The following is a 60,948-nucleotide window of genomic DNA, read 5'->3' on the forward strand; positions in this document are numbered from 1 at the left end:
TAGAACTATATACAAGATCTAGTGTGACTAGAGTAGAGCCCTAGAATTAGAAAAGGATAGATAATCAAGTAGATCTAGAATAATCTAGACTAGATTTCACTAGATCTAGTCAATAGATTTAGACCTAGTAGTAACAAATAAAAATTGTTTGTTTTTTTAGTTTTTGTTCTTTAGGAGGGTTTTTGGGCCAAAGTCTTGTTCGGGTCTCTTGATTTAGAATGCACCATTGAAGGACATGGTCAGCATTCTCTGGTGATGGGCAAGTTTCTCTAGTCCCGACATTTAACTTCCGGACATATATTGTCTCATTCAGTGAACAAGCCTTTTCCTTTGTGGAAACTAAACAAGCATTACTACTGGTCGATTTTGACTGACTGTAATTTGACAGCAGTCACAAGGATAGAAACTAGTAAGCTAGTTCCACAGTTCCGGAACATCATGCACGAGTGTAAAAAGTAAAATACTGCACATTAAGTACAACTGTATATTTGTCAGGATATTTTAATGTAAAATGACAAAAAAAAATTGTAAAATTGGTTTAAATAATTGCTAACTCTTGTTGTAATTCCTTAACGTGAAGTGTGGGGAAAAAAAGAAACGTGAATATAATACAGTGTAAATATGAATTAAAAGACATTCTACACAGTTAGCTTAGAGTGTCTCTATAAGTTGTATATAAATATGCGGCCCGCCATTCCCAATTTTTAAAATAATGCAGCCCTCGATACAAAAAGGTTGCCCACCCCTTATCTAAGATATTCATGTACTGTTTTGGATGTTATGTATGTCGACATATCCAATTTGATTTTCTGGCCCAATAAGGAGAGTCTCAGGCCCAAAAAATTTATTTGTACTTATGACAGGAAGATGACAGTAATAAATGACTGTTTTGAAATTTTCATTGAGAGACCTAGCAGGGTTAAAGCACAGGCACAAACCTATTCTTCCTATTAGCACAACACAGTAAAATATCTGATTGGAACTCATTACTTTCAATAAATGAATTAAAAATATTTATACTAAGCTTTATAGTTTCTTTGGATTTAATAGCCTTTAAATTTTTATTTTTAGAAGTGATGTTGTTCACAAGAGAATCAAATTTAACTTTTTGTTTTTCAATGAGGTGATATCAATCTCAGAAACCTTAGTTGGCAAAACTTTTTTAAGCTCTGATGGATTTATCCAGTAAGATAATAAGCCTGTAACTGTCTTACTCTCTTTTAGCCTGGTGTTGGCTTCCAGCATAAATAAAGTGTCTGCCACATTTCTTCTTCATCGTTCTCATTGTTATGTTGGAGTGTTCATATGACTAGACCAGTACATGAGATGAACTGCGCAGTGGTTTCCAAATCAGGGAGCTCTCCATATAGTTTTCTTTCTATTGGGGTGATTTGGGGCCAATGTCTTATACGGGCCTCTTGGTAGAGAGAGCAGTTTTGGAGGACGTGGTCGGCATTTTCTGGTGATACTCCACATGGGCAGATTTCACTGGTTCCAATTTTGAGCTTCCGGAACATGTGTTGTCGCATTCTGAGTGTCCGGTCCTGAGTCGAAAGATTAGACGTTGGTCTTGTCGGGATAGCTTATAGTAAGCGTCATCTTTCTTGTGATTTGGATGGGAGCTCGTCCATTTCTCATTTATTTTATCTACAATTAATTTCTTCATTTCTTCTGGATAGAGTGCAGAGTTTACTTGTGAGTTTGTTCTCCCACTCTTGGCGAGTGTGTCAGCCTTCTCATTTCCTGCTAGTTGTATGTGAGCTGGTATCCATTGAATAACAGTTTTTTTGCTGTTGTTGTTGAGCTTTGTAAGTGCTGTTCTGAGGTTTTTAATATGAGGGGAATCAGAGTTTTGCAAGCTTTGGAGGGTTGTTTTCACGTCTGTTAGAAAGAAAATCTGACTGTGGGGGGAACTTGGATGATTTGCTAACATGGTAGCAGCTAGTGCTAGTGCTTCCCTTTCTGCTCTGTGACTGTCAGAGAACTCTCCAGTTGCAATGGATTTTTCTAGTTTTCCTCCATCTGGCCATTCGATAAGTATTCCAGCTCCTCCATTTGTGGTGGCTTTATGGGATGAGCCATCCGTGTAAACTCTGATCCACTGATTGCTAGGGTAATTGGTATGTAGAAAACAGTTCACTATTTCCTTGAGCTCTGTTGGTCTGTAATCAGATTTTCTTTTTATGTTTTCAATATGGTCCCTTATAGTAGGAAGAGGGCTTTCGTCCCAGGGTAGAGATTCATTATAGTGTGTTGAGGATTCCAGAGTAATTTTTTCAAGTTGGTGTTTCTTTTTTAGGTTTAGAGATTCCTGTATGAAATTGGTCCTTTTGAGACGTTTTTTTGTGCCAGTTTTGTGGATTTTTGTTCTGAGTGGGTGCCTCTCCAAGGTTTCCAATTTAGTGAATTGGGAAAGGATTTTTATTTCTCTTCTTTTATCCAGAGAGATCAGGGCAGCGGTTTCCTCCATAGCTCTTATGGGTGTTGTTTTGATTGCTCCTGTCATTATCCTTTGACCAATATTTTGAACCTTGTCTATTTTTCTTAGGTTGGTTTGGGCTGCTGAGCCCCATGCTGTGGCACCATACATATCTTACATAACTGGTATAGGTCTTTTTCAGGATGTTGTGATTAGCTCCCCAATCTGTGCCAGCTAATTTTTTCAAGAGGGATAGTCTCTGGATGCCTTTACTCTGTGTTTAATCTATTTGGTTTTTCCAGGTTAGTCTCGGGTCATAGGTGACTCCAAGATAAGTAGGGCTGTCATTTTTTTCTAAAGCTTCCAAATCTAATGTTAATTTTATTGTTTGTTGTTTTGTTGACAGTGAGAATATGGTATATGTGGTCTTTTTTGTGTTGATGGACATGCCCCAGTCTTTGGACCAATTATTGAGTTTATCAAGAGCATCTTGTAATCGAAATTTCGATGTTCCTACATATTCTTCTGTGCTAATTATGGCAAGGTCATCTGCATACATGCTGCTTTTAACTTTTCTAGGTAGGTTTTGATTTAGATCATTTATGAATATTAGGAAAAGTGTTGGGGATAGGACTCCTCCTTGGGGGACGCCATTTTTTATACCCACTGTGTGGCTTCTTTGTCCTTGCATGCAAACTAAGGCTTTTCTATTATTTAGGTATTCCTTTATCCAGTTGTACATTCTTTGGGATATGTGATGCTGGATTAGCTTGAGCAAGAGACCTTGTTCTCAGACTTTGTCAAATGCTTTTTCTAAGTCAACCCACACAATTGTTCTTGGTTTCTTTTCTCGAAAGCCGTCTTCTATTTCTTGTGTGATGAAGGCAATTTGATCTTCTGTTGATCTGCCTTTTCTAAGCCAGCCTGGGCTTCAGTGAGTAGGTTATTTGACTCAAGGATCCATGTCTGCCACATGAGTGCAGGACTCACCAAGTCCAACTATACAAGAACAGTGGGCGAATAGAATAATACCATCTTGACTTATTACTATCCAGGGCTGCAGTACATGCTAACCACTGAGAGTGAAGACCTATTAAAAAGAAAAAAAAATTATTTAAAATACCTGTACATATCAAGACATTGGTCTCATATACATGTAAATACCTTTGAATATCAAGATATTAACTATAATATAACAATATTTATTACTTACCTTTGCTAGTGGTTTAAAAGCCATAACATCTTGAACCCAACCATCTAGGAACTGGTTGTAAGCTGCTAAACTCTTGTAAGCCTGTAGACATTTTCAAAAATAAAAATAGCAATAACATTTTAATAATAGATTTAGAACTCTTGTAATATAAAGAATTGGTTGGACTTCGAAGCATCCTAAAAATATAGAAATTCAAAACCCTAGTTTACACCAAAAATTCAATTGAGACTAGTGAAGTGCTTCAGCCGCAACAGCCAAAAGGTTTGGGCTAAGGTGTAATTAGCTTCAAATCTTAAAAGAGCATTTGAAAGTTGTAAAAGAAACACAGATCTAGGACCATTAGATTTATCAACAAGTTACTAGTCTTGATGAGCCTAGTCCTAAAATAAACTTTAAAAAGTCTTCAGCCTGGATAGTAAAGTTTTCTTTGGTTTAGATGCTAGATCTGATCTATATAATACTAGTATCTAATAATAAGTAACTATTATCTGTAACTATAGTCCAAATATATCTTTTGCAGAGATGTGTTTAATGAGCGCCTAAAGGCAGCACTGAAAAACTCCCAGATACCCCTCCCCTCCGGTCCACCAATGAGATAGGACCATAGCGCTCTGAGCATGCTATAACTATAAGCATGAAAGTAGTGCTACATAAAAGCTAATTTATCTTATCAAGTGACCTAGAAGTGAAGACTAGATCTAGCTATATCTATTAGATAAAAATTAAGTTTCATATGCTTAAAATATGCAGCAACAGAGAGATGTAGATTTTAGATGTTATCTAGATTTTCTAGATCTATTCTATAGAGTCTAGATGAGATCTAGAATGACCTACTAAGCCTAAGCATTATGTAGGCTAGACTCTAGATCTAGTCACACTCTAATCTGAGACATCATCCAGATTTTGTATATAATATATCTATGAAGCCATAGATCTACATCTAGAATACTAGATCTTGAAGGCTTGAGTAGAGAGTAGATCTCTATCACAATCTATGTAGGCCTACATTATATGTTACAACAATGTTGATCTAGCTCTAGACCAGTGTTTCTCAAACTTTTTTGTCTGCCGGCACAGTAAACAAACTACAAAAATTTCGCGGCACACCACGAAGAGCAACAGATGTTTTATAATAAAAAGAAAAAAAGATTTTGCCTGTTTTTCAGTATTATGTTTAATGTGAATGTTGTGCCTGTTTTTTGAGAGCAAATGCGATCTAATCGAGGCTCCAAAGTCGACAAACAAACTCGCATTTCATCGTCTATTGTAAGAAGTCTCTCTCTTTTCTTAGATTTGATTTCAGTCAGTGCTGAAAATCCAAACTCACAAAACCATAAAGATGTAAATGGAAGAACAATTATTTTGATTGCTTTTAAATTGATTACAGGATATAACTTGTTGATTGAAATCCAAAACACATCCAAGCTTTCTCTGAAAACTTGACTTTTGAATTGCATCGTTTTTTAAATCATTGAGCTCCTCTTCTTCTTTAGTTGTAAAATTTGTAGCTTCATTGTTTCCAAATGGAGAGTTGACCCATTTATATTCATTACTTCAAACTGTTGAGGAGTAATGCTGCAATGTTGACTGCAGGTGTTTCAAAGTGTCCAGAATTTCGGGGGTGATTTCTTTATTTGAAGCAGATTCATTGTAAGTAGGAAAGCAGTCCTTTCGTGATTTTACTTTGCCACAAAGACAATCAATTTTAACCAAATGATATTAGTTTTGATGATGCAATGATGATGGTTTCCGATGGTCCTTGAAGACTTCAATTCAATGAATTTAATTTGTCAAATAAATCAGAGAGAAATGTCACCTTAACCCACCAAATCTCGTCATGAATAGAAAATCCAAAGTCTTTTTTTTTTCAGCCTCCAAGAATGAAATCAGCTCAGCCTTGAGTTGGACGACACCCTTTAACACTTTTCCCCTGGAGAGCCAACAAACGTTGGTGTGATACAGGAGACATTAGTAGTCTGAATCCATTGCTTCACAAAGCTCTGAGGAAAGTCAGAATGCAAGCGGTCGAGATTTGAGGAAGTTTACAACTTCAATCACTTGATCCAGAACAGACATCAAATATTTGAAGGCAAGAGCTTCTCTGTGGATCATGCAGTGAACATCTAATACATTTGGATTTTCTTGACGCACAAGAGTGAAGAATCCCTTTCTATTTCCCTGCATGGAAGGACAGCCATCGGTGCAAACGCTGACACAGTTTGTCTCCACTGTACTTTGAATAGCAAAATGTTTTCGTTCACCACTTAAAAATATCTTTGCCTTTGGTCGTAGTTGGTAAGTCTTTGCAAAATAAGAATTTGTTGACACATTTTTCATCCTTTATGAACTGAATAAAAGCTAACAACTGGGCTTTGCACTAATGTCAGTGGATTCATCCACTTGAAGGGACCACAACAGAGACAGTTCATCGTCAGTCATTTCGAAGTGTTCGAAGATTTGATCTTGTAAATCTGACAATAAGTCTTCAATTCTGCGCAAGATAGTACTATTTGACAAAGGAACTTTTTTAACTTTTTCGGCAGCATTGGGTCCAAGGATAGTTTCAACAACTATTGCTAAAGCTGGTGCAATGACTGATTCAGCCTCTGTGTGTTCTTTCTTGCATTTGCTAATAACTGAACAACCTTATAAATTGCAATTAATCCCTTTTCTGAAAGCTTTAGGTAGTTCGTAAGTTTCTTAGCTTGTTTATTTTGTTGAGCCCTGATGTTTTCGAAGTATTCCTTCAGTTGCGCTTTTACAGCTGGATGTTTTGTTTCCAAGTGTCTCTTCAATTTGCTTGGAACAAGTGCCTCATTCAACAGAGCTGAATTGCAGATCAGACAGAATGACAATGGAGAATCTTCAGGTCCTGAAGATATGAAACCATATCCGATGTAATCTTCTTTGTACCTTTGTTTGGTTCCATGCTTTTCATTGAACGCTTTCGCAGTTTCATTCTTACCAACATATTTCTCCATGGATAACAATGATTAAGGCTTAGTAATAATTTGTTATTTTTAGCATACACCTACAAAATTTACATGAAACACATCGCTTATTATTATCGTTACCAATATAAGAACTGCTGAGCGTCTGCTAAGGCGGCCTACATTTGAGTCATTATAATAATATATGTATAGTGGACAACTTCATAACCTGAAGAGCTAACACCCCTTTCCGTCATAATGTAGCAATCCACTACTATTACTGGTCGTTGCAAGCTGGGATGTCGTCACAAGGTAAAATAAAAATTTAATAGTAGGCAAACCTGTGTAACGCTGCACGTGTGGCATTCTGAAAACTCCTCGGCACACCTGCAAATCTTCGGCGGCACACAGTTTGAGAAACACTGCCCTAGACAATAATAAATATTGACTATTCAATCTGATTCTACATTTATGTCAAACAATATTTTGAATATAGTATAGATGTCTAGATATGCTAACTTAAATAGTTAGAATATAGATCCAGAATCTAGTCTAGATTAGTTATTAGTAGATCTAGATCTAATCTAGGTCTAACAATAAAATTGATTCGGAATACCTTGAACTCATCCTTTTTGATTGTGTAAGCACTTTCAGTAGAACAAGATTATAAGTGAAGAGATCATCTGGATAACACAAGGAGGGCAGCAAATCATTTTCTTTATTACGCTGGCTTGCTTTCAAAGTGTAAGAATTAATATTTGTTTCTGACTATATCATTCTTTGCTCGACTTATCCATCGTAAGTGCCTAAAAGCTTGTGTTGACTGTGCATAGAAACCAGATTTTTACCAACAATATGTCTGCCGTGCCCTGATCACATGACTATGTCTACCAACCTAAAGGTTCCTGATGTGATGGGGAAGGTAAAGGCGGCTGGTTGTTGTGCTGGCAACCTCATTAACTATGGGCCACAGAAACAGATGACCTTTACATCCTCAGCCCCCTAGATTGTAAGGTCTGAAAGGGGAACTTTACTTTGATTTACTTTAGTGGGAAAAAAAAAGTTTCTTCTTCCCTTTTTTATTCATTAAACACTGTTTTCTTTTCACTGAAGAACTTGTAGGACTACTTTTAGCCTAATCAATTTGATGGAGGCGTGGTGGCTGAGTGGTAAAGCTCTTGACTTCCATACTGGGGGTCCCTGCTATGAATCCTAGTGAAGACTGGGATTTCAAATTTCTGGATCTTTGGGCACCTCTGAGTCCACCCAGCTCTAATGCCCAATCCATGGTTCAACAAATTTAAAGATCTTACATGGCAGTATGAATAAAATGACAGTCTATAAAGTCAACTAAAAAAAAGTGAAATTGTACAAGATATATAATGGAAATATTAATTTGGAGCAAGTCACAACATTTTGAAATAGAAATGTACCAGCTACAACTCGCTAGATGCAGTGGATACAAAATCACAAAATTTTGAAATAGAAATGTACCAGCTACAACACGCTAGATGCAGTAGATACCAAATCACAACATTTTGAAATAGAAATGTACCAGCTACAACACACTAGATGAAATGGATACCAAATCACATCAGTGTAACTGGCAACTCATATGTAGACTTCTTGGACAACCAGGGAAGGCTAACACCAATCATCTAGCAGGCTGTGAGCTTCAATCAGCTAATTACATTTTGAAAAAGAAATTTACCAGCTACATCACTCTAGAACACAGGACTCTACAACATAGGATTCAGCAGTCAATTCTACAGAAAATAGACAAAGTAAAACAAAAACCTAACTCCAAACAATAAAAACAACAACCTTCAAAGCAATGGAAGAGATCATTTTTTCCCTGGTTTCTCTGGACAAAATAAGAGAAATAATAATCCTTACTCAGTTTACTAAAATGGAAACCTAAGAGAGCTTCCCACTCAAAACTTAAACCCACAAGTCTGGCACTCAAAATTAACTGAAAATACCTCATTTCATACGAGAATCTCAAACAAAGAAACACTGCTTATAAAATATAATTTATGAATTAGTTAAACAGTGCAATGACTCTCTTCCCTAGGACCTAAGCTCTCTTTCTGCTATAACCAAAAAAAAATCTTATCACAATCAGAAAGATCTCAAGGAAGAAACAATAACCAGTGGGTCAATTATACAGATGGCTCATCTCAAGAATCCACCGGTAACGGAGGAGATGTCTTATGCAATGAATGGCTCAATTGAGAAAGATTAGAAAAGTTAATAGCCACTGGCGATCTCTCAGACAGCCACTGAGCAGAAAGGGGAGTATTAGAACCAGCAGCTACCACACTAATCAACCATCCACCTGTAAACAGCCAGATTTTCTTTCTAAGGAATACCAAAAACATTTCTTTCCTATCTTTCAAAAAATCTGATGCCTCCTCTATCAAACAAGTCAAGACAGCTCTTATAAATCTCAACAATAATAGCAAAAAAACTGTTCTCCAATGGATCCCAGGCACACTTTCGTATAGAGGAGATGAACAAGCTGACACTGCCAAAATGGGAGAATAAGTAAGCAGTCTTAAATTCCATGGAAGGTGCAGTGGCTAAGCGGTAAAACACTTGGCTACTGAACTGGGGTGCAGGGTTCGAATTCTGGTAAGACTGGGGTTTTTAATTTCACGATCTTTGGGCGCCTCTGAGTCCACCTAGCTCTAATGGGTACCTGACATTAATTGGGGAAAAGTAATGACAGTTGGTCATTCTGCTGGCCACATGACACCCTCGTTAACAGTAGGCCACAGAAACAGATGAGCTTTACATCATCTGCCCTATAGACCACAAGGTCTGAAAGGGGTACTTTACTTTTTCTTTTCTTAAATTCCACTATATCCGGAAGAGAAAAAGAAAAAGAGAGTAGTATAAACCAAAAATATAACAGTTGTTGCTCAAACATCAGGATCAAGGATGCATGTTACATTCTATCAGGACACAGTCAATGAATTATTTTTCACCTTTGAATAGGGCACAACATAATGAGTTAACACTTATTCTGGATGTTGAAACCAGTGAAACATGCCTTGTAGAGTTCCTCCAAAGAACATATTGCCTTGTTTTATCGTGAGACCCAAACAAAATACTGGCCCCCAGCAGTCCTTTAGAATAAAAATTGTATGGAAAGCTGCCTGATCTGAAAAGAATGGAGTTCGTCTTCGATATATATATATATATATATATATATATATATATATATATATATATATATATATATATATATATATATATATATATATATATATATATATACAGGATGTAATATTTAAGTTAAACTTTTGTCACACAGTCTCATATTTGTTTATATTGACTTTAGTATTCACATTTATTCAAATAAAATAGCTGTATATATTCTACATTTATCCTTAAAATGTTGTGCACTGTTGGCCACTAGTTCAAATGTTTGCTGTGTTAAAGGCTATAACTAGGCCTACTCATGTGGCTCACATTGAGTTAAAATCAGACATTGTAATCCTTTTTGTGTGTGTCTACATCCTCTTATTGTTTATTTGTGTTTTCAGGTGGCGATTTTATTGTTTACCATGGAGTTGTCTACTTTTCAAATTTTACTGACCAAGTTTTTTACAGTGACTGATCCATCAGCAGTTTCCGAAGCAGTAACTGATATCTCAAAAAAATATTGCTTTTCTGATGGTGTCTAGTCACCTCAGGTAATCTTTCTCTTTTTCTTTTAATATGTAAAGAAAATTATATGTATGTATTTTTGTATATAGAAATGGATACTGTTTGTCTAAGGTGGATGTGTTTGACCATGGTGGATAAAACAGAGCTTGATCTTTGCAGAAGCTGTAGAACACCTTTCCACCATGGGAACCATAAATTTAAATGAAAGTGTTCAGATTTTATCCATGATCACCTGTCTAAAGATTTGAAGTATCACACTCAATGATCTATTTAAACAAATAAAAAGAAGTCTACTGTTTAACCGCAAATCTTAATGACATTTGTAAAGACCTTCACATAATCCCTGTTGGTTTTTATTATCTTTTTAATATGTTTAATTTGTTGATTTTTACTTGAAAAATGTGTAGTTTTGGATACTGGATAGACAACACACATACCCACATTCTCATTATAAAATAATTAGTTTCTACTTTTGGACATTATGACAAATAATATAATCCATTAGCTTTGTGGCAGTATTAAAATGCCCTCTAAAAAGGAACTTGATTCAAGAAACACAAGGAAGGGAAAAGAGAAATCTATTGTACATAAGTAAGAAGTAATGGGATGCAGTATGCACAGTGGATATTAATTAAAAAAAAGTAAAGTTTACCTTTCAGACCTTGCGATCTATGGAGCAAATGATGTCAAGGTTATGTTTCTATGGCTAGTGGTTAATGAGCAGGTCGTCATGTGTCCAGCACAATGACTAACCGCCTTAATTTTCACTACCTAAAATCATTTACCCATTAGAGTTGGGTGACTGAGGGGCACCCTAAAAATTCAAAATCCCAATCTTCATTTAGGTTCAAACCCAGGACCCCATTGTTTTCCTATGAGGTACACAAATCATTTAGCCGACAAAAAAATCAAAATATTGATATAGAAGCGAAATGAAAAATGACTGAGCTTTTGGCCCATGACTTTGAAATGTTAATATCTATGTAAACTTGTTTATGTTGGCAGAGGATCAACAGGATTTGTTCATTGAAAGACACTTGAAGGTGTAGGCAGTTAAAGCAAAAGGACTTCTTGCAATGTTTGTTTCAAGGTAATGTTTTATAGACATAACATTTACCATCCTTTTTATTTATGAAAGCAGTAAAAGAGTTTTTTTCTTTTCTGGGGGGGGGGGGGATTTTTGTGTAATTCTGTTTGTGGTAAAAAAAAAAAATAAAGTTCCCCTTTCCAATCTTGTGGTCTATAGGGCAGATGATGTAAAGGTCATCTGATTCTGTGGCCTATGGCTAACGAGGGTGTCATTAGGCCAACAAAATGACCAACCGCCTTTACTTTTTCCCCAACTAATGTCAGGTACCCATTAGAGCTGGGATTCATACCCTGGACCCCCGGTTCAGAAGCTAAGCGCCTTACCACTCAGCCACCGCACCTCTCTGTTTGTGGTAATCAGGCTATTTTATCTTGATAGGCTATAAATATAAGTGTAAAATATTTGTTAATGTGTATAAGATGCATGTCCAGATAAAGGTGCTACAACTGACCAAATTAAAAAAAAAATCATATGTAAAGATAAACTAAATCATGAATAGTGATGTGCCTTTAGAACTGTTTCATGGGAGTAAAACATCTAAAATCATTTTTTTTCCGCAGGACCAGACACAACAGAATTTGACAACATATGTATTGGAAGCTCAAAATCAGAAACTGAAATCTGCCCATGTGGAGTGTCACCAGAGAATGCTGACCATCTTCTCCAAAACTGCTCTCTTTACCAAGAGGCTGTACATGACGCTGGCCCCCAAACACCCCAATAGAAAGAAAACTATATGGAGAGTTCCCTGATTTGGAAACCACTGCGAAAATAATCTCATATACTGGTCCAGTCATCTGAATGCTCCAATAAAAAAATGAGAAGGAAGAAGAAAGAAGATTGTATGTACCATTTTTGTTTGTTTGAGGATGGGGAGAAAAGTGTTCTTAGAATTCAAACACCAAAAGTATGTGTCTTTATGAATTCAATGTAATTGATACTAGGCTTTTTGGGCTGAAAATAAAATGCAGGAAATTTTATTGGAAGTGCAGAAAAAAAAAAGAGTTTTTAGCCAAAATAAACACTGTATAGCCTGAGAACAAATCAGGGGGAAGAACCAAGGGTAATGCTAGTATACTATAGAAGTATCTTTTTTTATGCTTGAAACTTCATTGATGCATAACAGTGTCACAAACTGCTAGTTAATGTGATATGAAACATAATTTTTTTTTTTTTTGTTACACATATAATCACTCTAAAAAGATTATTTCTAAAATAGATAACTGTCTCTAGTAACCTGCTAGTGGACCATGACCAACCTTTTTCTATCTTGCTTTGTATGGTATAAACTTTCCTAGTTTTTACTTTATTTTGTTGTTCCAGTCATGTCAGTTATGCTATAGGCTACTTTTAATTGCATGTATAAGATAAAAATAGTGAAAACAAGAGTACATAACATTTTGTAAAGAAATTATTAATATTTTGCATTTTTTAGGGGAGCAACATGGCTATTGAAAAGCAGAGACCATACAAACCTCATTAGATGAAGAGTTTTATTTTGTTGGTAAAGTCCTTGGTTTTGAGCCAGCAGAGAAACATAGAAAGGTAATTTGTCAACATTTCAGATTTATCACTAAGAGAAAAGCAGAAAAGCTTTGATGGGCAGCATCTCTGTTGACCCAATGATCCATCCAACTTATGGAACAAGTGATGGTGAAGATGTTCATTACAGTGCTAATGTCTGGGAACACTGAATGACTTACATTTTTAGTTCATGCTTTTCAAAATTTGGTGATGAAAGCTGAATTGAAGCCTTCATCTCTGGCCAATAGTCATGCTGTTTATTATTGCTGGTATTATTATTGCTTTTGATTAGCACAACTTCCATGCTCCTATAGCAAGCACAGTGCATTCTGGGTCAATATCTTTTGTTGACATATGAGGGGATATGGAGGATATCTGTGAGTCCTTCCTTTAGGTTCTTAGCAAGCACAACTTCCATGCTCCTATAGCAAGCACAGTGCATTCTGGGTCAATATCTTTTGTTGACATATGGGGGGGGGGGGGGGAGGATATCTGTGAGTCCTTCCTTTAGGTTCTTAGCAAGCACAACTTCCATGCTCCTATAGCAAGCACAGTGCATTCTGGTTCAATATCTTTTGTTGACATATGAGGGGATATGGAGGATATCTGTGAGTCCTTCCTTTAGGTTCTTAGCAAGCACAACTTCCATGCTCCTATAGCAAGCACAGTGCATTCTGGGTCAATATCTTTTGTAAACATAAGAGGGGGGGGGAGGATATCTGTAAGTCCTTCCTTTAGGCTCTCAGCAAGCAAATCAAATCCATTAAAAATACATAGTTTACATTGTGATTTCAATTTAAGCTCTCCTCACTTAGATAGTCAAGCAGTTTATAGCTTAGCATTTATACATTCAGTTTACAGCTTAGCATTTATTTATTTGGTTTAAAGCTTAGCCATTCTACATTTATTTTATAGCTTAGCATTTATACATTCAGTTTATAGCTTAGAATTTATTTATTTGGTTTAAAGCTTAGCTTTTATACATTTATTTTATAGCTAAGCATTTATACATTCAGTTTATAGCTAAGTCTTTATAGCCTTTATACATTTATTTAATAGCTTAGCATTTATACATTCAGTTTATGGCTTAGAATTTATTTACTCAGTTTATAGCTTAGCCTTTATACATTCAGTCTATAGCTTAACATTTATACATTATCTGATCACCAAATATTTATTCTTTCAGCTCTGTTTATAGCTTATAATTTATTTATTCAGTTTATAGCTTAGCCTTTATTTACATTTATTTTATCTTCTTATCTTATCTTATATAATACAGACGTTACTTCAAAAAAGAAGATGATTACGTCCTACGCGTCATGCATTTAGTCATACATATTAACCAATGACTTAAACTCTGCCAAGTCACTGGTTTTCCTGGCTAGCTCAGGCAACCCATTCCATGCTCTAATAGCACTAGGGAAGAAGTAGTATTTGTACAAATTTGTCCTAGCATATGGGGCGAGGAATGTGCCTTTATCTTTGTGTCTTTCAGCGTATTTTATTAAATTCTGTTTTTGTATTTGAAGATTATGGTTCAGTGTTTTATGTATAATTGCTACTTTACTTTTGAGTCTTCTGTCCTGAAGGCTTTCTAAATTTAGTGATTTTACTAAAGGTGTTACTCTAGTCAAATGTGAATATTCGTTTGTTATGAATCTCACTGCTCTATTTTGTGTCTGTTCCAGTTTCTTAATGTTTTCTTGAGTTGAGTGGTCCCAAACGGAGGATGCATATTCTATTATTGGCCTAACCAAGGTTAAAAAACATTTTAGTTTTATGTTCTTATTTGATTTATAGAAATTTCTTTTAATAAATCCTAATGCTTTGTTTGATTTTTTTTATAGTTTCATCAATATGTGGATTCCATGACAATTTTTTCATTTATTATAACACCTAGGTATTTTGTGTTTTTAGTCTGTGTTACTGGTTTGCCATGAATAAGATAAGTGGAATTAATTTGTTTTAGTTTTTTTGTTACTCTTAACAACTGACATTTTTCTGGGTGGAAAGACAAGCTCCAATTTGATTCCCATTTCTGTAATTCATCTAATTCTCTTTGTAAAATATCTGTGTCTTGTGTTGTTTTTATTGTTCTTTATATTATGCAATCGTCTGCAAATAATCTGACTTTTGTTCCTGAAGTAATGCAATTTGGTAAATCATTTATACATTCAGATTATAGCTGAGAATTTACTTATTCAGTTTATAGCCTAGCATTTATACATTCAGTTTATAGCTTAGAATTTACTTATTCAGCTTATGACTTAGCATTTATACATTAAGTTTATCACTTAGAATTGTACTCAGTTTATAGCTTAGCCTTTATACATTCAGTTTATAGCTTAACATTTATACATTATCTGATCAACAAATATTTATTCTTTCAGCTCTATTTTGACAATATATAAAGAGTGACTTTAGCTCAACTCCTCACCAAGCTTTACAGTCTGTGACATTTTTTTGGTAAAACTTTTAATCAGATTTATGTGTGTATACTTAATTATGTTAACTACATTTATCAAGAATACTCAATTCATAAAAAGAAGCTGCTTTAAAGGATTAAAGATAACATTGACCCTTTTGAGAAAACAAATTTAAACACAAGATTTTGAATTAATTTTGTAATTCTTTTATATTTTTTTTTCTGAAAGCCACATAACGACACAAGTATTTATTCAAGGTTTTGAATGTATGGTATACTGTTAGGTTTAGTATTGAGTCATTCAGTAAATTGTTTTTGTTTTGTGGTTTTTATAAATATATAAATGGAAGTTTATATAATGTGTTATGCTTATATGTATGATTTTTTTTACTGATCTAAAGAAAGAAACTTGAGGATTTTAATTTTTATTCTTTTTGAAACATGTAAGGAATATTAGAACATTGGTTGGCAACATTATTAGTGTAAAAATGTATTTCACTTGGTAGTCAAGAATGCTTATAACTGAGATGACATCACTAATTGTGGTTAACAAGGGTGCCATGTTGTCAGCACAATAACCAGCCGCCTTTACTTTTTCCTAACTCGTATAATAATAATAATAATCTTTATTATCCTTAAGGTAATTTGTCTTACAATTTGTGCATTACACCAAACAAAAAACATTATAAAGAAACCAAAATGTACATTCACACCAGACTCACTCATAATTTACATGTGACAAAGTTTATACCAGATTGTTCTTATTTAATGATTTGATTGCCAGGGGAACAAAAGAGTGTTTGTGTCTGTTTGTCTTTGCTATCGGTGTCTTGTATCTCTTTTGTGATGGTAAAATCACAAAATCCTGACACAAAGGGTGATTCTTTATTTCGAGGATCTTGTTAGCTTTTTTATAGATGTTTGTCTCAAACAACTGCCCAAATGGGGTTTGTTTTTTGCCAATGATTTTGCCAGCAGCATTTAGGATTCTATGAAATTACCCATTAGAGCTGGGTGGACTCGAAGGCACCATAAAGATCCCAAAATTAAAAATACCCGTCTTCACCAGGATTTGAACCCAGGGTCCTCCTGTTTGGAAGTCAAGTGCTTTACCACTCAGCCACATGCCTCCGTTAAAGGCTAGATTTTGTGACAATTATTTTTAGGAGAGAGAATGATGTATGCACAAAGTTGTAGTTTTTTTTTATTAAATTTATTTGTATTTAACCACTGACTTATTAATCTCTGAATTGTCAAATTTAAGTTTGTAATCAGTTAGTGTTGACCTTGGCTTGATAGGCTAAAAGGATTAACAATAATAATAATAATAATTATAGCTTGTATGTAGTGCTACTTTCATGCTTACAGCATGCTCAGAGTGCTGTGTTCCAATCTTATGTGTGGACCAATAGGGGGGGGGATTTGGGAGAGGGTTTTCCATGCTGCCTTTGGGTACTCAGTAAACAGAACTCTGCTTGAGTCGTGTGTTGAACCTAGAGTCACCTTGATAGGTAGCCGAGCCAAGCCAAGTTCAAGCATACTTAGCCTCTTGACCACGCCTCCACATTGAAATTAAATTGTAAATGTTAAATATTTTTAAAAATTTAATACAGAATTTGATATTTATGAAATATTTAATACAGAATTTGATATTGATGAAAACTTTAATACAGAATTTGATATTGATTTCAAAAAATAATACAGAATTTGATATTGATACCTGATACCATTTCATTTGTGTGTGTGTGTGTTTCCAATAATAAAAAAATTAAAAAAAATAATACAGAATTTGATATTGATACCATTTCATTTGTGTGTGTGTGTGTTTCCAATAATATTTCTATGAATGTACAATTTATTCTCTAGATAAAGATTCATTTTCTGTTTTGTAAGGCAGCTCTCAATCCTCAGTGTTATGAACATAATGATAACTGAGTCGAAAACCATGCCAGTTTAGTCTGGCTTTAATACACTGAATGAATACACAACACACATTTTGTGAACACATTCTTACGGACGAGTTACAATCACATGTAAACATAAGAACGAAAACCGATACAGCATATAATTTTCATAAGTGAAATTCTAAATTTACTGAACTAAACAGACTTCTAATTCAAAAACAGACTTCAGCTTCACAGAACAGACTTCTACTTCACAGAACATTCTACTTCACAGAACAGACTTCTATTTCACAGAACATTCTACTTCACAGAACAGACTTCTACTTCACAGAACATTCTACTTCACAGAACATTCTACTTCACAGAACATTCTACTTCACAGAACATTCTACTTCACAGAACAGACTTCTACTTCACAGAATATTCTACTTCACAGAACAGACTTCTACTTCACAGAACAGACTTCTACTTCACAGAACAGACTTCTACTTCACAGAATATTCTACTTCACAGAACAGACTTCTACTTCACAGAACATTCTACTTCACAGAACAGACTTCTACTTCACAGAATATTCTACTTCACAGAACAGACTTCTACTTCACAGAACATTCTACTTCACAGAACAGACTTCTACTTCACAGAATATTCTACTTCACAGAACAGACTTCTACTTCACAGAACATTCTACTTCACAGAACAGACTTCTACAGAACATTCTACTTCACAGAACAGACTTCTACTTCACAGAACATTCTACTTCACAGAACAGACTTCTACTTCACAGAATATTCTACTTCACAGAACAGACTTCTACTTCACAGAACATTCTACTTCACAGAACAGACTTCTACTTCACAGAACAGACTTCTGTTTCACAGAACAGGCAAGGATAATAGAAGAAGAGATGTTAGTTTGTTAGTTCAACACTTTCAATGAAATTTAAGCCTCTTGTGTAGACATGTATGGAAAGGATTTTTTTATTTTTACTTCAAGAAATCTAAAATTTCCTAATATAGAGTTGCCTGACTGCTATAGGCTTTGCACTGTCATCACTGCCCACTTCCATCCCTGTGTCTTATATTGCTTTGCACTGTCATCACTGCCCACTTCCCTCCCCTGTGTCTTGTAAATGCTTTGCACTGTCATCACTGCCCACTTCCCTCCCCTGTGTCTTGTAAATGCTTTGCACTGTCATCACTGCCCACTTCCCTCCCTGTGGCTTGCAGATGCTTTGCACTGTCATCACTGCCCACTTCCATCCCTGTATCTTGAAAATGCTTTACACTGTCATCATTGCCTACTTCCATCCCTGTCTTGTAAATGCTTTGCACTGTCATCACTGCCCACTTCCCTCCCCTGTGTCTTGCAGATGCTTTGCACTGTCATCACTGCCCACTTCCCTCCCCTGTGTCTTGTAAATGCTTTGCACTGTCATCACTGCCCACTTCCCTCCCCTGTGTCTTGTAAATGCTTTGCACTGTCATCACTGCCCACTTCCCTCCCCTGTGTCTTGTAAATGCTTTGCACTGTCATCACTGCCCACTTCCCTCCCCTGTGGCTTGTAAATACTTTGCACTGTCATCACTGCCCATTTCCCTCCCCTGTGTCTTGTAAATACTTTGCACTGTCATCACTGCCCACTTCCATCCCTGTGGCTTGCAGATACTTTGCACTGTCATCACTGCCCACTTCCCTCCCCTGTGGCTTGTAAATGCTTTGCACTGTCATCACTGCCCACTTCCCTCCCCTGTGTCTTGTAAATGCTTTGCACTGTCATCACTGCCCACTTCCCTCCCCTGTGTCTTGTAAATGCTTTGCACTGTCATCACTGCCCACTTCCCTCCCCTGTGTCTTGTAAATGCTTTGCACTGTCATCACTGCCCACTTCCCTCCCCTGTGTCTTGTAAATGCTTTGCACTGTCATCACTGCCCACTTCCCTCCCCTGTGGCTTGCAGATACTTTGCACTGTCATCACTGCCCACTTCCCTTCCCTGTGGCTTGCAGATACTTTGCACTGTCATCACTGCCCACTTCCCTCCCCTGTGTCTTGTAAATGCTTTGCACTGTCATCACTGCCCACTTCCCTCCCCTGTGGCTTGTAAATGCTTTGTAATATGTGCTAGGACATTATAATGTTGATTACTGGAGGTACATGTGATACTTCTAAAACATTTATTTTGAAAGCCTACTGTTAGACTATTGTTGGAACTCAAAAAGAAAATATTGAAATATTACACAAAGTTGTATATTTGATTCTTAATTGAAGCATGTCTTTTCAGTAGACTAGTGACACTTTGGCTACCTGAAGACCTATTACATTTTCCAAGTTCTTGGCTTAGTGCATTGGTACTATAAGATAATAGTCTTGGACATTAAATTTCTTTTTTTTAGAATTACAATAATAAAAGGGGGACTGCAGAGGAAAAAAAGTTTAAAATTTAATGATAAAACATGATGTTACGCAACATTTAATGAAACAAAATATGTGTACGACATGAATGTACAATACTAATTAAAGGTCATTATATGTTTGCCTTTATCATTTAACGTTTGATTCCACTTGTGTTAATACACCTCATTTTTATGCAAGCAAATCTACACAACCACTAAAATACTTATTGGCATCTACGTTATTTATCAGATAACTGTAAGTTTAATTTTTAAAAACTTCGAATAAAGAAGAGGTATGTAAATCTTATCTTATAAAATATAGACGTTACTTCAAAAAAGAAAATGATTACATCCTACGCGTCCTAAAAGTAGTAAAAACTAATACAGAAAACAGTGAAGTCAAGATTTGTCCATCTTTAAATTTGTTCTAAATTCAGAAAATATTTGTAACAAAAATGTTATTGATACCGGTACTGTTTTTTTTTAATGGTAAACCTTCGTCCTCTCAAAATAAAAACGACTGTTGCTAAAGACGGATTAGTTGCAACAAGTGACGCCAGTTTTTTTAAGGTCATGTAAATTTCTAACACATGTCATGGGCCGGATGAGCGCCAAAATTTATCGAGTCTTCAACACACATTGTAACATTCGTTTCAAGAGGATGAATAGCACCATGTCACGAGCCGGATATGACGTCACGAGCCGGATATGACGTCACGAGCTGGATATGACTAGTAGTTTGGACATCTCCGGTCAGTAATACATTGTTACATATAAATGGTGGTCTCTGTACTCCCATATGGTGGTGAAAGTTGGACACTGAACGCTGAGGCCGAAAGAAGAATTCAAACTTTTGAGAGTAAATGAGTTTGTTTTTTAACTAGTCTGGCTGGCAAAAAGGATGAACTTCTCAATACTGTGAATAGACGAAAGCTGAGCAAGTTCGGTTCAATTGTTTGTTGTTTGTAAAATGTTTTACATGTTTCGGATGTTCCTTCAGAGTTGAATATAGTTTACTTCCTAGTCCAAACCTCCCGCAGGACGACGGGGGATGGGAGCGGGCAGAGTTTGAACCCTCGACCGTCGATAAATCCGAACGACAGTCCAGCGCGCAAACCGCACGACCAGGCAGCCATCCAATTGTAGTTGCCTGTCAAAAGTCATCCTTCAAGGTACACTGAAGGGAGCACAAAGAACGGGTCGTCCAAAGAAAAGTTGGCAGGACTATGTGAACGGCCTCTCTCTTGACATCCTGCTAAGAACAGCTGCTTACCGGTTCGGTCCAATTGTAATTGGCTAACTGTCAAAAGTCATCCTTCAAGGTACACTGAAGGGAGCACAAAGAACTGGTCGTCCAAAGAAAAGTTGGCAGGACTATGTGAACGGCCTTGACATCTTGCTAAGAACATCCGGGGAAGTGGAAGGGATTAGGTGAAGTGACATGTCCAACCCTACGTCAATAGTCAAAGGGACGGAAGAAATGCCAGAGATTGTTCGTATTGGTTGTCTGCTTGTTCATGTGGTATTCTATTTAAACTGTCGCCTCGATGGTCAAGGTTCGAACCCTACCCACCTCCACCCCCCCCCACAGTCCCGTTGGATGTTTATGCTAGGATGTAAATAAAAACAAAATGTTCTTCGTGCTGTACAGTCAACATTCAGACATTAACAACTGAGATGCTTTGAACTAATCAACAAAGTCCAATGACTCATTAGATCAACAATATAGGTCAGGCTTTGCATATAGTCCACACTGTGGCACATCTGACCTGTCAACCAGTCATTAACACTGATGGAGTCGTGTCTAATATAATATAAATAAATAATAGGTCTGGTTGGGAGATTTGTCAACAATTTTTACTCTTCCCCAATTGTGAAAACCATTGCAACGCAGACGACCGCATGCCAAAGGCGATGAAGAGAGTAGATTAGATTTGTCGTCGAGGGGCGGACTGGGCTCTAGGTCGGCAGCCAGTCTAGGAGATAGAAACTCCAAAATAAAGCCTACAGCCCTTTTGATGTCTACAGCTAAAATAAAGTTACAGCCCTTTTGATGTCTACAGCTAAAATAAAGTTACAGACCTTTTGATGTCTACAGCTAAAATAAAGCCTACAGCCCTTTTGATGTCTACAGCTAAAATAAAGCCTACAGCCCTTTTGATGTCTACAGCTAAAATAAAGTTACAGACCTTTTGATGTCTACAGCTAAAATAAAGCCTACAGCCCTTTTGATGTCTACAGCTAAAATAAAGCCTACAGCCCTTTTGATGTCTACAGCTATCTCGGACTACTGAGCCACTGTGGTCGACCTAAAGAAGGGTTTTGGTCTGTGCACTCCGTATTCCACTACAAATAGACAGTGCAGGCTGGATGCCTTGCAGTGTGTCTCGAATCACCCCGAGTACCGAATCATCTTTGGTGATTGTAATGGAAGACTGCGTAAAAGAGGTGCCTTATGCACTATAAAGATCAACTCAGGCGCCATTTCACCCTCAAGGGCGTAGAGGAAAGTAGCTGGCAGCAGATGGCCTCTGTGAGAGACGGAGAGCTCCCACAAAGGTTACGGGACTCATATTTGAGCCCTTATGGAAGACAGGCGCAGAAGACGGAAAGAAAATTTAAATAGACCGCCGGCGGATAACGGCTTTGTCTGCACGAGATGCGGAGAAACATGTAGGTCGCAACTGAATTTCCGCAGTCATGTGAAATACTGTACTCATCCTTAATCTTTGGAATAGAAGACATGGACATTGTTATTAAACTCGTAGAAAGGGGGGGGGGGCGGACGAAATAGCCGAAAACTTTTTCTTGTTAATTGAAAACATTTTTAGTCGATTGATACGTTAAGAAGGTCTACACTTTTTTAGTTTTAAAGACATTATTATTTGCACGAAGTCATAGCTAAAGTAAACATTGCTTTAAAATAATTACTTACAAAATTGTTGCATTACTAGTACGGTATTAGAATGTCTTTTGTTCAATGTACCCATACATACAGACTACTCGATTTCTTTGTCACACACTTTTATTTCTGTGTGGAGACCCACAAGCGTGTTCTTCAACCCGGACCCACGCTAGCTACGCCACTGCATTGCATATTATTCTTACAATCAAAGACTGTTGGCTTGTGTAGTCCCCGATCTAGCACTATATTTTTTTTTTAGTAACGCGTGGGAAGACTAAAGCAGGGGTGGACTGGGTATCAAAATCGGCCTGGGCATTTCTATATCACCCGGCCCATAAATTGTATATTATATGATGCGACCCTTATCTTATAAAATACAGACGTGATTTCAAAAAATAAGATGCTTACTGTTGTCCTACCGGCCCATTAGGATACCGGCCCACCGGGGATTTGCCCGAATGCCCATATAGCCAGTCCGCCCCTGGACTAAAGCTAGAAAAGTCTCTATGGTGTTTGTTTGAACCATCACTTGACATCACGTTTGCTTTACACACGTGCTTAACCCGACATAAACAATACAAAAACTTGACAACTCCATTGGACCTCATTCACCAATCGTAAACAAACAACATTTAGCCACGTGATAATATTGATAAAACAATGAAAAAAAAACGTATCACGTGACAGCCTTTATGGATTGCGTAATTTGTATAGAAGAGATAGAGAGGCTAAATGAGAAGCTACTTTAATACTATAGCTTTATGCTCTAACGAATGTAATATATTACATCCAAATACTGTACAATTAACCCTTTACCGTTGTACTCAACTTGAACTGAACTCTGTCTCGACTGTCCCGGACATACACCTTTCGATGTAGGGGTCAGGGAAGTCACGTCCGTACTGACACTCTGGACTCCCTGCGTCGCACTGTCTTGCTGTGGATTAACAGTACCCGACTGAGGCGTCTTAACTCTGACACAATGTAAAGGAAATGTCGTTCAACGATTGTCACAGGCCAACGCTAGACAAGTGCAAAATAAAAAGTCGCATCGACCGATAACTATGATACTTTTTAACTCTTTCTCTCCAAATGGATGCTGCCAACGTTGATTTGACTCCCATTAAAACTAAATTGATTTTTTGATTTATAAACTTTAATTTGTGTTGTGTACAAAGAGCATGCCCGCTCCTATAATTCAATAACAAATATAGGCTAACATTTTCTGATAACATACAAAAAAATATTGAAGTTAAATCATAGCAGGATAGTGAATTACAAATGAGGGGAAAGAATAATAGGCCTACTATCGGAGCGAGAAAAATAATTACGGAGAGAAAGAGTTAAGAGCTATAAAATTTTATTTTTAAAGCCAATGATAGTCATGTTTCATCAATACAATTTCAATTTATATATATATATATATATATATATTTATTTATTCGGCCTTCTTTCTGTCCTCTTTTAGACGTAAAAGCCTAGGGGTGACTGCATGCTTAGGGGAGCTGAAGCGCTGTAAAGGCCTATCGGGTGCCATGATGATGTTCGCCTTCACTAGCTTAGATGAAAACAGGGAACAGGCCGCTGGAGAGAAATTAGAGTCCCAAAGAAAAGCCCCTTCCAATGGCATGCACGGAGGACGAAAAAATAACTTAGGCCTACATAGACCCCAGTTCGAATTAAGTCTTTGTCTGCACCGGGTGGAGCCAGGGCCGGATTTAAGTACGTGGAGGCCCCAGGGCAAGATTTTGTGGAAGCCCCTACAATTTTTCAAAAGCTTTAAGATCCACTTATGAATGATTATATCTAAAAGCATGTTATATTTTAGATATTTTAGAAGAAAGAAACAGTTCTAATAAATTTAATCTCACTTTCCCTTTAAACAATAATTAATATGTATATTTTAGTTTTAATAAGACCAGCAGCAATGTATGGAAGTGAGACCTGGACACTGACAAAGACATCTGAAAATTTACTTAACACTTGGGAAAGAAAAATTCTTAGGAAAATCTATGGTGCCATACAGGATGAAACAGGGTGGAGGACACGCACTAACCATGAGTTATATCAATTATATGAAGACCCACCAATAGTGAACGAAATAAAAAAGAACAGACTACGTTTGGCAGGTCACATTGAAAGAATGTCAGACAACAGAGGGGCGAAAATTGTATACAGGCAAAAACCAAAAGGCAGGCGACCCAAAGGCAGACCCCGAATGCGATGGATAGATGACGTGGAAGCAGATCTGAAGCAGCTTGGGGTTAGGGCGTGGAGACGAAAGGCCCAGGAGAGATCTGAATGGAAGGATGTGTTAAAGCAGGCCAGAGCCCTCCATGGGCTGTAGCGCCACTGTGATGGATGGATGGATATTTTAGTTTTAAAAGTGTAGGCCTATAATTTTTCAGTTTTTGGAGTGAAAAGCCCTTGGAAGACTCACTGGCGAAAACCCGGAGATGCACCGGCCAAACTGGTGAAAGCGCCTTAAAAAGATAACCCGAGAGCTTTAGGCAAACGAAACAATCTATCTATATATAAGGCAACATTTAACAAGGTGGACGCGTTGAAAATCAACAAAAATTTAGTGTGAATGACATAATAACAAATATCAATGCATTAAATCAGGAAAGTCAGAGGCGTAGCTAGGAATTTTCCATTGTTTGGGGTTCCGGGGGGCTTGACCTCTTTGGGGGCCCCTGCATTTTGCGTAATATTTATTTTTTAATGTAAAAGAACCCACTAATTTGGGGGCCCCCTCAAGTGAGGTCCGGGGGGATTTTCAAATTCTCCCCCCTCCTTCTCATCCCACTCTAGCTACGCCACAGGGGACAGGAGACATCCAGCCGGAAGAAAACGATTTATGACTTAATAAGGTGGACAACTCACGAATAGAGAGACAATAGGATGAAACACAGTTGTCTCCGTTGAACTAATACGAAATGATAGAGAGCATGCTTAACACTCCTGCAGGACTATAATGAGACACGGCTGTAGTGTAAACGAAAATTCGTAAAAATGGAAAAGACTGAAATATATATTGTGGCAAGAAGCTTATTCAAAATCGAGGTCAATTAGTTTACTTTGTGCAGAACCAGAGTCCTTACCTGTCTACGATCTATTGGCATATCAATAATAATAATAATAATAATAATAACATTCTCGTTGCCTGTCAGAGGGCGGTACTTCTGCAGACCTGCCACATCACCAGAAAATTCCTCGGTGGTAACTGATAAAGGGACTACGATGAATTTTGTTTCTCTTTAGCGAAACTCGACCCTGGCAGCGCCAGGGAATGACTACTCGTTCATTTCTAACATAATAATAGTCTTTATTGTCCGTAAGGAAATTTGTCTTACAATTTGTGCATTACACCAAACAAAAAAACATTATAACTATAAGAAACCAAAGTGTACATTCACACCCAGACTCACTCATAATTTACATGTGACAAAGTTTATACCAGATTGTTCTTATTTAATGATTTGATTGCCAGGGGATGACGAGAATAATGTACACAAAGGGCTTTCTATTAGAGAAAACTACAAAACATTGCAACACAAGAGACAGTGAAGTGTTGCAGTAATGCAGCTAATTTTTCTTGTATATATATATCACATAATCTTTGATGCTCTCGCTGAGAGCATAAGTTCCGAGTCAGACTGTAACAAGAGAAAGATAGCCATATAAGTAATAATTACTTTAGAATTCCTTAGATAGGACAATTTTAAATTGAATTAAAAACGTCAACAAATTGGACAGAACACAAATCTTGTAGGTAAACGTTGTTCTTTGATGAGTGTTACTGGTTAAACGTCAGAGTTACTAGTTGAACGCCAGTTACTGGATAAACGTCATTTACTAGTTGAACGCCAGTTACTGGATAAACGTCAGAGTTACTAGTTGAACGCCAGTTACTGGATAAACGTCAGAGTTACTAGTTGAAGGCCAGTTACTGGATAAACGTCAGTTACTAGTTGAACGCCAGTTACTGGATAAACGTCAGAGTTACTAGTTGAACGCACGTTACTGGATAAACGTCAGTTACTAGTTGAACGCCAGTTACTGGATAAACGTCAGTTACTAGTTGAAGGCCAGTTACTGGATAAACGTCAGTTACTAGTTGAAGGCCAGTTACTGCATAAACGTCAGTTACTAGTTGAAGGCCAGTTACTGGATAAACGTCAGTTACTAGTTGAAGGCCAGTTACTGGATAAACGTCAGTTACTAGTTGAAGGCCAGTTACTGGATAAACGTCAGTTACTAGTTGAACGCACGTTACTGGATAAACGTCAGTTACTAGTTGAACGCACGTTACTGGATAAACGTCAGTTTCTTGTTGAAGGCCAGTTACTGGATAAACGTCAGTTACTAGTTGAAGGCCAGTTACTGGATAAACGTCAGTTACTAGTTGAACGCACGTTACAGGATAAACGTCAGTTACTTGTTGAAGGCCAGTTACTGGATAAACGTCAGTTACTAGTTGAGGGCCAGTTACTGGATAAACGTCAGAGTTACTAGTTGAAGGCCAGTTACTGGATAAACGTCAGTTACTAGTTGAACGCCAGTTACTGGATAAACGTCAGTTACTAGTTGAACGCCAGTTACTGGATAAACGTCAGTTACTAGATGAACGCCAGTTACTGGATAAACGTCAGTTACTAGTTGAACGCCAGTTACTGGATAAAAGTCAGTTACTAGTTGAACGCCAGTTACTGGTTAAACGTCAGTTACTAGTTGAACGCCAGTTACTGGATAAACGTCAGTTACTAGTTGAACGCCAGTTACTGGTTAAACGTCAGTTACTAGTTGAACGCCAGTTACTGGTTAAACGTCAGTTACTAGTTGAACGCCAGTTACTGGTTAAACGTAAGTTACTAGTTGAACGCCAGTTACTGGTTCAACGTCAGTTACTAGTTGAACGCCAGTTACTGGTTAAACGTCAGTTACTAGATGAACGCCAGTTACTGGTTAAACGTCAGAGTTACTTGTTGAACGCCAGTTACTGGTTAAACAGCAGATTTTGTTCACTTCTAGGAAGACAAACATTGGGCCTTATCATTTCGAGGCCTCATGCTATCTATCTATCTATCTATCTATCTATCTATCTATCAATCTATCTATCTATATCTATCAATCTATCTATCTATCTATCTATCTATCTATCTATCTATCTATCTATCTATCTATCTATCTATCTATCTATCTATCTATCTATCTATCTATGTATCTTCCTATATCTATCTATATCTATCTATCTATTTATCTAAAGAGAGAGAGAGAGAGAAAAGGGGGGGGGGAGAGAGAGAGACAGGGATTCACTGCATTAAATGACGACCAATTTGTGATTTAATTAGGTCTACTCGCACTGTTCAGCGTGCGCCACGCAGGTGACAAAAAAAGCAGTGACAAAAACGAGGGCACTCACGGAACTTGCATTCGATGTGATCGCAGAGAATCCACTGTGTTGCTTTATATATTCTTTAGTGATATAATCAAAGTCCTAAACACAACAATAGGAGAAACTGTAATTTCTTTTTTGTCTTTCGAGTTTCGGAATTTTTTTTTTCAGAAATAATTACACCATAGTCAAATTTACTGTACGGCGGAAGGGTTCAAACACGAACCATCGTAACGACAGTCCGAGGCGCATACCATAAGACCAGGCACTGGCAGGCAGCTATCCATATTTCACATTATATGGACTGCAGTTCCTTAAGTAGGCTATCTGTCAAAAATCATCTTATTTTACTTTTTAAAGAATGGTCAATGTTTTGTTATGTTTTAGAAATATAGATTCGATATTATATTATTAGCGATATCTATTGATAGTTTATCTGAAAATTAATAATTAATAAATATAAAATAAATATAAATAATAAAATATAAAGATTGGGGAAGGGGGGGGGACATATTTGTGAATTATTTAAAAAAAAGAACAAAGAGTGTAAATAAAAATCTGAAATTTAAAAACAGAAAATTAAGAGACGTCCCTTCATCTTCTAAATTGGACCAGCAACAAAATTTATTCAAAACATTCTTTTCAAGAAAACATTTCAACATAGCCGCCATGCCCATTTCTACCCCGCCTACATGACTATATTTGAATGACTATATTTGAATGACTATATTTGAATGACTTTATTTGAATGACTATATTTGAATGACTATATTTGAATGACTATATTTGAATGACTATATTTGAATGACTATATTTGAATGACTATATTTGAACGAACTTCATGAACAGAAATGTCTATGAAAAATCGGAAAAATCTTGGAAGCCACCCGCTCCATCAGAAGTGGTCGCGAAGTGGGCTACTATACTGTCAATCTTGACAAGAACAGAGCGGTACAAAAACTCGTTCGTACCTTACTCGGTCAGACTATATCAACGCCAGTCGTTGATCAGGAAACATGAAAAGGACCAAAATGCCTGTGTGTAATCGCTGAATGAACTCTTTATGTTGTGTCTGTTCTATTTATTTATGTGTATGTTTCTGTTGTGTTGTCTTTATATGAGAAAAGAGTCCAAATTTCCATATGGATCAATGAAGCAGTCTTAGTCTTAGTAGGCTATTTATTGCGTTGCAACAGTCAAAACGATGACCCCCAGCCCCACATAAAAATTAATATGCAGCCTCGATTGTTCTTCACATTATCGGTCAGTGTCTCCTCCTACTTTGGGCTTATTTTAACTTGCTCTATCGTCGCCAGGAGAAAGCTCTTTACAACTCAGAAGCAGTGTCCCCCCTCCCAAAGCCCACTAAAAAGTGACAAAGGGCAGCGCCAACATACTTTTTGTTTTCCATCTAGAGTCGAGGTTCTCAATGTAACTGGTCTTTTGACGTGGTATTAGTATTACACATAAGGCTGGTCACTAAGATGTAGAAACGTGTATCACAATCAATGTGTCGCGAATGCTGTAGAATGCTGGGTTCGTGCTGCCTGGAGTCACACTTGACACGTAACAAACACAAATGGTATAGTTCCGTGGATTGACTAGAATCCGAATTGTAGCAGACAAGACATAACGTTTATCCAATGACAATATTCTGCATTTCATAGTAGTTACAAAAATGATCAAATGCATAGAAATATAGTTACGTCCGCGTAACAGCGGTACCAAATATATCCAATATACTAAGTCCTCAAGAGCAGGTGTGTACTATTAAATCACGTCCGCATCACAGCGGGTAACAATAAACTTCAATAATATGTATCCAGCTCTAAGTACAGAAAAGAACTCAGCTCTAAGTACAGAAAATAACTATCAAAATACGTGTACTGTCTCAAGTCCCATAAACGACTCAACTGACTAAAAGCTACTACTGTCTTCAAGTGACTGCCCTACTCGACTGACTTAAGGTTACTACTGACTAAACGTTAATTTAGTCATTCTTACGTCTTCTTTCTTAATCAGAGGTTTCAAGTGCCTTTCACCTTCTTGACCCGAGGTGAACATATAGCAGGCAATATCAACCGAGACTGTGACACTCAACCTGTGGGTCACGACCCCCTTGGGGGGTCGAATAACGATTCGCCAGGGGTCGTCTAAGACCTTTGAAAATATAGATTCTAATACTGCAAATGCTACGTCATGCTTAAAAAAAATAGTCACATAAGTCTGCACCACAAAAATGGTGAATACGAAATAAGTTAAAAAGTAAAAGTTTCCGTTGCGGTCTATGGTGTGCACACAATCAAAGTTATCTGTTTCTGTGGCCCACGGTTAACGAGGGTGTCATGTGGCTAGCACAACGACCAACCGCATTTACTTTCCCTAACTAATAACATTAGAGTTGGGTGGACTTAGAGGCTCCCAAAGATCCCCGCGTCTCCCAAATAAGAAATAGAATAGTAAATAAATGCATGTCACAAAGATGCAATTTTATTTATTTATAATTTAATCATAATCAGAACAATTTATTTCAAGACTATAATGACAATTGTTTCATGTTGAAACCTAAAACATGGCAACGCATATCAAATATTTACATCAAGTGAACTGTTTTAGAACATTATCAAAAGCACAGCTACTTAGGCTTATGATTTTTACGGTTGGGGGTCGCCGCATTAAGTAGGCTAATATGGGCATATTGGGTGAGAAAATTTGAAGTGAAAGGCTGTTAAGGCGGTAACATTGTAGCCCTATCTTTGTGGGCTACCTCCGTAAGTTGTGGGCTTAACATTTTAGCCCTATTTATGTTGGCTACCTCCGTAAATTGTAGGCCTAATAATGTAGCCCTATCTTTGTCGGCTACCTCCTTGAGGTGAGGGCCTAACATTGAATATATGTAGGCTATACTTCCTTAAATTATATCCTAACATCGAATATTCGTATGCTACTCCCATAAGTTGGATTACAATGTAGGTTACATTATATAGCTCCTAAGTTGTAGCATTGTAAAATTGTAGACTTTTTCCATAAATTGAAGTACGCTGTTAAAATGTGTTAATGTACGTAGGTGACATCATTTCTATAAAATTATATAGTAGGTATGCAGATGAGATTGTTTGTAATTTTAAAAAAAAATGTTCCTGATGTTACTTCAGAGTTAAAGAAAATTTTTATTTACTACCTAATCCAAACCTCCCGCAGGACGACGGGGATGGCAGCGTGCAGGGTCTCAACCTGGGACCATCGACAAGTCCTAACGACAGTCCAGCGCGCATAACGCACGACGAGGCAGCCACTCTTGTAGTCCATATATTTATATTTATGACGGGTTTACGAAAATGCAAGACCCGCGAACTATAGGCCTATACCCTCACCTTTAATTCAATGTAAACTTTTTAACAAAATATGCATGTCAAATAAAAGAGGCTAAATGGGATTAATATAAAATAACGTTACTCGATTATTCTCTTCACCAATAAAGCCTAACGTGATTAATATATATATATATATATATATATATATATATCATCTGTGCTAATATTAGAAGATATTACGTCTTTGTTTGTTGTTTATGTTGTTTTATGCGAAAGCAAAGAATCGGACGGAAATAAAAGTTAGTTATGTACCCTCAATCAAATGGACAAAGTGAGGTGTATGTTGGTATCGTAAAGCAGATATTTAACAAAGCATACAAAAGTGGGAAAGATCCATATCTCGCTATAGAAATACTCCGATAAGCGGACTGCTTTATTCGCCATCACAACTGCTGATGAGTAGAAGACTCAGGGACATCATTCCAACTGATCCCAAACTATTGAAACCATCGGTAGCTGAAAATGCAGAGACATTACTCAACGAACGACAGAGGAAAAGCAAAGTGAGGTACGATGCAAAAGCAAGGTTACCTAAAGACTACTCTGTCGGGGAGAAGGTGAGAGTTCGTCTAGGACAAACATGGCAGAAAGCAGTCGTCATTAAGAAACATCCATCCCCCAGGTCTTACATCATAAAGACAAATGATGGGAAAACATACAGACGAAATCAACGGTTTTTAAACAAGAGCTACGAAGAAGACATCTCTGGGTACTATGACACCGACGAAGACAATGAACAGCAAACTGTTAGAACAAAAGAAACAGACAATTATAAACCAACATCTAGAGAACTTGCTGTGCCGGTCAAGACAACCAGAAGTGGTCGAGTTGTCAAAATTCCTTGTAAATATAAGTATTAAGAACTTTAAAAGGAAGGATGTGATAATAGCTTCAAAAGGAAGGATGTGCTAATATTAGAAGATACTACGTCTTTGTTTGTTGTTTATGTTTTATGCGAAAGCAAAGAATCGGACGGAAATAAAAGTTAGTTATATATGTCTACCTTAATAAAGACAGTCTCGTTATTATCATTATTAATTAGTAACGTCTACAGTAAATTATTATTAATCTGTGACAACAGAACATCATCTATTAAATTAATATTAGCCTATTACTACAAGTTTGAAGCCGGAAAAGTTTGATTTCTATACGAAATTCTACCCAAGAGAATGATCGTATTTATGACAGTCACAATAGCTTGTGCCTACATTTACATTTACAGCCCCTCTCACAGTCACATGTTCATACATGTAACATGAGAATGACTTTCTGACGGAAAACTTCTGACTATTATGGGGAAAACATTTTTTTTTTGTCTACGAAGTTACTAGATCTATATAACAGTTTGATAACCACTGCGTATTTACCCCGTTTAGATTTAGCTATAATAATTAACAAATTAGTATCGGAGCTCGTGTTTAGTAAGTGTTCTTGGTGCTTATTCAGTTACTGCTAACCTGGACAACTTCCGTTTGCCGGTGATTGTTTATCGAAAAATTGAATGCACCTTGTGCGATTGTCTGGCTATAGAATATCAACCCCAACACATAGTGACATAGCAGGTAAGTTATTTTTTTTTTTTTTCAAATATATAGATCTAGTGATTTTAGTCTAGACTCCGCTGCTAAAAGCGGATGAAATTACCCTAGGCCTATAAAATGTATTCTAGATCTATATATACTATATATATTATAGTCATAGTATATATTAACCAATTTGGATTTATTATATAAGAATAGATCTAGTCTCCTAGTGTAGATATAAAAAATAAATGAATTTAAATTTTAATAAGCATAACTTAACTTCTTAAGACACTTTTAAGTCAAGTTAAGTAAGCCGGCATTTAAGCAGTCTAAAATGACTCTCTAGAAATAGATCTAGATTTAGTTCATCTAGGACTAGATCTAGAATTCTAGATCTAGTATAGGTACTTTGATAAAAATTTCAACTTTAATGAATCTAATTGAAACTAGTATAGTTAGATAGATCTTTTTGAATGGAGTTCATTGATACCTCATTTATGCTTCTAGGTTAATTAGAACATAAGTTATGACCATTTTAGTATCGGAAAATTAGCATATTAAAATACCCAAAAAATTGTGACCGAAAGGAGGAGCTTATACATTTAAATTGCTATAACTTTTTAACGCTTAAAGATAATGTAATAAAATGTTCCATAGAAATGCGCAATTATGTTCTGATAATTATGACAATTTTAAAACTGGGATATCTATTAACACTTTTTTGTGTTAAGCCTTTGATGAAGGGGTAGGTGTTGAAAAACGACAGAAACAGAATACATATTCACACATAAATGGTCATAACTTTTAAACCAATAGAGATAATTGAATGAAATTTTCAACAGAAATGCATGATTATGTGTTATTTATTTCTTCTTTATAATTCTAAGATAGAAGTTGAAACTTTTTTTTTTAATTTCTTAAATGTGGGTTGACATTTCGAAAACGACAAAAAAAAAAAAAAAAAAAAAAATTTTGACACTTAAATGGTTATAACTTTTTAACCAATAGAGATATGCAAATGAAATTTTCAACAGAAATGCATGAATATGTGTTATTTATTTATTCTACTATAACGCTGAATAAGAAGTTTAAGAAAATTTTTTTTTCTTTGTTAACGTGAAACGACAATTTAAAAAACGACCAAAATTTATGTTAGTCATAACTCTTTAACCAATTGAGATATTTAAATGAAATTTTGAACAGAAATGCATGATTATGTGTTATTTATTTATTCTATTTTAACACTGAGATAAGAATTTTTTTGAAAATTTGATTTTTGATAAATGTGGAATGACAAGTTTGATTTTTTTTTTGACAAAATATTATGTTGACACTTATGGTTATAACAACCAAAATTTATGTTGGTTATAAATTTTTAACTAATTGAGAAATTTATTGAAGTTTTCTACAGGAATGCATGCATGATGATGTGTTATTTGTTTATTTTATTATAATCTGAGACAGAAGTTGTCATTACGTTGACACTTAAAATGTTGCAACTTTTTTAGCCTTAAATTACTTTTTAGGCTTTTAACTGAAATGAACAACTTTTTGCTGATACTTATAATAAACTTTGGATAAATAACATGTTGAAAAAACAACACAAAAATAAAAACAAAAATTTCTATTTCATACTTTGAGAGCTGTAACATTTTAATCTAGACTTTAGAGATATATATACAAGATTTACAAAATAAAAAAAAAAGTATTTAAATTTACATATAATGTAAATAACAAATATAGATTTCTTGATGTCATCAGTCTGAGTGCGTTTGCAAATGTACGTCAGTATCCAAAGCTTGTGAGGATCATGCATGATTGTTTGAAGATGAACATTGTTTGGGTGTACCCTATCTGTTTTGCTGAAATAGAATAAATACTTTTAATGCATACCAATGTAGGCTTGCTGAAAAGGTAAAATTATCAAGACTTAATATAAATGGTTCATTGCACAATTATCAGCTGTATTGTGAAATTATATTTTTCACATTAAATAAATAACATCCCAGATATGCAACATGTTCCTTTAAAATAAAATATATCTAACTATTTGATGGGTAAGCACATAATGGATTTGTTTGTTGTTGGAAATTATCAATTGAAATACTGTCTCTGTAGCACCTTACAAAAACCTTCAGCAAGTTCTTTAGTCAACAACATCGACATCAAGCCTGCCACGCCCACATTATCTGGGGAAAATATAACAAAAAAAAAGTTAGCTTTATTTAATTGTGAAAAAAAAATGTTTCAAACAAAATTACACATATGTACAATTTTAATAAAATGCAGTTTAAAGATTTTATTTATAAAAGGATATAAGACATTTTATGTAAATAGAAGGCTCAACTTCATAAGTCCAAGTCCAGCCAAGCCTTTACTTTAAAATAAATTTCTACAATTATCCTAAATCATATAGAGAATATAGTAGATTTAAGTAGATCTATAGATTAATATCTGAAAATTTATTTTCATTGAAATAAAATGATATTCCAATTGATTTGAGTTTTATTTTGTTTATAACTTGTTTATAACATAATTAGTAGTGATTATTATGGTAACAATCACTTAAAATCGTGTATAAAAATTGTTTTATAATTATCGCAATTATATTACCAGCTATTGCAAGAATTATCACTTAAATTTAACTAAAAACGAAAAATAACAATTGAACTAGGTTAAAATCATTCTAAAAGTTTAAAAAATAACATTCAAAATCACGGATGACTAAATAAAACTGTTCTTGATGATGGATTTAAAAAAAATCGATCTAACAAAAAAGCTATGCAGCCATTGATAACCATTGAATCTATCATTTCCGGTTAGTAATGGCGGCTGGTTTCGTTTTCTAGCCAAGATACCTGATGCAGTGGGTCCGTTTTTACTAATAAAGTGGAACACTTATTGCGATAATATGAACAAAAATAGTTAGATTAGATATTAAGGTACTTGGGATGACTTAAATAACTATGCTTATCAGAATAATAAAAAAAACTATGGATGGTCAACTTACCCCTATGCTCAACACGCTGGAACTCCATGAAGACGATAGAAAAGCACTGATATAAATCCAAAGAATTAACTGATATCCGATCCTTGAACAAACAAAGGGCTCTGATTATCCTTTTGTGTCTGATTTTGAAGACAAAACCAGACTGGAACGAAATGGCCACTGCTTTCGGCTTAAATACTGCCGCAAGAATACTACCGGTTCCGGTAACCAAAAAAAATCTCGCGCGACCGGAAAATCGAAGTACCTAATCTAGTATCATCTAGAATCTATGTCTAGTTGAATAGTTCCAAAATTCAAAATCATTGGACACTGCCATTCATCATTCATTCATGCAATCATGATTCACTCAATTGTCTCAATGACTCATTATTGACATCATAAATGATCATTTTTTACATTCAGTGGCATCTTCAAAAACCTTCAAAACCTACACATTTCATTTGTACAATTACTACAATCTAGAGAATCTAGTCATAGTCACTAGTGACAGGTCTGACAGTCATACATGTTAATATTATTATTGACTTAAATTTAAACTCTGCTAACTCTTTGGTTTTCCTGGCTGATTCAGGCAACCCATTCCATTCTCTAATCAATGGCACTGTTATATAGTCATTAGGCAAGAAAAAGCACTTCTTGTATTAATTAGTTCTAGCATATATATATGGAATTTATATGAAATGTGCCTCTATCTATAGATTTTATATAGAGTCTAGATAAGATGTAGATCTATATAGATTTACTTAATTATTCATGCCTTCATGGCATGAAGGCTTGTGTTCAGGAAAGTGGAGAACCCTTTAAAGTATCATATGGGGTAAAACAAAGTTGTTTTCTAGCACCCACACTGTTCAATATTATGTTTTCTGCTATGCTGACAGATGCATTCACAAATAGAGATACAAGCGGGATAAATATAACATACAGATTTGATAGTGGCCTATACAACCCGAAGTGTCTCAAAGCAAAGTAAAAAAAAAAAAAAATCATCAGTAATCAGGGATCTGCTATTTGCTGACAACTGTGCCCTAAATGCCTGCTCTGAAAATTAAATTATCTGCAAAAGATCATTAGTAACTATGTATAGCCAATGCTAGTGCATCCTATTTCAGAATGTCTAAAATGTTTGGAATAGACGGGTATCTCCACATACACAAAGCTAGGGATTTATTGAGCTGTCATCCTCCCGACAGTTCTCTATGCCTAAAAGACCTGGACAGTATATATATATATACTTCCACATGACCCATCTCAGAAAAATACTGAATGTTAAATGGCAAGAAAAGATACCAGATACTGAAGTCCTTCAAAGAGCGGGCCTGCAAAGCATGCACACAATCCCGATGCAGTCCCAGCTGTGATGAGAAGGCCACATCTGCGCAGTAGACGACTGCAGCATCCCTAAACGACTCCTGTATGGCCAATTAAGGGAAGGAAAGCCCTCACAAGGTGGACAAAGAAAACACTTCAGTGACACCCTCAAAGCTTCTCTGAAAGCATTCAGCTTTGACTCAGGCACCAGGGAGACAGAAGCACATAAAACTGGCGCACATATTGCAGGGGGCACTAGAACATCGCTGTTAGAAGAATTGAGTCAGAGAAAAAAATCTAAGGCCAATGACACTAGCTTCAGCTGGAATAACCTGCCCATTGTGCAGCCAAACTTTCCGGGCTCACATGTTTGTAAAATGTTTTACATGTTTTGGGTGTTCCTTCAGAGTTGAAGATTCCAAACCTCCCACAGGATGACTGGGGATGGGAGCGGGCAGGGTTTGAACCCTGGACCATTGATAAATCGGAACAACAGTCCAGCGCACAAACCGCACGACCAGGCAGCCATCCAAGTTCTCACCAGCCACATGTGGAGGCTCAAAACCCCAGTGCAAAGCCCTCAGCCAACTGGATGACAAAAGACATCATCGAACTTCAATGGATGAACTTAATTATAGATTCTTAGATCAAGACTAGTTTGGATCTGCCATATACTGTTTCTTCACTAATCATAGGTTCTAGAATTAAATGTATTTAAATTATACTTCCCCCCTCATTTGTCATGGTGTGAAGCTTCTACCTGGGCATTAGCAATGGTCGGGATGATGTCATCATCCACTGATATTTTTTTTCATGGTTGATTCCTAAAGCCTTTGTTTTACATGTTTCAGATGTTCCTTCATAGTTGAAATAAATGAAGATAATCTACTTCCTATGCGAAATCTCTGCAAGATGACGGGGATGGCAGTGAACAGGTATGAATCCTGGACCAATGGCAATCCAGCACACATACCACATGGCCAGGCAGCTTTTTCATGTTTTGGAATAGCTACAAGGCTGCAGAAGTTTGAATTAAGAGTTTTTCTTCTCCTAGGTGGTAGCTAGCCATTGTTAATGAGCCCCTCCTCCCTGAATCTTACTGATTCAGACCCAGTTACCTGCCTTCGTCCTTCACCTTTTATTGAAAACAGTTTCCCTTGGCTCAACATCTAAGCCACACTTCTTGGACTAGTTTTTGACATTTTATAGGTATTGGCGTGCTTATTAAATATAATATCCATTACCACTTCTGGCAATGACAACCTTTCTGGACCTATATGTGTCCAGGAAAGAAGGTGGCACTACAATTACTATTTTATAGAAAAAATAAAATAAAAGAAGGTAGGTAGGTAAACAAAAAGTTTACAGCCCACGGATCTTTGATCTAGATCTTTTCTATATTCAAGCATTTATAAAAACTTAGTAAGTAAGAGGACAATTTTGATAGGTCATACTTAAATGGCAGGTTTTCATCTACAGTTTTAATTTATAATTAAATTATTTCTGAACTTGAGTATTCCATATTCTAGTTAGGCATGTCTGAGATTTTATTAGGGGGCACGGTGGTGGAGTGGTTAAGCACTTGGCTTCTGAACCTGGGGTCCTGGATTTGAAGACTGGGATTTTGAATCTAGGGATTTTTAGGGCGTTCTTGAATCCACCCAACTCTAATGGGTACCTGACTTTTATTTGAGAAAGTTAAGGTGGTTGGTCGTTGTGCTGGCCACATGACACACTGCTTGTAAACCATTGGCCAAAGAAACAGATGACCTTAACATCATCTTCTTTATAGATAGCAAGGTCTAAAAGGGGAATGACAGTATAGAATCTGGCCCTTGTTGTCTAGAGAGAGAGTGGTCCTTAAGGGACTGCAGGCACGACATGGCCTAAATTGTGCCGATGTGCCTCAAATAAAAAATCAAATCAAATCTAAAAGGGGAACTTAACTTTTCTAACTCTGAGATTTCAGATATTTAGAAAACATGTTATTACTTACTTACTTGTATAAGGAAGAAAAACGCACAATCCGAAAAATGGCCAGCTCTTCTACCACCGAAGGAAAAGCCACCTTAACCTGCGCTATCTGTGGACGGGAGTGTCTCTCCAAAATAGGGCTCCACAGCCACATAAGGAAGTGTGCTCTGAGATGAACCATAGTCGTTCTACGACTGAAGGAGGCCAATGATGTATAAATATTTTTGATTATATTTTGATTGAGCTTTAACTGTTGGTTTCTTTCATTACAATATTAGTCTGCACATAGACTGATTGATCTGATTTGTTACCGGTACACTGTTTTTACATTTTAGCTTTAAATGTTGATTTCCTTCATTACAGCATTATCTAGATCTGATTTATGACTGTTTTTGTGTTAGAAATTAGAAAATTAAAAAATAAATAATTTGTTGATCTAATCAATATTTATATTTATAATTTTCAGATCTGAAGCCAGGGTTTTATGGCTCAATAATAAAAGCTAAAATGTAACTCTTTGAGCTATTCCAACTTACCTAGATAACAATAAGCTGTCAAATAGTGTACAGGAGACTAACTTTGAAAATAAAGACCTCTGCTTTAACTTAGGTAAGAAAAATAGTAAAGAGTTTGGATTAAATGAATTTCTACATTTAATAATTATTTATTAAGTGAAGTAATTTCAAATCTAAAGTATAATTTGTTGTAATGTGTTTTATTTTTTCAAAGTTTAATTTATATCTTCAGGTCAATCCTTAGCCAAGATAAATCAGCAATATGCTCCTGCAAATGGATAATACATTTTTTCAAAAGAAATAGAAACTAATGAAGACTGTTGTCAGGATGGTGCCAAGTTTGAACAATGACCACCATCATCCTCCCTGTCCTCCAGTTGTGGTCTTAAACTTTATATCTAAGAAAAACAAACAGAACCAGACTTTTTTAATGCTAAATAACTACCAGGCCTGTACAATTCAGTAGACAATTGTCTACTGAATATTTTAGGGACTTGATGGTAATGTTTTGAATCATTCAGTGTGGAATCAAATGTATCACTGATATTCAAACTATGATCCATAGGCCATATCCAGCGAGTGACAGGTCTTAACTGGTCACTTGAAATTCTCGCTATGCAGAATGAAGCAGAAAAGACTTAATTCATTGAACACCACAATTTTGTGTGACCTGTGACACACATATTGCACACGTGTGGCCCCTAGAGCAAACAAGATTCAGCACCATTGTAATACATACAGTTTGCAAGCCAACATAATTTTTTATTTGGATCTGAGAACATTTATAAGTATCTAACACTATTCAACACTTTCTGACAGCCGAAACTTTGCAAAATACATGGTTAAAATGTTAAAATAAAAAATTGTGCTGTCTCGTGTATTTCAATGAAGTGTGATTTATCAGTATATTGTAACAAGTACTGCGTCTCTGTGTAACTGGTTTCTAAAACTAACATAAACTATTTTGCTAAAAAAAATATTTAAATGTACTTTTTTCCTTTAAGATAGGACTTTTTTTTTTCCTTTTAGTACAATACTTATAATAGCATCATATGCAGGAAAAATGCAGGTAGCTGATTTGTATGCTGACTTTATCGATCTCACCAGTGAGATATAGTGAGTCACGATGGCTGGTGGTGAATTCTATCTCAGCTCGGATGCCCTTCAAGATTCATTGCTATTCTGAAGCTACTGCATGTGGGTCGAAAGGTTAAATCAGCTTATTTCTCTGTAGAGAATGATGTGATGCAAGGCTGTGTGTGTTGATAATATTACTACACTCTGTAGCTTTAGACAGTAAAGGAATCCATCCTATACCTAAATTAGGCAACTATCCTTCAATGATGCTTTGCTGGAGTAAAACATGGCCAGTTATCCAGCCAGAGCTGGAAATGAGCTCCTGCGCAAACTTGGTACTCTTAGTGCTATTGATGACTAAAATACATTGTAGTATATAAACTATGGTAAATTAATTTTTTTTATATTAGTCACCAAGAATTTTAGACCCTAAGCTGGATATTTTAAAATTTTAAAAATGCATTATTTTTCAGACTTATCTACATACAAAGAAATCCCAGATGAATAGAATCACTATTTCACTCCTCGTTACTTTCATTATTTAGTTTTATTTCAAACAACTAGTTTCTTACCATGTTTTATTGTGCTTTAAATGAAGACTGCTTAACACACATGCAAGTTCTCAACTATGCATTCTAGATAAGACTTCAAAGTACTTTAAAACATTTATTTACCAGGGGAATATGTCATTAAGTCTCCAAGATTAAGTGTCTCAAGTGTCACTACACTATTCTTGGCTAACCTATGTTTGTTATAACATGTTATAACAGTTTCATTCTAGCTACACTTTTGGTTTTGAGATTTCTATTCACAAAATTATTTCTTTATTCTTCTAAATATGTATCCTAACTGTATATTCTACTAAATATGTATCCTAACTGTATATAACATTTTTTAGTTTTTCAGATTTCCCTTAGCGGAAATGCCAAAAGTAAGCTATCTCTCCACTGTTCACTGGACCTGACAGAGAATCTGGTATTGAAATCACTGAATCCAAATCTAGTTGCAGCCAAAGTGAGCGAAAGTATGAAAAATGTTATGGTGAGTACACTTTGGTTGACATTTTAGCCTAGGTTTTGGTCAATGAATAACATCTTTATAGGTATATGTAATATTATTTGATTGTCAAAAGAGCTTAGCTGAAGGCTCTTCAAGCTCCAGGCTTGTAAGCCTGCTTGAACAACCATTCTGTCTGGAAGAGATCCAAGTCAATGCCTATGTAAAGCATTGCTATTTCCAATTTATCTGGCCGAAGGCAGAGTACACCAGAAACCGCCGCCACTTTCCTTTGTTGTGCCAAGCTAACCGTGCAGGACTCGCCATTGGAATAACGTTCCCTTGACGAGCCTCGCATGGATTATTGACAGGGACGTGTGAGCTCTCTTTCTACTCCACTCAGTGCAATGGGAAAGCTCTTGCATTCCCTTGAACACTCCCACAGGAGGTTTGTTTTGCTATTCATTTAGCCTGATCACTTCCTCAAATGATCGTTTCCACTCAGGTACCACGTTGAGGCAGAATAGCGTATTTGGGAGATGTAATACCAGAAATGAATGTAGTCCCATCCTGAACATCTTTAGAGCAACATAGTCTAGAAAAAAAAGTCTAGACATTTTTTGTAACATTGAGAATTTTCTTGCAGAATTAATCTTAAGTGTCTTCATAGACATATAAGATAGGTTTTCTTTGCTATTTCACTGTGAACTATTTTTTTTTTATTGGTTACTGCCACTGACTGACTAGTGGCCAATTAGAATCACTACTTTCCTCTTGCTATCAACACAATCTACTTTTTAGATTCAGCTCCTCTTTAATTCTTGTGTTTTATTATGTTAAGAGGTTTTATTTCCACCTCCGCTTATCTGATTTACTCTTAACACCTCTATTCATCCTATCCCCTTTGGGTTGGAACTCAAAATCAGTGAAACTAGCTTTTAAAATAAAACATCACTGGTTCATTACATCAATGGATTCAGGATTTCCTGAATATTTCCTGTAATATTAAAATGGCTCTAAACCAACATTAACAGTCAACTCATGTGTACATCAAGGAACAGTCTTAGTATAATTTACATAAATGAATTACCAATTTGCATTAGTTGCATTTGTCAGATTATTTGCAGATGAATTATAGAGATGGAAATCTAATTGGAGCACGTCTTTCCACCCAGAAAAATGTCAGTTATTAAGAGTAATAAAAAATTTAAAACAAATAAATACCACATATCTTCATCTAGGTAAATCAGTTACATGGACTAAAAACTCCAAATACCTAGGTGTTATAGTAAATGAAAAATTATCATGGAACCTCATATAGAGGAAATTTTTAAAAATCAAACAAAGCAATAAGTTTTTATTAAAATATTATTTTTTTTTACAAATCCAATAAAGACAAACTCAAATGTTATTTATCCTTGATTAGGGTTCAAAGAATATGCATCCTCTGTTTGGGACCCCTCAACGTAAGAAAAAAACATTTAGAAACAAGAAGAGACACAAAATAGTGCAGTGAGATTCATAACAAATCAATATTCACATTTAGTCAGAATAGCACCATTAGTAGAATCATTTAATTTAGAGACCCTTCAGGATAGAAGACTAAAGTAGCAATTATACATAAAACACTGAACCAAAATCTTCATATACAAAAAAAAAAAAAAAAAAGCAAACTTATATAACACTAAGAAAGACAAAGAGATAAGCACAATTCTGATTCTATTTGCTAGGATGAATTCAATAAGTGCTCATTCTTCAGCCAGGAAAACATTAATATGATTTTATGCACATATTAATGTATTAATTAGACATCTATAAAAAAAAGTTTTCATTGCAGAATCAAGAAAGACCTTCAGTTAATACCAAGGAAGTGATTACAGTTAACACAAGTCTGGACCTGGACACATTCTCAAAGCTCTTACCTTTCTTGCGATGTTACTTTGTGAATTCTCCGGTGAATGAATAAAACAAACTAAATGTGGAGGACCAAGGTATTTTTGTGTACAGTCTTTATGTGAATATCTTATTACTCATATAGTTTAGTTTTGTACATTTACTTGAGATTTTGTGTGTGAGATTATATACATATATATAGTATTCTCTGTAAAGAGTATGGCTTAACAATTAGCTTGAAGAAAAAAAATGTTATGGGACCACCTGCTACAACATCACCCTCCATCCTCATAGATGATAACAAACTGGATGCTGTTAATGAATTCTGCTATCTTGGATCCACAATTTAGGATGACCTGTCTCTAGAAGAGGAGAAATGGTTACAGAAGACTGCCTCAACATTCGCTAGACTCAAGTCAAGAGTTTGGGAAAACTAGAAGCTCACTACAGCAACTAAAATGGCGGTCTACAAGGCATGCGTTCTGAGTAAGCTATTGTACAGCAGTGAGTCGTGGACCACCTACGCAAAGCAAGAGAAAAAACTAAACTCATTCCATTTGCGCTCTCTCCGAAGAATCTTGAAAATCACATGGAAAGAAAGAGATCCTTCTTGCACGAACAGGTATCTTTACAGTCCTCAGACAACACCACCTGCGCTGGCTTGGACATGTTCGCCGGATGGAAGACAATCGCATCCTGAAAATTATTCTCTGTGGGCCACTTGAGTTTGAAAACTGGTCGCTCCCACCTCCTTTACATGGATGTAACGAAATGGGACCTAAAGTCAGCAAACATAGATACTGACCATTGACATAGCCTTAGCCTTCACTAGGGACAGCAAAAAAACATGGGCCTCAGCTCTGGAAGAAAAGCATGCCATGTGAAAAATGGCCAGCTCCTCTACCACCTAATTGAAAGTCACCTTAACCTGCAATATTTGTGGACGGGAATGTCTCTCCAAAATAGGGCTCCACAGCTACATGAAAAAGTGTTTGAGATGAACCATAGTCACTCTACAACTGAAGGGGGCCAACTGGAAGTATTCTCTAAAACAGACATAAGTTAGCTTTTTATAAAATACATTCCTTGACTGGCTTTTTATAAAAAGTTTAAAACAACAACACATGAGGGTATGGGTTGGCTGAGATATTAATCACACCAATAAGTTTTTATTTATGGTAAAGTAAATAGACTTAAGAATACAGTGACACTTAAAAATAGATATACAGTTATACAAATTTCACCCTTGTTTTTTATTGAAAAGTAAAAACATTGTTAATATATTAGTACAACAAGGGAAATACTTTAATTCACTTTTAGCTGAAATGAAAAATTGAATACTTGTGTGTGATGCTCTTGAAATAGTACAGATCAACACACATACATGTAAAGTATCAAGTCTCATTGATCACATTATTTACAAGCATTGAAAACGTCCAAAACAAACTCACACAAAACCCCACTTGCCTCTCTGCTCTACCTCTGAATCTTCTCCTGTCCAAGCCACATACAAACATTCACAGGTTGGCCCTTGAAACAGAAACATGGATTACCTTGGTCTACATCATCAAACACAAAGATATTTAGAAAGAAAAGAAATCCAACATCTTTTTTTTATGATTTTTGAATTGGTGACTTGGCTTGACCATGGAAGTGTGGCGGCTGAGTGATAGAGTGCTTGGCTTCTGAACCACAGGTCCTGTAGCTTAAATGCTGGTGAAGACTTTGATTTTTAATTTCTGGATCTTCGGGGCGCCTCTGTGTCCACCCAGACTAGTATTAGTAAATTTGAACTCTCAATCTTAAACCGTACATGAGGATATTAACTCATGGATACTATCAGAAAAATATTGCACAAGTCAGCCTCTGAGATCCTAGGAACAAAGCAAAGGAAAATTAAGCCATGGGTTACACAAACATCCTTGATTTATGTAATGGAAGTAGAGAACTAAAAACAAAAAAAAAGTGAATCCTTTTCTGGCAGAAGAATGCTGTTCAACCAACAAAGAAATATGCATGAAAATGAAGTCAACAAAAGAAAAATTAATCTTTGACCAGCGAAGTATAAGTGATAGTTGCTTGAAAGCTGGCAATAGCAAAAAAGCATTTGAAACATTAGAACCTTTAACAAACTGGAACCTTATATTCTTTTTCTCTAAATTATAAAAACAGTAGCAAACTATTGAAAAGATATTTGCACCAATAGTGTTATTTTGGAATACAATTTTTATAGTTAAAAAAATTGATTTAGAAACATGCAATTTCTTTATTTATAGCCTCAAAAACTACTAGACTTATCAAGACTACAAATCCAATTTATTCAACTAATGCTGATGGTATGTTTTACTTTTTATCTACAAAGTCTATGTAGTAAGCTAGAAAAATAAAAGCCATAATGTTTCAACTTTGTATTGATGCAAACTTTATAAAAAAAATTAATTAATTAATATTTGATTTAAAATAAAACACAATTATTCACTTTCTTTGTTCATAGCCTCAAACACAACCAGACTTAACGAGACCACTGACCCAACCTATTCAACTAATGCTGATGGTATGTTTTACTTTTTATCTACAAAATCTATGTAGTAAACCAGAAAAATAACCTGTGTAACAATGCATGGTTAAACGCAATTATACTCTAATGTTCTAATTTTCACAGTGATCTTTTTATTTTTAAGCCTTACCTTATTTTCTTAGACCCCGGAAATTCTAGTACACATTCATGCTTCATAATGAATCATGGACAAGGTGATAGCAAATTCATTGTAATATTTCATGTGGTGACTTTCATGTGTGATGCAAATGTATCACACTATATGTAAAAGTGTATTAACAATGAATCACTATATAAAATGCTCTTAAAACAATGGGTGTACCTTTCACAGCATTCTTCACAGAAGTAGTAAGGATGATACGGACTCACATTCCTTTTTTAGATAGTAACATGATAATAAAAATAACAAACATGAGCCACCTCTAGTTCCAATACAAGCCTAAAGTTCAGTCCCTTTAGAGAGGCAAAAGGCAATATCCTTGCAGAACTATTGTACAAAACTATGGCATCAAAACTGCTGCAAGATTGTAGTAACAGTTTGCATACTCACATTAAACAAGGGTAAGCCAACAGTACTGCAAGATAGCATTATAGAGCCACAAAACCAACAGTACTGCAAGATAGCATTATATATATAGCTCTTTCTGTCTCAGAAGACAATGGATGTGCCCAGATGAGTCACTGGCTTGGAGTGACTGATCAAGCCAATTCTAGAGCGGCAGAGTTTGCCACAGTTCCTGCATGTATATACATCTGTCCTAGGGCTAGCTGACAGGGCAGATTTCTTTTTCTTTCTCTTGACTGGTGCAGCTTTGTTTCTTTAGCATTCTGCAAAGTTTGTACCAGCACGTACAATCTGTCTCCATGCTGTCCGGTCTTGGGCTATCTCCTCCTACACACTTTGGTCGATGCCCGTGGCTCTCATGTCTTGCTTGCAGACATCTCTGTAGGTTAGTATTGGGTGGCCCTTGGGTCTGGCTCCCTCTGCAAGCTCAGCCTGTAACATGTCTTTAGGAATTCTTCCATCTGACATACGAGTGACATGACCGAGCCAGCGTAGTCTTCTCTGTTGAAGGAGAGCATAGATGCTATGCATGTTGGCCTGTGTCAAAACTTCCTGGTTGGTGACATGATCCCTCCAGAAGATGCACATTATGCGTCACATAATAGCAACAGTGTAGTACTTCTCTGACAATTGGTTTTTAGAAGAGTATCATAGATTTGTTGAGATTTTAAAGACAAATATTGTGATTTCGGAATTATTATTTTTTTACTTTACTTTTTTCTAAATGTTTTTCATAATTATAATATTGTTTTTGTTCTTTTTTTCTCTTAGGCTCAATGGAAAAAAAAAATCCTAATGGTCATTTCAATTTGCTCAACTTTCTTGATTGCTGTTGCATTGGTTTGTACTGGCATTTTAATTTACATTTGGAAAAGAGTATTCAATGTCGGTTCAGGTGAAATTATTTTTTGTATTTAAAGGATTATAAGCTACATTTGTTTTGATTTGTACATCAACTTTCTCATCCTTTTTATGTTTCCCATGTTTGGTACTTGAATAATATAATACAGACAGTACTTCAAAAAAGAAGATGATTACTATTTAGGCATAAATAAACCCACCCCTTTGTAGACACTACTCCCATCTTTATAAAACTCTAAACCAGGCCCTCTTAATCTTTAAATGCCCCTAATTAATTCACAAATCCTGTTACCACATTAACCCAGCATAACCAGCTGAAAAAAAACAACAAGTTATACTATTCTTCCTTGGTACAGACCGCAAAAGAGCTCAGGGCAAAAAGCTGGCTGGAAAAACTAGAACGAAGCAGAACAGTCCTCTGTATTTTTAGTTCCTATTTCTCACAATGATGCTAAATGTTTTACTCACCGTAAACTTTTTTTTATGTGCCCAATGGAAAATCATGTCTGATTTTGGGTTAAATTTTTTCCAACTTACCTAGTGTGTGTTTTTATTATTTAAGGAAGCCACTTGTCAAATATAAGCCCAACGTCCATCCACTGATTTTTCAGCAGGATGTTTGAAGGAAAGGGTTTTAGCTGTTTAAGATATCACTCGCAGAAGTTTGATATTAATAAAATATAATTCCTTTTTGTTCAACTAAAATAAAAGCAAAAGGAAATTTGAAGTTTTCTTTGCTTAAATACAACATATTCATCATCCTATATCTTCAAACTGATAGAATCCTCCTATCATTGTTTAAGTTAGCTAAATCATTCACAAATTTTCGTATATCAATACCTTCTGATTCATAAGTCAGCAATTCATGTATATTTTTAACAGCACCAATATTGAAAAGCTACTTTTTGTGCTTATTGTCATGTATATGTCTCAGAAACAAGAAATGCTATTGAATAACTTATTTCACCATGGCCTTAAATGTGCTTAAAAAAAAGATGTGACAGCTGCTTTTAGCCTGATCCCTTTTTTAAAATATTAAACATGCATCTAGGTGAATATCTGAACTAGCATAATGTTCTGTTTCAAGTTTCAATAAAGCAAAAACACTATATATTTATGTATACATAAATACAAGGAAATGCAAAAGAGAAATTACACACACATGCACAGACACACACATATATACACATACATACATACATACACACATACATATAGCATTACTTATATTTTCACATTATTTTTTAAACTTTGTGGCAGCCCTTTTGTCTCTAACTGTTTTAGTAATGTAAGATTTGTTTTGATTTTTATTTTTTACATATTTGTTAAAAAAATTAATAGTTATAAATAAACTTAAGTAAAAAATTCACAATATATTTTCACTGTTATTTTGGTTGAAACCAATTTTATAACAACAAAAAAGATTCTTTCAATATTGTTTCATTTTTTTTATTTCTCAGGCCACACAACAGCTGTTCAATTTAGGTAAGAATTGATTTATTTTTTTAATGTTTCTTTTTTGCAAACCTAACTTATGCATGGATAATTTGAACAATGTACAATGACATATTTGGAGGCATGGTGGCTGAGCGGTAAAGCTCTTGGCTTCTGAATCAGGGTCCAGGGTTCAAATCCTGGTGAAGACTGGGATTTTTAATTTCTGGATCTTTGAGCGCCTCTGAGTCCACCCAGCTATAATGGGTGCCTGACATTAGTTGGGGAAAAGTAGAGACGGTTGGTCATTGTGCTGGCCACATGACACCTTCGATAACCATAGGCCACAGAAACAGATGGCCTTTATGATTGTTATGACACAAGACTCTTCAAAATAACAAGACACTCTCAGGTTTTACTCTAGAAGTACTTTTAATATTATAACAAGTTACGTGAATATGAACATTTCATCTCTCATCCTGTCAAATCTCCTGGCTCCTGTTCAACATCCCTTCCATTCAATACCCTAATTCACACCTTTTTTCCCATTCGCACCATGCTGCGCTACGACCTTAACACCTACAATAAATTCATAACACATCCAAATACAGTGGGTAATCCCTGACGTTTTCAAATTGGTGAATGTAGCAAATTGGCCTTCATAATAATTATAATGATATAAATCTAGATTTAAATGTTAAGCCAATTGATTAATTCAGCAATAATGTTTTTAGTTAAGTTTCAACTAAAGGTTTATGTTTACCAGTGAGTTTGGCACGTAGCTTTAGAGGTCTAGATGACGCTCACTCTCTCAATCTTAATAGATCTAGAGATCTATAGATTTTGTTACACTTTGTAGTAATTGTAATACCTCAGTAGACAGGAATTAGATACTTTCCGTTGGGCGCCACTTGTTACGACACAAGACTCTTCAAAATAACAAGACACTCTCAGGTTTTACTCTAGAAGTACTTTTAATATTATAACAATTTATGGGAATATGAACATTTCATCTCTTATCCTGTCAAATCTCCTTCCGGCTCCTGTTCAACATCCCTTCCATTCAATACCCAAATTTGCACCTTTCGCACCATGCTGCGCTACGACCGTAACAATGATGTTCACATTTATTTGCACTATTTTCATGTTGTTTGTCAAATGCAATTAGCAAATATAAAAAATGGGTGGGTAGATAGACAGATATGTCAAGCAAGATTATCTTCTTTTTAAATTTTTTTTTGTAATCTGTAAATTCAAAGAATAATTGGTTTACAAAAATTAAATATTGCAAAATCTAATAAATTTTTCATGGTAAAAAAAATAATCATCTCACGTATTATTATAATCTTCTGAGCTTCATTTGACATCATATATATTACAGACATTCTTTCAAAAAAGAAGATAGTTATATCCTATGTGTATGTATGGTTAAGCTATGGCTTCATTTTCTTAGTTAATCTAAACTAGCTAAGACTTTGGTTTTCTTAGTTGATTCAGGTATCTAGTTTCATAATGTAAAAATTCAGCATGTTGTCATATTGTGTTGTTTATATTGTTCTATAATTAAGGAGATCATTTAAGAACAGTTGAAACAGTTGTGTGCCTAAGACTGTTTCTTATACTAATCTTGAGTTAAATGTAATTGATGTAGATTTGGAGCCTTCATATTATTACACAGCACTCATCCTTAATCTTGGGAATCGAAGACATTGCCATTAGTACAGTTAGTTCTCTGCCTAGCAGGAAATCCTGAATCCATCGATAAGACCTATTAGTTGAGTTTCACATGACTTAAATTTCTTAAAGTCATAACTGCTTTTATTTGAAAATATATATTATTGACATCATGGTCAGATATCCAGAGATCTTATCTTATAAATTACAGATGTTACTTTATAGAGAAGATAAGTACATTCTTGTATGTGTATCCATGTACTAATTAATGTTAATGTCATAATCTACCACTAGTTCATGTCTGTAAGATACAATAGAATAATTGTATTAGTCTGAGAGAAAGGAAATTCAATTTGACTACAATAGTCTACCTCAGCAGTATTACAACAACAAAATAGATGGAAAAAACCTAACACTATCAAACATGAAAAAAAAAAAAAAAAAAAAAAAAAAAAAAAAAAAAAAAAAAAAAAACACACACACACACACACACACACACACACACACACACACACACACACACACACACACACACACACACACACACACACACACACACACACACACACACACACACACACACACACACACACACACACACACACACACACACAAAAACCAGTGCTTCATTTCTCTGATGTTGTTTAGTCTAGCTGTTTTTTTTTTGTTTGTTTTTTTTTAATTTGGTACGAACTTAAATAGCTCATTCATATCCTAAAGTTTTATGTTGGTCTATGGTCAATATTTTCCCATTAATGTCATAATGACTGCATCCACCCATAATTTAAAAAAAAAACATTTTTATGTTTTAATTTCAGTTCTGATAATTGGTTACATAGTTCTTTCTAGAGTGTGATGATCTGTGTACTCCATATTATGAAGTAATTTCTTCTGCTATTACTGTGCTTTTTATATTTTATATGGCTTAAAAGAACTCATCTATGATTATGTCAAATTTTTTACAAAAAATTTCATAGTACCTATTAGAATTTTTTTACTTAAATTGTCTGATTTTGTCAAAGTTTCTGTTCCTGCCATTATGTATGGCTTTTCCTTTTGTAATAAAATTCCTAAAGCTGGTGATTTATTTTGAATACCAGTACTTAGAAAGTTTATTTCTGTGGTCTTAAGATGTGTAGTTATTTTAGCTTTAACTTACTTGGTTATTTTAGATTTACTAGATTTAGCAAGAGTTGTCAGTATAGTTGCATATAGATAATGATGTGAGAACAATAACACATTATAAAGTGTGGAGAATTGTCTCTTCTCTTATTAGATGAAATAATTTAATAAGGATCATTTTTTTTTGTCCAGAGACAGATGCTCTGCATAGAGAAGATAAGTACTCAATAAGTACTCATACTCAATAAATGGAATTCTATTTACTTACTTGCTCACAGTTTGCATCCTTATGGGATGTCAAACATCTTTCTTGAAATGTCCCATATTATCTCCCCTTAAAGAAAACAAGTATAATGAAAACCCTGTATGGCAATTTAAAAAAAGAGTAAGTAAAGTTCCCCTTTCAGTCCTAGCAATCTATAGTGCAGATGATGTTTAGGTCATCTGTTTCTTTGGCCAACAGTTAACAAATAGGGTGTCATGTGACCAGCACAATGACCAGCCACATTTTCTTTCCCCAAAAATCTTAGTCTTTACCGAGATTCGAACCCAGGACTGCAGTTTCGGAAGCCAAGCACTCAACCACTCAGCCACCGCCCCTGTATGGCAATGTAGAGCAGCTAAAATATTTAGTATGCTTTTTCTCCAAAAAAAACAAACCCAACTCAAAATATTGTAAGGAAAAATGGGGTTAGATGTTTCTAAAGCTACACAGCACATTTGTTTATAATCTGTCAAATAAACTTTCAATCTTAACTCACTCCATACATCTGAAAATGTTATATTGAAATTAACCTAAAATTTAGCAAGTACAGGTTTACTCTCTTTGTTTTTATTTTCCACTGGTGTTTTGTTTGTCATCATAGTGTTTCTTTTTCTGTACATATCATCTTGATGTTTTGATGTTTCTTGTTCTGTACGAATCATTATTATGTTGTTTCTCTTAATGAACATATCATCATCTTGCTGTTTATTTGTCTGTGCCTATCATAAACTACAATTGCTTTTATGGTTTTTGATGAACTAAACATTTTTCTTATTGTTTTTTTTTTTTAACATTTTTAGAATGTTCTTATTCTTTCAGTATTCAAAGCAATGCTGTGGTCTGCACCTCCAATGCTGCTGAAGAAATAGAGATTGTAAGTATTTAAATACCATTTAAAATTTGTATCAACATTCCACAAACATATAAGAATTGCAATGAGAGGTGAGGGGGTGGAAGATTCATCATGTGACAAGTTTAGAGATGAAGTTTAGAGTTCTTATTAAAGAATTTTCAACTAGTCATTGCCTACATTGATTCTGTCAACCATATCTGTGGCCTCTTTAAATCGAGAAATGACTATGGATCATCTTATGGAAGTGAGATGAAGCTTATGCCTTAATTCTGGATGGAATGATGCCACCCTCTCCATGCGTGTAGCCAGCCAGGCTAATGAGACCCTCCCTACCCAAATCTTACTTGCTTAAGTGTCAGTACTCGCCTTTTCCCCTTCTCCTGTTAGTGATAAATAGTTAGACCAGGCCCAAGGTCTGGTTGTCAGAGGCTATTTGAGATGCATGGCTTTTTAAGAAAAATGTTTATATTCAACTTGCTAAAATTTTATTAGATTTTTTTTTTTCATTCCCTAGGCGAACAGTACAGAAGAAAACCATGTTTATGACTCAGTAATATATACAGGATATCAGACCGTAAGTCATTAAATAGTATTGGAACAGTCTTATTTCAAGTTTATTGCTTTCATGATCTCTCTATGGTGCAAAGAAATGTCTACTGGTAAGGCTGTTTGTGCCTGTAGAAAGTAGAGCTATTAGTTTTCTAACAATTTATTGAACATTTTTATAATGAATAAACAATGTCAAGAATGCTTCATTGGATATTACAGTTGCCAACTCTAAAAAAAAGGATTAAGATATAATTTTAACAATATATCAATTACATTATCTTACGTTAGAGTGAACTCTACATGTCCTTCCATATTGACATATATTTTTTGCTACAAGCAGAAAAATTAAGAAAATTTAATTCTGCTGCATTAAAAAAATACATTTTAAAAAACAAAAACTGATCAAAACTTCCTTCTTTTTGTACACTTAGCTATTTAGTTGTTCTGCCATGTATGAAAATCCTCAATAGGATAGAAAAAGTTCTTTACAGGGCGACTATTTAATTAATCTCCAGACATTAAATCCCTAAAAAGAACTGAAAAAAAAAAAAGATATTTACTTTTTTTAACTAACAAACTTTCACATCCAAGACATAAAGCAAAACTTGTATAGGCAGTTTAAATTCACACCAGACAATGGAGGAAGATTGAACTCAATTTTTTATTTTTTTAGTTTTTTTGTAGTTTGGGTACTACATCAGAAATGAAGATAATTAAATCCTAGTCCAAACCTTCTACAGGATGGCAAGGGAATGACCGCCGTTAGGTGGGTTTGATGTAGCGACCATCATGACAGCAGTCCAGAGCACTTATCACTACACTACAAAGTTTCCCTTTCAGACCTTGTGGTCTATAGGGCAGATGATGTTAAGGTCATCTTTTTCTGTGGCCTACGGTCAATGAGGGTGTCAAGTGGCCAGCACAACGACCAACTGCCTTTACTTTTCCCCAACTAAAGTCAGGTAGCCATTAGAGTTGGGTGGACTCAGAGGTGCCCAAAGATCCCGAAATTAAAATTCCCAGCCTTCAACAGAATTTGAACCCAGGATCCCCAGTTCAGAAACCAAGCGCTTTTCTGCCCTACTTTAGTTAGTATATATTTATTTGGTTTTTGAAAGTTTTTTTTTTTAGAAAAATTACTGGCCAAGCAAGCATTCAAAAAGAAATTATAGTATAAAAAAAGATTACATTATTATTGACTACATTATTAGTCAATATGTTTTTATAACTAGACTAAGTAGCCATCCAATTAATTGAGGTTTTTAACAACATTTAACATTCAGTTGTTTTCATGTTGTTTTTATTTTTTAAATTAGAATGTTTGTTATTTCAAATTTTTTATTTGACCATTACAGTTCCAGCCCAAGACTTCAGAGGACCTAACTGAAACGATTAATTCAAATGCTACAAGTATTTCTGACCTAAGTGTGAGTCATTTAATAAAGTCTAATTTCAAGTTTATCAACATGCTGTTTTTATTTTTTCTATATATCACAAGCTACTATAAAAATGTTAATACTGTGTATGTGCATAAAGTAGATTTATTATTTTCTATGATTTTATAGGATAAAGTTCTTTAATGACTGTTCAGTTTTTCAAGGTTTTTTTTTATATTAAGGGGACTTTTTTTTTTATTACAGTGTTTGAGCTCTATTTTTTTTTTTGACCACACCAGATCCAGCCTGAAACTTTGGAGAGCCTAACTGAAAGCATCCCAACCAGTATTGCTGACCAAACTGTGAGTTATTTAACAATGTTAATAACGTCTAATTTCAAGTTTATCAACACTCTGTTTTTAATGTTTGTATATGCAGAGATGCTTACATGCCAAAAGGGAATTGTGTATTCCCAGACCTGGAAATGTGTATTTTGAGGGGCAAATGTGTATTTTCCTAAATATCAAGAAATATACTCAGGAAAGACTCAAATCATTCAAGCACATAACATACACAAAGGGCAGCAATCCTAAACACAGCATAAAGTTACATAAGACATTTTGTACATTTGTCAAACTATTTACACTTTTAATCTTTGTCTTAGACTTTTCTAGAAAATGTTAGAATGATAATGTTATTGTCACCTGACAATGATTTACTGATCGTAATGCCTCTTGTGTACCGTACTTCACATTCTATAATAGCGGCAACAGAAAATGTATTCAAAAGAATGAGAATTTTTGTTACAAGTGAATGTAGACTTAAGCTGGATGTAATGGTTTGCTTAGCTGGATCAGTGACATCTAGTTTTGTAAAAGTAGTTTTGTTTATAGGCAATTTCTTTACAAGGTATCCAGCCACTGGAAATATTTTATATCATTCAGATTTTCTTCTTCCATACCTTTTTTGCAGAGTTAGCAATCACTAATAACAAACATTTTAAATATTTGTTTTTCAGGCAGATAATTTTAATTAGTCATTGAACTTGTTTCTAATATAAAAAAAGTAATTGAGTCTGCCTAAAATGCTCCTGATTTCATTATTTGAACTTAGGCCTTCATAAGTAATGGAACCTAGATAGTCGCTAGTGACTATTCCAGTAGCTACCACAGAAGATACATTCTGCAAGTTAGGGAACATCAGTTTGATTTCCTTTATCATATTAAAAGAGAGATAATATTAAGCTCAACCAATATTTCTTCTATGAAAACCTTTGCCCTTCTCACTTGCATGTAAAAAAAAAATCTAATTCAGATCTAGAATAGATCTAGATCTGTAAGCAGCTTCATAAAGTTATTTTTTAATGTGCATAGGGATATTTAAAGGTATTTTATCAACCCCACAGAATCATAGGCTGTGAAATACTAGATCTAGATCTGTACAAAGTTAGCTTAGAACAGCCAATTTTTGCCCCCCCCCCCCCCCCCTCTTTTTAATTTTAGATTCCATAAATAAGAAATAGCTGCTTTTGAGTAGAATAAATGTCATAAACTGGGATTTTATAAAAGAATTGAAACTCATTTTACATTTGAGTAAAAATCAATAATAGTAGGTAATCATCTCACTGTATTTGTTCCACAAAAAGAACTAACCAGCAATAGTGTTTATTGGAACATATTTGAAGAAAGTTGATGGGAAGGGATGGCACCCTGAGCTACCGTACCAGGTGCCACAGACACTGTCTGGGAGGTTTCCATTCTGTTTTTAGGTGATCAGTTGGATCTCTACTCTACTTATTCCAGAAGAGTTTTATCAAAGATGAAGTGTTGTCCTGTTTATGGAAAAAAAGCCAAATTATTTTTTTACAATTTTATTAATTTTAACGATCAAAACAAGACTATGGCTTAAATATTCCTGGTCCATTGGTGACTTCAATGGGGGATCACACAAACTCTCTTTGTAATCTTGTTATTTCTATATATATATTATATATTACAAACTTGTATAATAAAATTGATACTGTAAATATGTGCATAAAGTATAATTTTCTATGATTTTATAGGATAGAGTTCTTAAATGAGTTTTAAAGTTGTTTTTTTATTATTAAAATGACTGTGTATTTTTATTAGAATGTTTGAGCTCCAGTTTTCATGTATTTTTATTGTTAAAATGATGTCTTTTTTTATTAGAGTGTTTGTGATTTCAAATTTTTTATTTGACCATTCCTGTTCCAGCCCAAGACTTCAGAGGGCCTAACTATAACTATTAATGGAACCTCCACCCGTATTGCTGACCAAACTGAAACTGATCCAGTTTATATTAATATGGCTTGCCAAACTGTGAGTGATTTAACAATATTTCTAGTCTTATTTTAAGCTTATTATCAACATGCTATTTTATTATTTCTATATTTCAAGTTGTTTTCTTTATTGTTAAAATGACTGTGTTTTTTTTTATTAGAATGTTTGAGCTCTCAATTTATTTATTTTTTGACAACACCAGATCCAGCCCAAATCTTCAGAGTGCCTTATTGAAAGCATCTATAAAATACCTACAAACAATGCTGTCCGAATTGTGAGTCATGTTAATAAAAATCCTAATTTTAAATTTATCAACATGCTATTTTTATTATTTCTATATGCTACAAACTATTATAAAAAAGTTCCTATAGGGTAATATGTGTGTTTGTGTAAAGTAGTTGTTTATTTTTTTTTTATAATCTTATAGGATAGATAGTGTTCTTAATGGCTGTCCAGTTTTCATGTTATTTTATTGTTAAAATGACTGTCTTTTTTTATTAGAGTGTTTGTGATCTCAAATTTTTTATTTGACCATTCCAGTTCCAGCCCAAGACTTCAGAGAGTCAAACTGCAACTGTTAGTCGAACCTCTACCTGTGTTGCTGACCAAACTGTAAGTGATTTAACAATATTTGTAAAGTCTTATTTCAAGTTTATCAACATACTGTTTCTTATAATTGTATTTGCCTCAGGCTAATATAAAAAAAAATCCTACATAATACTGTGTTTGTGCACAAAGTGAAGTTATCATTTTTTATGATTTTATAGGATAGAGTTCTCTAAAGTTTGTTCAGTGAATTAATCTCCATTCTTTTATTTTCTTGTTTGAACATTCCATAGCTTAATGATTCCAAATGCCCAACTGAAACTGATCCAGTTTATATTAATATGGCTTGCCAAACTGTGATTGATTTAACAATATTTGTAAAGTCTTTCAAGTTTTATATAAACATGCTACTATTTTTGTATGCCACAATCTTAAGAAATACTAAGACTAAGACTGCTTTATTGATCCTAATGGAAATTTGTTGTGATTACAAGGACTCTTTTTCTCATATAAAGACAACACAACAGAAACATACACATAAATACAACAGACACAACATAGAAAGTTCATTCAGCGACTACACACAGGCATCTTGGTCCTATTCATGTTTCCTGATCAACGAGTGGCATTGATATAGTCTGACCGAGTGAGGTACGCACGAGTTTTTGTACCCCTCTGTTCTTGTTTTGATTGACAGTAGTCGCCCACTTCACGACGACCTGACATAGTTCTGATGGAGCGGGTGGCTGTTGTCGTCCAAGATTTTTTCGATTTTCCTTAGACACTTTTGTTCAAAACGTTCCTTTAAATGTGGCAATGTTGTGAGTGTAATTTTTGATGCCCTTTTTATGATGGTTACTAGACGGCTACATGTTCCACTACATATTATTGTGTGTGTGTGTATATAAAAAAGAGCTATTCAATTCTACGATTTTATAGTATAGAAATAGTTCTTTACAAAATGCCCTGTCATCTCAAAACATTTATTCCTTAAGATGAGGTGGAAAAAAATATACATTGACAAAAAAAATTTAGTGCAAGCAAACAGAAAAATTGCATTCTACATCAAAACATTATTTTGACATCCTAGTCCAATCTTACAGGATGACAAGGGGATGGGCCAGGTTTGTGCATAGGACCATCATGACATCTGTTCAGAGTGCGTACCACATGACCAAGTACCCATCCAATTAATGCTCCTCTATAGAAAATTAAACATGATGTCATTTATATGTTATTTTTTTTTTACACTCACTCCATCTGTCTGTAGGGTAAAAAGTTTGTACACATTTTTTCTTGTAAACCTAATCTCTGGTCAAGCTGAAATTTTGCTAAATTATTTCTTTTACATGACAATGCAAGAATCAATTAAAAAAATTAACCAATTAACTATTGCTACTGTAATTAATTATTTTGTTGGGTATCTTGAGCAAAAAAAAAGAAATCATACTTGACAGATGTTGTGGTGTAAGTTGAATTAGTCCCCCTCAGAACTCCTGAGACATCAGTGAAAATTATTTTTATGCATTTAAATAACAATCATGTAATCATTCACCTAGATACCCCCTTCGTCCCTCCCCCTTTCACAACTGGTCCAAACAAGTGATAGGATCATAGCACATTGAGAAAGCTAAACAAAAACAATTGGTAAAAATATTTCTAATTGCACAGATTTACTATGTCTTGGCCATTCATATAATTACATGACTGATCCAAACTAACTGATACAATCACACTTAAATATAAGCTTTGTTTTTTTTTAAAGTATATTTTATGTTTTTTTTGTTTGTTTTTTTAATTAAAATGACTTGCTTTTATTAGAGTCTTTGATATCACTAAATTTTGTTTTTAACCTATCCACAGACTGTCAATGAAAGGAATAAATGAAAACATTTGAGCAGCCTTAAATATACTGAAATTTTATTCTACAAAAATGTAACTTCCTTCAGAATGAAAAAAAAACAAGTTTTGGGCAATTATATGGAAAAAAAAACAAGTTTGGGACAATTTGAAAAATGTCTGATTCAGGTCTTTTTGAATGATTGTTGTGTTTTTTTAATATTAAAATATTTTTTTTGTGTGTTTTAGATCTATATGTTATAACTGTAAAATTGAGTTGTTTAATTTCATATGCATAAGTCTTGTTAAGTTGTTCAGTATTTCATAGAGATATTTCCTTTTGATACCATCATAAGCGATTTAAGTTGATGTACTAGTACATTGTTTTCTTGACATTTTTTTAGTTTGTATTTATGTTATGAGTGCTGCTTTCAATCTGTTAGTATTACTTCTTCCAAAATTCTTGATATTGGTTAGTCTTATTGTGAATTCAGGTTTTTTCCTCCATTTTTATTAGCTCTGTTGTAATTTTGGTCCTCTCCTGGTGCTTCGTAATTTTTTATTTCTGATGTTTAAATTAGAGTTGGTGAGTTTATAGTGTTTGTAGGTTTATAGTGTTGGTGGCTGTTCATATTTTCCTTTGTCTCCATCTTGTTTTAATTAGGAACTCCTCAACGTATTCAGCCCATTTGTCAATGACCCTTCTGTTTTTTTTGTGACGAGGACACCATTATAGTTCTCATACATGTGTGATTTTGTTTGAAATCCATTCATGTTATACCTTATTTTCATGCCCATTCCTCTCGCATCAAGGTTCTCAATGAGTGCTCTTTGTTTTTTTTTTATTGCCTCATTTTTATGCTTTCTGACAGATTTTGTAACCCTTAGCCTTGCTTCTTTGTACTGCTTTCTGGTTTCTTTCTTTAGCATTATTTGTCTGTTCAATATGCCTGCATTCTATATGTCAGACTCTCCTTTTCTTTTGCTTAAATCCAACCATGTCATCTGGTTTACTTTTAATAGCATGTTGTTGTTTTTTTATTGCTCATTTGTTATAATTAGGATTACCCACAGGCTATGTCTGTTGTTGTGCTTCAACAATTTATCTTTTGGTCTGTGAATTCTAGTATATGCTTCATTTAATTGGAGTGGCCAGCTTTAAATTCCTTCCCATACACACTTCTGGCCTGTGAACTGTTCTCACGTAACATTTTGACCCAATATCCCCCATCCAATTTCAATACTCTTCTAAGATATTACTTTGAATTAGAGCGGCTCACTTATATTGATCTCCCACACACAAACACATCCTTCTGGCCGTTTTTTTTTACCACCACCCCAACACAGAAAATAAAATATCTATATCTGCTTTTTCTTTTTAAAACATTTTACACACATAAAACAAAATTTTTGTCCTAGCTTTGATAGAAAAAAAAAGATTGTTTTCATATAATGT

The 60,948-nt window shown here is 35.1% G+C and overlaps 1 protein-coding gene and 2 long non-coding RNA genes across 13 annotated transcripts; 2 read left to right on the forward strand and 1 right to left on the reverse strand.

The window, feature by feature from the left end:
* The first annotated feature begins 7,151 nt into the window (after positions 1 to 7,151).
* Positions 7,152 to 17,023, forward strand: LOC129924124 (uncharacterized). The gene is made up of 6 exons (XR_008776044.1): positions 7,152 to 7,306; positions 10,114 to 10,263; positions 11,243 to 11,327; positions 11,888 to 12,169; positions 12,763 to 12,872; positions 15,242 to 17,023. It is a non-coding gene; the product is annotated as an uncharacterized LOC129924124 (long non-coding RNA).
* Positions 17,024 to 32,652: 15,629 nt separating this feature from the next.
* LOC129924120 (uncharacterized) lies at positions 32,653 to 60,696 on the forward strand. Of its 11 annotated transcripts, XM_056017939.1 has the most exons (19): positions 32,653 to 32,814; positions 37,948 to 38,031; positions 39,537 to 39,679; positions 39,818 to 40,085; positions 41,561 to 41,703; positions 43,496 to 43,649; positions 45,828 to 45,887; positions 46,046 to 46,105; positions 47,445 to 47,568; positions 48,995 to 49,019; positions 52,849 to 52,903; positions 53,397 to 53,456; positions 54,787 to 54,858; positions 55,107 to 55,169; positions 57,042 to 57,146; positions 57,310 to 57,381; positions 57,648 to 57,719; positions 57,947 to 58,009; positions 59,517 to 60,696. In XM_056017939.1, exons 6-19 carry the CDS (start codon positions 43,635 to 43,637, stop codon positions 59,538 to 59,540), a joined length of 870 nt encoding a protein of 289 aa, XP_055873914.1. In that variant the 5' UTR covers positions 32,653 to 32,814; positions 37,948 to 38,031; positions 39,537 to 39,679; positions 39,818 to 40,085; positions 41,561 to 41,703; positions 43,496 to 43,634; the 3' UTR covers positions 59,541 to 60,696. The 11 variants fall into 11 exon arrangements, with proteins under 11 accessions (XP_055873914.1, XP_055873922.1, XP_055873921.1 ...); XM_056017938.1 differs by lacking the exon at positions 39,818 to 40,085 and having other exon boundaries at positions 32,654 to 32,814; XM_056017947.1 differs by lacking the exons at positions 39,818 to 40,085; positions 57,947 to 58,009.
* Positions 34,495 to 36,021, reverse strand: LOC129924125 (uncharacterized). Its single transcript, XR_008776045.1, has 3 exons — positions 35,786 to 36,021; positions 34,823 to 34,964; positions 34,495 to 34,637 (listed from the first exon to the last, which is right to left on the reverse strand). It is a non-coding gene; the product is annotated as an uncharacterized LOC129924125 (long non-coding RNA).
* Positions 60,697 to 60,948: the final 252 nt, after the last annotated feature.

Source organism: Biomphalaria glabrata, unplaced genomic scaffold (genome assembly GCF_947242115.1).
Source record: "Biomphalaria glabrata unplaced genomic scaffold, xgBioGlab47.1 scaffold_20, whole genome shotgun sequence".
In the NCBI taxonomy this organism is placed as follows: Eukaryota; Metazoa; Mollusca; class Gastropoda; family Planorbidae; genus Biomphalaria; species Biomphalaria glabrata.

Bases quoted from the DNA above. Each gene is read 5' to 3' on its own strand.
- LOC129924120 (XM_056017939.1), top strand. The intron at 47,569-48,994 runs GTGAAATTATTT...TTTATTTCTCAG, and splicing joins AGTATTCAATGTCGGTTCAG to GCCACACAACAGCTGTTCAA. The intron at 58,010-59,516 runs GTGATTGATTTA...ACCTATCCACAG, and splicing joins TTAATATGGCTTGCCAAACT to ACTGTCAATGAAAGGAATAA.